This window comes from Onychomys torridus, chromosome 4 (genome assembly GCF_903995425.1).
Source record: "Onychomys torridus chromosome 4, mOncTor1.1, whole genome shotgun sequence".
NCBI classification, from domain to species: domain Eukaryota; kingdom Metazoa; phylum Chordata; class Mammalia; order Rodentia; family Cricetidae; genus Onychomys; species Onychomys torridus.
This window is the reverse complement of record NC_050446.1, coordinates 61361015-61432911: the sequence shown is the minus strand read 5'-3', so window position 1 is coordinate 61432911 and position 71897 is coordinate 61361015. Positions and strand designations below refer to the sequence as shown.

Here is a 71897-nt window from a genome sequence, read left to right as displayed (position 1 = left end):
GTGTTTTCCCAAGCCCTTTGAACAGAACACTCTCTTCCCAAATCACAAGCTCCAGTGTAATCTACTGGCTCGTGATCTGCATGAGCATACACAGAACAGGAGGGCTTGGACAAAGCCAGTGTCTTCCAGCAAGAGGTTTCAATGACTGTCATGAAACAGACTTGCCTCCTTCTCAAGAAGTGGTAGGTCCTTGCAGAGTCTTGGGAGTTCCCGTTTCAGGCCTCAAAGTTAAGGTAGAACTTAGATGAGGTTGGGAAGAACTACATCTCCCAAAGTGTACGCAGCCCCTAGCTAGACGTCAGTACTCCCATGAAGAGCCTTTAAGGATTGTGCTTGCATTTAGCTTCCTGATGTCCTCTAGCACACATTATACCTTCAGGCTTAGCACCCCCAGTGTCAAAAGGCAGAGCTGGGAGTGAAGGCTCTGTCCTGATACAATGTGGGCTATTGCCCTAGGTGTATGTATGTGTACCAGACACTGAACAAAAGTCTCCTTAGCCACTGTGGTCAACAGCAAGCAACTGGTCTATCTCCCTTTCACACTCATCCCCCTGACACACACCAGCTTAAATGTAGAAAACTGCAGTTCCAGACACTAGCCCACATTTTATATCCATCAGCAGCAATCCTCTGCATTCCCAGCACCAGGATTTTTTTTTTTAACCTGGAACCTGAACAATGTCCAAGGAGCCATGAAGCCTACAATCATAAATAATTCATGTGTAATGTTCTGACAGCAAGGATCCAAATCCTTAGTGACATTCTTTCATGGCCTATCAAAGGTCTAAAAACCAACTAACTTTATTGAATGATTTGTTCCTCAAGAACCAGAAATGACTTCCAAGATTCCTACGAAGGAAAGAATCCTATGATGCTCTCTAAAAATCTTCACTATTCCCACCTCCTAGTATGTATACCCTGCAAAATCCCTGGGACTACTGATGTAAACTTCCTTCCTGTAATCATGTTATATATTCTACAGCAGAACTGATTTTTTCCTCAGCTATGTAGGGAATTTTTTTTAATTTTGTGGATTTTTTTATTAAGAAAATTTTTAATTCATTTTACATACCAATCAAAGATCCCCCTCTTCGCTCCTCCTGCCTCTCCAGCCTCCCGCTCCCAACCCACACCTCTTTCCCTCCTACAAGAAGGTAAGGCCTTCCATGGAGAGGTACATTTAGTAGAGGCGGGTCCAAGCCCCTCCCCCTGTCTCAAGGTTGTGCAAGGTGTCCCATCATAGGGAGTGGGCTCCAAAAAGCCCAGCAGAACTAATTTTAAGATTAGGATAGGGATGGAATTGTGGCTTAGTGGTGCCTAGCATTCATGAGGCCCGGGGTTCAGTTCCTAGTGTGGAAGGAAGTAAAGGAGGGAAGGAAGGGAGGGAAGGAGGGAGGGAGGGAGGGAGGGAGGGAAGGAGGAAGGAGGAAGGAAGGAAGGAAGGAAGGAAGGAAGGAAGGAAGGAAGGAAGAAGGAAGGAAGAGAGAGAGGGAGAGAGGAAGGGAGGGAGGGAGGCATGAAAGAGAGGGGACAAGAGGAGAGGAGAGGAGAAGAGGAGAGGTCAGGACAGGAGAGGACAGGACAGGACAGGACAGGAGAGGACAGGACAGGACAGGACAGGACAGGACAGGACAGGAGAGGACAGGAGAGGACAGGAGAGGACAGGACAGGACAGGACAGGACAGGACAGGAGAGGACAGGACAGGAGAGGACAGGACAGGAGAGGACAGGACAGGAGAGGACAGGACAGGACAGGACAGGACAGGACAGGAGAGGACAGGACAGGAGAGGACAGGACAGGAGAGGACAGGACAGGACAGGACAGGAGAGGACAGGACAGGAGAGGACAGGACAGGACAGGAGAGGACAGGACAGGACAGGACAGGACAGGACAGGACAGGAGAGGAGAGGACAGGACAGGAGAGGACAGGACAGGAGAGGACAGGATAGGACAGGAGAGGACAGGACAGGACAGGACAGGAGAGGACAGGACAGGAGAGGACAGGACAGGAGAGGACAGGACAGGAGAGGACAGGACAGGACAGGACAGGACAGGACAGGAGAGGACAGGACAGGACAGGACAGGACAGGACAGGACAGGAGAGGACAGGACAGGAGAGGACAGGACAGGAGAGGACAGGACAGGACAGGAGAGGACAGGACAGGACAGGACAGGAGAGGACAGGACAGGAGAGGACAGGACAGGAGAGGACAGGAGAGGAGAGGACAGGACAGGACAGGACAGGACAGGACAGGAGAGGACAGGACAGGACAGGAGAGGACAGGACAGGAGAGGACAGGACAGGACAGGACAGGAGAGGACAGGACAGGAGAGGACAGGACAGGACAGGACAGGAGAGGACAGGACAGGAGAGGACAGGACAGGACAGGAGAGGAGGACAGGACAGGAGAGGACAGGACAGGACAGGACAGGAGGGAGGACAGGAGAGGAGAGGACAGGACAGGACAGGGACAGGACAGGACAGGACAGGACAGGAGAGGACAGGACAGGAAGGAGAGGACAGGACAGGACAGGACAGGACAGGAGAGGAGAGGACAGGACAGGACAGGACAGGAGAGGACAGGACAGGACAGGACAGGAGAGGAGAGGACAGGACAGGAGAGGACAGGACAGGAGAGGACAGGACAGGACAGGAGAGGACAGGACAGGACAGGAGAGGACAGGACAGGAGAGGACAGGACAGGAGAGGACAGGAGAGGAGAGGACAGGACAGGACAGGACAGGACAGGACAGGAGAGGACAGGACAGGACAGGAGAGGACAGGACAGGAGAGGACAGGACAGGACAGGACAAGAGAGGACAGGACAGGAGAGGACAGGACAGGACAGGACAGGAGAGGACAGGACAGGACAGGACAGGACAGGACAGGACAGGAGAGGACAGGACAGGACAGGAGAGGACAGGACAGGACAGGACAGGAGAGGACAGGACAGGAGAGGAGAGGACAGGACAGGACAGGAGAGGACAGGACAGGACAGGACAGGACAGGAGAGGACAGGACAGGACAGGAGAGGACAGGACAGGACAGGACAGGACAGGACAGGAGAGGAGAGGACAGGACAGGACAGGACAGGAGAGGACAGGACAGGACAGGACAGGACAGGACAGGACAGGACAGGAGAGGACAGGACAGGAGAGGACAGGACAGGACAGGACAGGACAGGACAGGACAGGACAGGACAGGAGAGGACAGGACAGGACAGGACAGGACAGGAGAGGACAGGACAGGACAGGAGAGCAGAAAAACCAGATAGGAAGAGAGAGAAAACAAGAGGAAAAGGAAGGGAGGTAGGTAAGGAGGACAGAAGACAAAGAATGGCTGTATGGGGTGAATCTGCCTAATCAAAGGAGCCCTTAAAAGCAACTGGGCTCTTCCTGAAGTTACAGATCCTAAGTGTTAGGATATTCAACCCAGAGGACCTATTGCTGGCTTTTAAAGTGGAAGACACCATGGCCAGGAATGTGGGCAGTCTTGAAGACCTAACTTCTTGCCCCTTCTTGCAGCCGGTAAGGAACCAGGAACCTCAGTGCAATATCCACAAGAAACAGAATTCTGCCACAACCTCATTAGCTCAGAAATGTGGTCGAGCAACGTTTTGATTTCAGCCTTACGAGTCCTCAAACAAAACCCAGCCATGCCATGCTCATATCTCTGATCTACTGAATTGTGCTGATAAATGCATGTGGCCTGACATTGCTAAAGGTGTGGCAATATGTCCTGTGGCATGGGTGACTAACAACCCTGGGCCCATCTCCCTGTCAGTTGGTGCGCTCAGCAGAGGAAGTGGCAGAGACAAATGTCCCAAGAAATGAGCCTGAGGACCTGCTAGAAGAGCAGGCAATAGACAGAGGGAGAGTCCCTTCAGGTCATTTAAAAAAAAAAAAAAAAAAAAAACATAAGGAGCCTCCCTCTTACAGACTCAAGTTCTGCTCAGTTGGATTCCCCAGCCTCATAAAAAGATGGAGTCCGGATCTGATCATGGGCCTGCTGCCTGGGCTTGGCCAACACTCTTGTGGGGCAGATAAAAGGTGGTGAAAGAGGCAAGACAATCCCAGGGCCAAGTGGCCCAAGAGATAGGGATGGAGCTGTTGCTCTGTGAAACCAGTCCTCTGTGACAACAGCTTTCCTGGCACTTCCTCATTTAGATGTCCCAACACTTACTATAGATTAAGAGGTCCCACATTCCAGAGCTGGAAGAGCCCGGAGAGACGAGCCAGTCCAGCCTCCAAGTATCTGCTGTGGAAAGACCAGGCAACCTGGTTCCTCCCTGCTCCCTCTCCTTCTCAGCAGCAGCTTCACAGGCCCATGGTTGATGATTTACAAAACCCATCATGCCACACTTCCTATTGAAAGTCTCTCTGCTCACAAGCAAATAGCCCGATCTCATTGCTGCCATGTGCAAGGCTGTCCACTAACAGGGTCCTGTCCACTGGTCCAACTTCATTAGAGTGATAGCTCCTCATCAGAATGATCCCAGCTTCTCTGACCTACTCTAGCTTGTCTGGTAGCCCCCAGCTAAAGGTCGTCTGCTCACACAAGCCTTCTCTAAGAACCATCTAGACAAGCACACACACCCCACCATCATAACTGGTTTACTTTGATCCACATCATTCTATTTCCTTTTGTATTTTAGTTTCACTTCTGAGATTATAATATAATTATATTTTCCCTTGCCATTTCCTCCCTCCAAATCCTCTCCCTGATCTCCTTCAAATTCATGGCCTTCAAAAAAATTATAGCATGTGCGTGCATGGTGTGTGTGTGTGTGTGTGTGTGTGTGTGTGTGTGTGTGTGTGTGTTCCTAAATATAACCTGTCCAAACTGTATAATGTTAATGTGACTCCTGTGTATGTTTTCAGGGCTGCCGTTTGGCCCTGGACAACTAATTGGCGTGCTCTTCCCTGGGGAAGGCCATCTCTCCTGTTCCCTCTTTTATCAGTTCCCTATAGTTCTTTGAGTAGGGTTGAGGCTCTGTGGGCTTTCCCTGTCTGTTTTGCCATGACCATCGGTATCATCTTTGTTCAGCTCACATATGGGCATTCATGTTGATGAGACTTTATGGGTATAGTTTCTGACATTATTAGGAGACAAAAATCTCACAGCAAACTCCCTAACCCTGTGGCTCTTAAAATCTTTCTGCCCAAGCTTCCTCAATGTTCCCTGAACCTTAGGGGTGAGAGTGTTTTGTAGATGTATCCATTGGGACTGGGCTCCACAAGTTGGCATTTTGGTTAGTTGTGGTTTTCTTTAGCGGTCTCTGTCAGTTGCATATAGAAGTGCCCTTCGTAAGGGGTGAAGACTAAACTTATCTGTGGGTATAAGGACAAATGTTTATAGATTGTTGTTATTAGGGATTAGACTGGTTTAGTAAAGGAGTGGTTCTAGATTCTCCTCCAGTAACCATGATTTCATTAGCACTGAGTAGTTAGCTAGGTTTCCAGTGCCAGACATGGTTTGCCTTTTGTTGATTGGGCCTTAAGTCCAATGAGAGAGCTGTTGGTTGCTGCCAAGGTCTGTGTGCCACTACTACATCCTTAGGGTTATTGTGCCAGGCTGGTCATTGATGGGATTCATGGGTATCATTGTTGGGTAGGACTGCTGGTTGCCTCCATCCTTTGTACAGTATCTTCTGGTACTATGAAAGCTAGTCCACAGGGAGGGGACATTCAGTCCAGTTCCAGATAAGGGGTCCCTGGTACCCATTTTTGAAGTTCATGGTGTCTTACCTTCTGTCTCTGTGACGGGGGGGCGGGGGTAACAAAGGGCAGTGGCAATAGATTGTATATTTTGGGATAGCCCTAGCCAATAACTCCAAAAAAAAGGCTTCTCAGTTGAGGCAGGTCCAATCTCCTCCTCCCTGCACCAAGGCTGAGCAAAGTGTCTCAGCATAGGCCCTAGGTTCCAAAAAGCCAGCTCATGCACCAAGGACAGGTACCAGTCCCACTGCCCCCATGGGAGACCTTGTCTTGGAGGAGGTGGGAATGGGGGGTGGTTTGCGGGGGAAGCCTGGGGGTGGGAGGAGGGAGGACAGAGGAATCCACGGCTGATATGTAAAACGACTAGAAAATCACTTATACAAAATAAAATTTAAAAAAAATTTAAAGGCTTCTCATGCCTAGTATTAGGTTTTTGTTAGGTGGTCTTTGGATCTTGGAGAAAGCACCATCAGCCCAGATGAGAAAAGTTAAAAGTTCATTAAATCTCTCTCTCTCTCTCTCTCTCTCTCTCTCTCTCTCTCTCTCTCTCTCTCTCTCTCTCTCTGTGTGTGTGTGTGTGTGTGTGTGTGTGTGTGTGTGTGAATTGTGTGTATTGTGGGTTTTTAGGTGAATAGTTAGTAGTATAATTCCTTGCGGCTTTCCCAGACATTCTTAATGCTATTATTTTACCATCCTCCCTCCTCCTTCTGTGTTTACCTCTCCCTCCTCCCCTTTCCGTTTCCCTGATCAGATAATTTGTACCCTGATATTCCCCTTTCTGTTACTCCCACCCCCACCATCCTGGCAATGATCCTGTTTTACTTTCCTGGTTTTTATACTTAGTACAGACTATGAACTCAATTCTGAAGATGTGAAGCTAGGAACCTCCAATGAGAGAGAACATGTAACATTTGTCTTTCTGGGGCTAGCTTACTTCACTTAATAAGATCATTTCTGGTTCCACCCACTTACTTGAAAACTTCATGATCTCCTTTTTCTTTAGAACAGAAAATAAGAATTCCCTACTATGTACCACCTTTCCATTATCCATTTATTGGTTGTAGGACATTTAGGTTGTTTCTGTTTCCTAGCTATTGTGAATAGCTATCAGTGAACATGGCTGAGCAAGTGTATGTGAGGTAGGATGTTGAGAAAGGCTTGAAGCATCCCACTGAAGTCAGGAACAAGACAAGGATGTCCACTATCCCAACACCTTTTCAATATTGTGCTAGAAACATCTGTTGAAGCAATAAGGCAGGAGATGGAATTTAAAGGGTACAAATAGGGAAAGAATAATTCAAACTGTCCCTTAAGATGATATGTTACTATACATTAGAGAACCCAAAAATTCTACCAAAAAACTTCTAGAAATGATAAACAAATTCAACAATGTGACAGGATACAGAATCAAGTCGTACAAGTCAATAGCTTTTCTATGTACCACCAATAAAAATGTAGAGAAGGAGATCTTGGAAGCACTCTAGCTCATAATAACCTCAAAGAAAATAAAACATCTCGAAATAAACTGAACCAAGGATGTGAAGGACCTCTATGATGGAACTTTAAATCTCTGAAGAAAGAGATAGAGAAAGACACTAGAAAACGGAAATGGCATCCATGCTTGTGGATTGGTAGAATTAATATTGTGAAAATAACCATTCTACCAAACACCATTTAAAGATTCAGTGAAATCTCAATCAAAATCCCCACCTCATTCTTCACAGAAATAGAAAAATACAAGCAGAAACAAAACAAAACAAAACACAAAACCAGCCTAAAAGTCACGTGGAATAACAAAAGACCTTGAAAGCCAGCACAGTCCTGAGGGCTTACAATTCCAGTTCTTGAGCCATAGTATCATTATTACATATTACAGAGCCATAGTAATAAAACCAATATGGTACTTGCACAAAACAGACATGTAGGCCAATGGAATGAAACTGAAGACCCAAAATGAATACATGTCACCTCAGCCACTTAATGTTTGACAAAGGAGAAAGGAAAGCTCTTCAACAAACGGTGCTGGGAAACCTGATGGCCACGTGCAGAAGGAGGAAATTAGCCCTGTATCTACCACCTTACATAAAAACTAACTCTAAATCGATCAAAGACCTACACATGAACCATGAAACACTGAAACAATGAGAAGAAAACATTAGCAATTATTCTTTCCCTATTGGTACCCTTTAAATTCCATCTCTTGCCTTATTGCTTCAACTGATGTTTCTAGCACAATATTGAAAAGGTGTTGTTGGGATAGTGGACATCCTTGTCTTGTTCCTGGCTTCAGTGGGCTTTTCTCCAATTAAAATGTCGGCTGTGGATTTCTTGTATATACCTTTTATTATGTGGAGGTATGTTCACTCTAGCCCTATATTCTCTAGTACTTTTATCATGAAGACCTGTTGGATTTTGTCAAAGGCTTTTTCTGCATCTGTTGAGATGAACCTGTGATTTTGTCTTTAAGTACATTTATGTGGTTTATTACAATTCTTTTTTTAATTAAGAATTTTTTTTGTTCATTTTACACACCAATCAAAGATCCCCCTCTTCCCTCCTCCCGACTCCCCCAGCCTCCCCCTCCCAACCCACTCCCACTCCCACCCACAAGAAGGCAAGGCCTCCCATGGGGAGACACATTCAGTAGAGGCAAGGCCAAGCCCTTCCCCCTGCCTCAAGGCTGCATGAAGTGTCCCATCATAGGTAGTGGGCTCCACAAAACCCACTCATGCACCAGAGATAAATTCTGATCCTACCACCAGGGGGCCTCCCAAGTAGATCGAGCTATACACTACTGTCTTGCCATGCAAAGTGCCTAGTCCAGTCCCATACAGACTCCACAGCCATTGATCTGACTTTCATGAGTTCCCTCTAGTTTGGTTTGGTCGTCCCTGCATGTTGCCCCCTCATGATCCTGATGCACTTGCTCATAGAATCCCTCTTTTCTCTCTTTGGCTGGACTCCTGAAGCTCTGTCTAGTGACTGGCTGTGGATCTCTGCATCTGCTTCCATCAGTCATTTGAGAAAAGTTCTGTGATGACAGTTGGGTATTCACCAGTCTGATCTCTGGGGCAAGCCAGTTCAGTTCAAGCACCCTCTCCACTATTGCTAGTAGCTCAGGCTTGGGTCATCCTTGGGGATTCCTGGCAACTTCCCTAGTACCAGGTTTTTCTCTCCTCCCATGATGTCTCTCTCTATCATGGTGTCTCTTTCATTGCATTCCCACTCCATCCCTGTTCCAGCTCAACCATCCCATTCCCTTATGTTCTCATCCCCCCACCCCCTACCTTCCATTGCCCACCCCTTATCCTCAGTTTACTCATGGGGATCTCATCTATTTCCCCTTTTCAGGGTGGTCCATGCATCCCTCTTTGGGTCTCCCTGTTAGCTAGCTTCTCTGTAGTTGTGGGTTGCTGCCTGATTACCCTTTGCTTCATATCTAGTATCCACTTATGAGTGGGTATATACCATGTTTGTTTTTCTGAGTCTGGATTAGTCACTCAGAAATATTTCTAGTTCCATCCATTTGCCTGCAAATTTCATGATGACATTGTTTTTCTCTGCTGAGTAGTACTCCATTGTGTATATGTACCATATTTTCTTAATCCATTCTTCAGTTGAGGGCATCTAGGTTGTTTCCAGGTTCTAGCTATTACAAATAATGCTGCTATGAACACAGTTGAGCATGTGTCCTCGTGGTATGATTGAGTATTCTTTGGGTTTATGCCAAAGAGTGTTATAGCTGGGTCTTTACCTCAATATAAAACCAGTTACACTGAACCTGACAGAAGAGAAAGTAGGAAATAGTCTTGAATGCATTGGCACAGTAGACCACTTCCTAAATATAACACTAGTAGCACAGAGACTGAGAACAACAATTAATAAATGGGACCTCCTGAAACTGAGAAGCTTCTGTAAGGCAAAAGACACAGTAAATAAGACAAAACAGAATGGGAAAAGATTGTCACCAACCCCACATCTGACAGAGGGCTGGTCTCCAAAATATATAAAGAACTCAAGAAACTAGACATCAAAATAACAAACAATCCGATGAAAAAAATGGGCTATAGAGCCAAACAGAGAATTCTCAAAGGAAGAATTTCAAATGGCCAAAAGGCATTTAAGGAATTGCTCAGCATCCTTAATTTTCAGGGAGATGAAAATCAAAACAACACTGAGATACCATCTTACACCTGTAAGAATGGCTAAGATCACAAACACTGAAGACAGCTTATGTTAGAGAGGATGTGGAGCAAGAGGAACACTCCTACACTATTGGTGGGAAAGCAAACTTGTTCAGCCACTTTGGAAATCAGTATGGTGGTTTCTCAGAAAATTGGAAATCAATTTATCTCAAGACCCAGTTATTACATTTCTTGATTGTGTATGTTGAACCAGCCCTGCATTTCAGGGATAAAGCCAACATGGTCACTGTGTATAATCTTTTTTATGTATGTCTATATTCTGTTTGAAAGTATTTTATTGAGTATTTTTGAGTCTACAATCATCTGGGATACTGACCTGTAGTTTTCTTTTCTTGTGTTGTGTCTTTACCTGATTTGGGTGTTAGAGTGATAGTGACTTTGTAGAAAGCGTCTGGGGTGCTCCTTCCTTCCTTCCTTCCTTCCTTCCTTCCCTCCCTCCCTCCCTCCCTCCCTCCTTCCTTCCTTCCTTCCTTCCTTCCTTCCTTCCCTCCTCCCTCCCTTCTTCCCTCCCCCCCCCTCTCTCTCTTTCTTTCTTTTTAATAAATTAAAGAGATTCTCTGGATATCTGGTAAAATTCTGCTGTGAATCCATCGGGTCTTGAACTTTTTTTAGCTGGAAGGCTTTTTTTTTTTAACTATTTCAATTTTGTCATTTGTTATGGGTCTGTTTAGGTTGTTGGCTTCTGAATTTAGTTTTAGTGGTTCGGTTGAATCTAGAAATTCATCCATTTCGTTTAGCTTTCCCATCTTAATGGAGTTCAGGTTTTTAAAATACTTCCTTATATTATTCTGTATTTCTTTGGTGTCTGTCATAATATTTCCCCCTTCATTTCTGATTCTGTTCATTTGTGTCCCCCTCTTTCTTTCTTCGAGTTAGTTGGGCCAACAGTCTCTTAATCTTGTTTGTCCTCTCAAAGATAAACAAGGTTCTTAGATTTGTTAACTCTTTGTATTGTTTTCTTTTTCTGTTTCGTTAGTTTCTGTTCTGATTCTTATTATTTCTTGCCATCTACTGGGTTTAGATTTATTTTGTTCTGCTTTTCCAACTATTCCAGTTGCATCACTGGGCCATGTAGTGTGTTCCTTCTGGTTTTTATGCAGGCACTTAGAGCTATAAATTCCCCTCATAGGGTCTCTTTCAATGTATCCCAGAGGTTTTGTTGTGTTTTCATTTTCATTTACCTCCAGAAAGTTTTTTATTTCTTTCTTGATTTCTTCTCTATTTCTTTCTTGATTTCTTCTCTGACCCATTCATTATGCAATAAGAAGTTGTTTAATCTGCATGAGTTTGCTTGCTTGCTGGCGGTTTATTTGCTGCTAATTTTAAGTTGTAGTGTATTGTGGTCAGATAGGACACAAGGAATTATTTCAATCTCCTTTAATTTGGAGCTGTTTGTTTTGTGTCCCAGGATGTGGTTTATTTTAGAAAAACTTCCATGTGCTGCTGAGTGCTATGTGTATTCTTTGGAGTTTGTGTAGAATATTCTGTTCATATCTGTTAAGTTCATTTGATATGATGGCAATTCATCCTGATACTTCCCTGTTCATTCATTTTTTGTCCAGATGACCTGTCTACTGGAAAGAGTGAGGTATTGAAGTCACTTATTTTTAATGGATTAGTGTGAATCTGTGTTTAAATCCAGTAATTATTTTTAAGGAAATTGGGTGACCCAGAGTTTGGTATATATATATATATATATATATATATATATATATATATATATATATATATATATATATATATATATTTAGGATAGTGGTGTCTTTTTGGTTAATGATTCCCTTGATTAGAATGAAGTGTCTCTCTCTTCTGTTTACTTTTAGTTTGAAGTCACTTTGTCAGATATTAGGATACAGACACCTGCTTGTCTCCTGGGCCCGTCTGATTGGAGTTCTTTTGTCCATACTCTAAGGTGCTGCCTGTCTTTAAAACTGTAATGTGTTTAATGAAAGCATCTGAGAGGGATTTTGTTTATTGATCCATTGAGTCAGTCTATGTCTTTTGATTGGAGAACTGGGTCCATTGATATTTAAAGTTTTGATTGCTTGTTTGCTTGTTTTGTTTTTCAAAACAGGGTTTCTCTGTGTAGACCAAGCTGACCTTAAACTGCCTGTCTCTCCCATGTGTTGGGATTAAAGGCGTGCACCACCACACATGGCAACATTTAAAGTTATTATTAACATGTGTGTGTTAATTGTTGTCATGTGCTGTTGATTTCTTGGTAGTGTTTGTGTTCTCGGTGGATTTTTTGTTTTAATAATTATGGCTTCATATTTCTTGCCACAGTTGCCCTGATATCTCATTCCTCTCTTCATCCCAAAATAAAGCTTCCTGTTCTTTGTTTAGGTTTGGTTTACAGTATATAAACTTTTTTAGGCTGTTTATACTATGGAAGTTTTTTTCTCTTTCACTCATGGAAAATAATAAACATTACTAGATATATTATTCTAGGCTGGTCATTTCTTTTATGACTTGGAATGCTTGTTCTAGGCTCTTCTGGCTTCCAAAGTTTCTATTGAGAAATCAGCTGTTAAAGGTGGGTTTTCCTTTATTTGTGACTTGTGTTTTTTCTCTTGTAACTTTCAGCACACTTTCTTTGTCATGTGTACTTAGTGTTTTCACTATGATGTGCCATGGGGAATTTCTTTTCTGGTCTTGTCTATTTCTATTCTGGTCTCAGTGTTTTGTGTGCTTCTTGTATTTGTATGGGTGTGTCTTTTCCTAGTTTGGGGAAGTTTTCTTCTATGATCATGTTGAAGAGCTGGTCTATGCCATTGACTTGGGATTCTTCTCTCTCACCTATGCCTGTAATTCAAATGTTTAATTTTTTCACAGTTCCTACTTTTCCTATGTGTTTTTTCCTGTGCTTTTATTTTTAATTCACTTTGCTTGGTTATTTGGTCTAGATCCTCTACCTTATCTTGGAGACCTGATATTCTGTCTTCTGCTTGACCATTCTACCTGCAAGGCTTTCCTTTGCATTTTCTAGTTGAGTTACTGGGGTCTTCCATTCCATCTTCATTTCACCTTGAGTCCTTTTCAATGTTTCTATCTCCTGACTGAAGTCCATTCTCAAGTCTTGAATTGGCTCCATTTCCATCAGCTTTATGTCTGTGCTTTCTTTTGCATCGCTCCAGCATTTACTCTCCTTAAGCTCTTTCTCCTTGAATTCATCGAGCTGTTTCTTTGTGTCTTCTTTTTATTTATTTATTCTAGCTTTATTTTATGTGCATTGGTGTAGAAGTGTCCTATCCCAGGGAACTAGAGTTACAGACAGTTGTGAGCTGCCATGTGGATGTTGTGAATTGAACCTGGATCCTCTGGAAGAGCAGCCAGTGCTCTTAACCATTGGGCTACCTCTCCAGCCCTTCTTTGTGTCTTCTTTAAACTCCTTGAATTCTTTTTTCTTTCTTTATTTATTCTTCTCTCATACATTAAACTCCACTAGAGTTTCCCCTCCCTCCACCCCTCCCAGTTCCTCCCACATCCCCTCTCCCCCAGATCTTCTCCTCCTCCATTTCCCTTAAGAAAAAGAGCAGGCCTCCTGGGATATAAACCAAACATGCCTGTGGTAGTTTGAATGTAATTGGCCCCCATAATCACATAATCACATAATCTCATAATCTCATAGGGAGTGGCACTATTAGGAGGTGTGGCTTTGTTGGAGTGGGTGTGACCTTCTTGGAGGAAGTGTGTCATTGTGGGAGTGGGCTTTGAGGTTTCATATACTCAGGATACTGCCCAGCATGTCAGTCAACTTCCTGTTGCCTGCAAAATGTAGGACACTAGGCTATTTCTCCAGCAACATGCCTGCCTGCATGTTGCCATGTTCCCTGCCATGTTGTACTGAACCTCTAAACTATAAGTGAGCCACCTCAATTAAATATTTTCTTTATAAGAGTTGCCATGGTCTCATTAAGGAAGGGAATGGCTCAGCTGCCTTTAGCCTACTGGCTATGGGTGGGTTAGTCTTTTCTGTGTTAAACACACAGATTGCAAGCCCAGCACCACTTAGAGATCTTTGGCAACAGTTAACTCTGCAGCTCTCACACAATTGAGCCTGTATGATAATGAGTATTCAGAGATGGGTAATTCCTGGGGGGTGCTCACCAACCTAAGACAGAATGCCTGTGTGGCCTGGTCAGGTGTCTCCATGACGGGTAAGGTGACCTGCTGATGTCCCAAGCAACCTAAGTCAGAAGCTCATTTTTTTAGTAAAGGGGGGAGGGGACCTGTAGGTCCCTGGCCCCTGTTTTGGGTAACTATTGCCTTGCTTGCCAACCTTGACCTTGATATCCTCCCTATGCTAATTCCCTATGAGATTCCACCCTTCTGAATGCTTAAGGGAAGCTCCTTGTCTGTGTATCTAGCATATTGGGCGTTAACAGCTTGGATGCAAGATTGTAAAACATCAGGAGCGGGGGTGGGGATTTAGCTCAATGGTAGAGCACTTGCCTAGCAAGCACAAGGCCAGGGATTTGAGCCTCAGCTCTAAAAACAAAAAACAACAAAAACAACAACAAACAGAAGCGAACTTCTGCCCTCCAGGGTTCTTCCATTGTGCTGTAAGCCTGTATTTAAGACTTCCTCCCTCCTATAATAAATAAACGGCATTTGGCATTCAAGAAGAAGAAGAAGAAGAAGAAGAAGAAGAAGAAGAAGATGATGAAGAAGAAGAAGGGATCAAGATCATGAAGGGGAAACCAACAGAGATAGCTAGTTGGAGCTCACTGACTCTGGGGAACCTGCATGGGACTGAACTAGGCCCACTGAATGTGGATGACAGTTGTGTGGCTTGATCTGTTTGTGGGGTCCCTGGCAGCAGAACCAGGACTTATCCCAGGTGCATGAACTGACACTTTGGAACCCATTCCCTGTGGTGGGATGCCTTGCTCAGCCTTGATACAATGGGGAGGGGCTAGGCTCTCCTTCAACTTGGTGTGCCAGACTTTGTTGACTACCATGGGAGGCCTTACCCACTCTGAGGAGTGGATGGGGGCAGAGTGGGAGGGAGGTGAGGAGGCAGGAGAAGGGGAGGGAGGGGGAACTGGGGTTGGTATGTAAAATGAAAAAAAATTTAATAAATAATATATTAATTAAAAAAAAAAGAGTTGCCATGGTCATGGCGTCTCCTCACAGCAATAGTAAGAAAATGGCATAACAAGTTACAATAAGACTAAGCACAAACCCTCATATCAAGGCTGGATAAGTAGAGCGAAGGAAAAGTGTCCCAAGAGCAGGCAAAATAGTCAGAGACACCCCAACTCCCACTGTTAGGAGTCCTACAAGAACACCAAGCTAAACAACTATAACATATTTGCAAAGGACCTAGCTCAGACCCATATAAGCTCCGTGGTTGTCGCTTCAGCCTCTGTGAGCCCCTATGAGCCCTGCTTAGTTGAATCTGTGGGCTGTGTTCTCCTGGTGTCCTCAACCCCTCTGGCTCCTACAATCCTTCCTCCCCCTCTTCTGAGGGATTCCCTGAGCTGCACCTAATGTTTGGCTGTGGTCTCTGCATCTGCTCCCATCAGTTGCTGGATGAAGCCTCTCTGATGATGATTGAGTATAGCAGAATATCATTAAGAATCATTTCATTGACTTTTCTTTTTCTTTTTTGGCCAGTTATATTTGGTTCTACCCTAGGTCTCTGGGCTATCCAGCCTCTGGTTCCTGGCCATCTAGGCAGTGTCATGACGATGTGGGCTCCCTCTCATGGTGAGGGCCTCAAGTTGGACTAATCACCAGTTGACCACTCCCACAAGTTCTGTGACAACATTATGCCAGCACATATTGCAGGTAGGACAAATTGCAGGTGGTAGGTTTTGTGACTGGGATGATGTCCCAGTCCCACCACTGGAAGCCTTGCCTGGTTACAGAAAATGGCAAGTTCAGGTTCCATATCCCCCATTACTAGAAATCTTCTCTAGGGTCACCCTCGTAGATTACAGGGGGTTTCCATGGCACTGGGTTCCCACACCATCCTCCAAACACCCCCCAGTTTCCATCATTTCTCCCACTACTCTCTCCTCCATCTGTTCTATTCTATTTCCCCTTCTCAAGGAGATCCATACATCCCCCACTTAGGCCCTCCTTGTTACTTAGCCTCTCCAGGTCTATGGATTGTAGCATAGTTATCCTTTAATTAACAGCTAATATCCACTTATAAGTGAGAATGTACTATGTTTGTCTTTCTGGGTCTGGTTTACCTCATTTAGAATGACTTTTTTTTCTAGTTCCATCAATTTGCCTGCAAATTTCATGATGTCTTTTTGGTTTTTGGTTTTTGCAAGACAGGATTTCTCTGTGTACTTTGGCTGTCCTGGAACTCACTTTGTAGACCAGACTGGCATTGAACTCAGAGATCCACCTGCCTCTGCCTCCTGAGTAGTAGGATTAAAGATGTGCACCAACACTGTCCAGTTCATGATGTCATTTTTTTAACAGATGAGTAATGCTCTATTGTGTAAATGCACCACATTTTCTTTATCCATTTTTTGGTTGAAGGGCATCTAGGTTGTTTCCAGGTTCTGACTATTATGAATAAAGCTGCTATGAACATAGTTGAGCAAGTGTCCTTGTGGTAAGATGGAACATTCTTTGGATAGATGCCCAAGAGTAGTAAAGCAGGGTCCTGAATTAGATCTAATCCCAATTTCCTGAGAATCTGCCATATTGATTTCCATAGTGGCTGTTCAAGTTTGCACTTCCACCAGCAATGGAAGAATGTTCCGCTTGTTCCACATCCTTACTAACATGAGCTGTCACCTGTGTTTTTATCTCAGCCATTCTGACAGGTAAGATGGAAATCTCAAAGTAGTTTTGATTTTTATTTCCCTGATGGTCAAAGAAGTTGAACAGTTCTTTAACTGCTTCTCAGTCATCTGAGATTTCTCAAATTTTCATTCTCTGTTTAGATCTGTAACCCAGTTTTAATTGGATTATTTGGTTTGTTGATGTATGGTTTCTTGAGTTCTTTATATATTTTGGATTTTAGCGCTCTGTGGTAGTTGTAATGTAATTGGCCCTTATAATCTCATAGGGAGTGAACATATTAGGAGGCATGGTCTTGTTGGAGGATGTATATCACTGTAGGGGTGGGCTTTGAGGTTTCCTATGCTCAGGATACCATGTAATGTCTCAGCTCGACTTCCTGTTGCCTATATGATGTAGGACTCTCAGCTCCAGCACCATGTCTGTCTGAATGCCTCCATGCTCCCCACCATACTAATAATGGTCTGAACCTCTGAAACTGTAGGCAAGCCACCCTCAATTAAATATTTTCCTTTGTAAGAGTTGATGTGGCAGCCGGGTGGCGGTGGCGCATGCCTTTAATCCCAGCACTTAGGAGGCAGAGCCAGGCAGATCTCTGTGAGTTCAAGGCCGGCCGGGTCTACAGAACAAATCTAGGACAGGAACCAAAACCACACAAACCCTGTCTCAAAAAACAAAAAAAACAAAAACAAAAACAAAACAAACAAACAAAAAAAAGAGTTGACCTGGCAATGGTGTCTCTTTACAGCAATAAAAACCCTAACTAAGACACCCTTTGTCAGATGTGGGGTTGGTGAAAATCTTTTCCAATTCTGTAGGCTGCTGTTTTGTCCTATTGACAGTGTGTTTTGCCTTATGGAAGCTTTTCAGTTTCATAAGGTCCTATTTATTAATTATTGATCTTAGTACCTACACTATTGGTATTGTCTGTTCTGGCAGTTGTCTCTTGTGCCAATTCATTCAAGGCTATTCCCCACTTTCTCTTCATTCAGGTTCAGTGTATCTGGATTTATGTTGAGGTCTTTGATCCACTAGGATTTTAGTTTTGTGCATAGTGGCAGATATGGATCTGTTTGCATTCTTCTACATGTTGACACCCAGTTAGACTAGCATCATTTTTTGAAGATGCTTTCTTTTTTCCATCATGTATTTCTGGCTTCTTTTTCAAAAATCAGGTATCCATAAGTGTGTGGATTTATGTCTGGGTCTTTGATTTGATTCCATTGATCAACCTGTCTGTTTTTATGCCAATACCATGTGGTTTTTACTACTATAACTCTGTAGTACAGCTTGAAATCAGGGACGGCGATACCTCCACAAGTTCTTTTATTGTACAGGATTGTTTTAGCTATCCTGAGATTTTTGTTTTTCCATATGATGCTGAGTATTGTTCTTTCAAGGTCTGTAAAAAATTGTGTTGGAATTTTAATGAGGATTGCATTGAATCTGTAGATTGCTTTGGATAAGGTGGCCATTTTTACTATGTTAATTCTACCGATCCACAAGCATGGGAGATCTTTCTATCTTATGATATTGTCTTCAGTTTCTTTCTTCAAAGACTTGAAGTTTTTGTCAAACAAGTCTTTCACTTGCTTGATTAGAGTTACCCCAGATGTTTTAGGTTATTTGTGGCTCCAGTGAAAGGTGATGTTTCCCTAATTTCTTTCTTAGCCTGTTTGTCATTTGTATACAGGAGAGCTACTGATTTTTTTAACCTTGTATTTAGCCACGTCTCTGAAGGTGTTTATCAGCTGTAGAAGTTCCCTGGTAGAAGCTTTGGGGTCAGTTATCACATCATCTGAAAATAGCAATACTTTGCCTTCTTCCTTTCCAACTTATATCCCCTTTATCTCCTTCAGTTATCTTGTTGCTCTAGCTAGAAGTACTATCTATATTGAATAGATATGGAGAGAGGGAACAGCCTTGTCTTGTTCCTGATTTTAGTGGAATTGTTTTGAGTTTCTTTCCATTTAATTTGATGTTAGCTATAGGCTTGCTGCAAATTGCCTTTATTATGTTTAGGTATGTCCCTTATATCCCTACTCTCTCCAAGGCTTTTATCATGAAGAGGTGTGGGATTTTGTCAAAGGCTTTTCAGCATCTAATGAGATGATCATGTGTTTTGTTTTGTTTTGTTTTTCAGTTTATTTATATGGTGGATTACATTGATTGATTTTCATGTATTGAACCATCCCTGCATCTCTGGGATGAGCCCTACTTGATCATGATGGATAACCTTTTTGATGTTCTTGGACTCAGTTTGTGAGTATTTTATTATTTTTGCATCTATGTTCATGAGGCAAATTGATCTATACTTTCTTTCTTTGTTGAATTTTTGTGTGGTTTGAATATCAGAGTGACTGTGGCCTCATAAAATGAATTTGGCAATGCTCCTTCTGTTTCTATTTTGTGGCCTAATTTGAGGAGTATTAGTATTACCTCTTTTTCAAAAGTCTGGTAAAATTCTGCACTAAAACTGTCTGGCCCTGGGCTTTTTTGGTTGAGAGACTTTTAATGACTGTTTATATTTCCTTAGGGGTTATATGTCTATTTAAATTGTTTATCTGATCTTGATTTAACTTTTGTAAGTGTTATCTACTGAGAAAATTATCCATTTCTTTTATGTTTTGTGGAGTACAGAGTTTTAAAGTATAACCTAATGATTCTTTGGGTTCCCTTGGTTATGCCCCCCTTTTCATTTCTGATTTTGTTCATTCAGATAGTCTCTCTCCATCTTTTAATTACTTTGGATAAGGCTTGTCTATCTTGTTGATTTTCTCGAAGAACCAATTCTTTGTTTCATTTATTCTTTATATTGTTCTCTTTTGTCCTGTTTTATTGATTTCGGGCTTCAGTTTAGTTATTTCCTGCCATTCACTCCTCTTGAGTGTGCTTGCTTCCTATTTTTCTAGAGCATGCAAGTGTGCCATTAAGTTGCTAGTATGAGATCTCTTCAAATTCTTTATGAAGCCACTTAGTGCTATGAACTTTCCTCTTAGCACCACTTTCATTGTGTCCCACAAGTTTGGGTGTGTTGTGCATTCATTTTAATTGCATTCTGAGAAGTCTTTAATTTCTTTCTTTTTTTTTTTCTTTCTGCCAGTAGTCATTCAGTAGAGAGTTGTTCAGTTTGCATGAGTTTGTAGGCGTTCTATTGTTTCTGTTGTTATTGAAATATAGCTTTAATTTGTGGTGGTCTGATAGGATACAGGGGATTATTTCAATTTTCTTATATCTGTTGAGGCTTGCTTTGTGACAGAGTATGTGGTCAATTTTAGAGAAAGTTCTGTGAGGTGCTAAGAAGAAGGTATATTATTTTGTGTTTGGCTGAAATGTTCTGTAGATATCTGTTGGGTCCATTTGGTTCATAACATCTATTAGCTCCATTATTTCTCTGTTTAGTTCTTATCTGGATGATTTGTCCATTGGTGAGAGTGGGGTGTTGAAGTCTCCCACTATCAATGTGGGAAGATGGATGTGTGAGTTAAGCTTTATTAATGTTTCTTTTACAAATGTGGGCACCCTTGCATTTGGGATATAGATGTTAAGAACTGAAATGTCCTTTGCCTTACAGAAACTTTTCAGTTTCATGAGGTCCCATTTATTAAGTGTTGATCTTAGTGTCTTTGCTATTGGTTTCCTGTTCAGGAAGTTGTCTCCTGTGCCAAGGCTATTCCCCACTTTCTCTTCTATCAGGTACAGTTTCTCTGGTTTTATGTTGAGGTCTTTGATCCACTTGGATTTGAGTTTTGTTCCAGATGATAGATATGGATTTATTTGCATTCTTCTACATGCTGACATTCAGTTAGACCAGCGCCATTTTTGTTGAAGATGCCTTCTTTTTTCCATTGTATAAATTTGGCTTCTTTGTTGAAAATTAGGTGTCCATAGGTGTGTGAATTCATGTCTGGGTCTTTGATTCAATGTCAGTAGGACAAAACAGCAGCCTACAGAATGGAAAAGATTTTCACTGATATCACATCTAACAGAGGGATAATTTCCAAAATATATAAAGAACTCAAGAAACTAGACATCAACAAACCAAATAATCCAATTTAAAAAATTGGGTACAGATCTAAACAGAGTATTCTCAACAGAAGAATCTCAAATGGCTGAGAAACACTTAAGGAGCTGTTCAACATCCTTAGCCATTGGGAAATGCAAATCAAAGCAACTCTGAGATTCCATCTTACAACTGTCAGAATGGCTAAGATCAAAAACACAAGTGATGGGGCTGGAGAGATGGCTCAGAGGTAAAGAGCACCGACTGCTCTTCCAGAGGTCCTGAGTTCAATTCCCAGCAACCACATGGTGGCTCACAACCATCTGTAATGAGATCTGGCACCCTCTTCTGTATACATAATAAATCAATAAATCTTTAAACACACACACACACACACACACACACACACACACACACACACACACACACAAGTGACAGCTCATGCTGGAGAGGATGTGGAGCAAGGAGAATGATCCTCCACTGCTGGTAGGAATGCAAACTTGTACAGCCGCTGTGGAAGTCAGTGTGTCAGTTTCTCAGAAAACTGGGAATCTATCTACCACAAGACCCAGCTATACCACACTTGGGCATATACCCAAAGAATGCTCAATCATACCACAACAGACTTGTTCAACTATGTTCATAGCAGCTTTATTCATAATAGCCAGAACCTGGAAACAACCTAGATGTCTGTCATAATAGCCAGAACCTGGAAACAACCTAGATGTCTGTCAACTGAGGAATGGATAAAGAAAATGTGGTACATTTACCCAGTGGAATATTACTCAGCCGTTAAAAACAAGAACACAGGAAATTTGAAGGCAAATGGATGGAACTAGAAAAAAATCATCCTGAGTGGGGTAATCCAGACTGAGAAAGACAAATATGGTATATGCTCACTCATAAGTGGATATTAGCTGTAAAAATAAAGGGTAACTATGCTCCAAAAAAACTACTCAGAAGTGGCTTCTACTTTCTAGGAGGTTTAATGTAGCAAATACGTGTGGCAAATAGAATAAGCCTACTAATCAACTCCTGCATTGCACTGACGGGTACTTAGAAGCACAGAACATATCTGAACTGATAACCCAAATTTTCAATACCTCAAAGGTCAAACAGCAGCCAAAGGCAGAAGAGAGCCTCCTTTAGGAAGTGGCAGTTAGCCTGGGCTCTGGATGTCTGACAGACAGGGTCTGACAGGCTGAGAAGAACTTAAGGACGTGAAGCCAGCTACATGTCTCAGTGGGTACCCGCCACCAAACATGGTTAGATTCCCTGGACCCCACACGGTAGAAGGAGAGAACTGAGTGGGACCTGGTTCTGCAAAATATGAGCCTAACAATGCCCTTGTTCCTGTCCTCTCCATTTGCTCTACCAAACGATCCCTTCCTCCTGTCAAAGCCCTCACTTCAGCCCAGTTGCCAACAGACCATCTTCAGCTCCTACTCTCCTTGGTTTCTGTGGTACATGGCACCTCTCCACTTCCACATTCTTAAAAACTGCCTCCATCATTAGAAAGCTTTGTAGCCATTCCCTCCAAGATCCTAATGACAGGCTTCTCTTCTGCAAAGTTAAATGTTGGGAACCATGTGGTTCCTTGGTACCCTCCTCTCCAACCCCACACACTCTCTGTGGGTTAAGTCATCTATGCTCAAGACTCAAGCTAATGACTTTATATATATATGTCCTTCCCCGGTGGTTGTCTGCAGCCCACACCTGCTGGAATCAACAGACTCATCTAGAAAATAACCAAATGAGTGCCTCTGTGTGTGTTTCTCCTTGTAAATTCAATGCATCTCAGACTGAACTCAGCACACACACACACACACACACACACACACACACACACACACACACACCTGTTCCTCTTCTGTGAAAGAACTCATGGTCTTCCACTTAGATCCCTAAGCTAAGACTGAAAAGATCATTCTTCATCCCTGCTGTTCCACTGTTCACACATCCATAAGTCACAGCACTTTCTTTAGCATGCCATCACCCACCCATCCCCTCTCCCTCTGCCACACTCCTGACTGTTGGCTGTTTTTCACTCACATCGCATCATTTCAATGGCTCCCTAACTATTTTCCAGGCTCCTGTCTTACCATCACCCCCTATTTTTGACGCATTCTCAGATTTTACCTCCTTACTTCTAAAACCCAGAGCCAATCACTTCAGCTCTTCTCAGTTAGTCTTCTTGTTCTTAAGCAAATAGCCTCCTTAATGTTCATTTGGGCCCCTGCTCATGACAGCTTTTGGACAGGTGATATTTGGACTAAGTACTTCTTTACTGTGCGGAGTTCTGGGCATGGCTGGATGTTAAACAGCATCCTTACCCTCTATTAAAAAGAATGCTGGGGATAACTTCTCCTCCCAAGTTATGGCAATCAGAAATGTGTTCAGACATCCCCAAATGTTCTTTGGGGGCCAACATCATGCCTGGTTATCAGTCTGCAATCTCGATACCCTCACATATGAGGGGAGAGAGCACTCCAATCATGTTGAACACCTTGCTATTTCCCTCACAGGCGATAATCTACACCTTCAAAGCTTTTCTCTGTTCCATCCCATGTCCTACCCAGCTGTTTTCCTGATGCTTCTCTAAACCTTACATTACTCACCTCTGCATCCCTGCTAACATACCTCTGAAAACACAGATGGGGGTTCATTCATGCTTGCTGAGTGTGTTAGTTAACCTTTCCCATTGTAACCAAATGCCTGACAATAAGCCACTTAAGGAAAGGGGGATTTGTTTTGGCTTACAGTTTGAAGCAATACAGTCTGTCCTGTTGGGAAGGTATGCTGGCATGAGTCTGTGGTGGCTGGTTACATTTCTCACAGTCAAGAAGCAGAGTGAGAGGAAGTCTCGTGCTTATCACTTTCTCCTTTTTACTCTGTCTGGGACTCCAGGCCATGAGATGGTGCCACCCGCACTCAGGGTGCCTTTCCTTCTCAGTTAAGTCTTTCCAGAAGTATCCTCACAGACACCATCACAGGAGGATTGCCAAGGTAATTCTAAATTCAATGAAATTACTTACAAATCTATTGTTTGTCAACTTGGCACCAAAATACATCACTTTAAATCATAACCTTCCATCCCTCATCACTAGAGTTTGTATTATGTTTTATATTGTGATGCTTTATTTATGTATTTATTTATGTATTTATTTATTTATTTATTTGAGACAGGGTTTCTCTGTGTAGCTTTGGTGCCTATCCTGGATCTTCTCTGTAGACCATCCTGGCCTCAAGCTCACAGAGATCTGCCTGGCTCTGCCTCCTGAGTGCTGGGATTAAAGGCATGTGCCACCACCACCTGGCCATGATGCCTTTATTAATATGTGATCTTGGGGATGAACTAGAAAGGAAAAGTTGTGGCTTACCAGTAGATGTGTTTGCACCAAATTGGCAAAGGGTCAGTTGTGCTGGCTAGTTGTGTGTGTGTGTGTGTGTGTGTGTGTGTGTGTGTGTGTGTGTGTGTTTAAAATGGGGTTGCTGATGGGGTTGGGGATTTAGCTCAGTGGTAGAGCGCTTGCCTAGCAAGCACAAGGCCCTGGGTTCGATCCTCAGCTCCACATAAAAAATAAATAAAATAAAATAAAATAAAATAAAATAAAATAAAATAAAATAAAATAAAATAAAATAAAATGGGGTTGCTTTGTGTAGCCTTGTCTGTCCTAGAACTAGTTCTCTAGACCAGAGTAGCTTCAAACTCACAGAGATCCTCCTGCCTCTGCCTCCTGAGTGCTGGGATTAAAGGTGTGTATCACCACAGTCCTACTATGTGCTAACTAGTTTTATGTCAATCTGACCAAGCTGTAGTCATCTTAGAGGAAGGAACCTAGATTGAGAAAATACCTCCATAAGGCTGGGCTGTAAGCAAGCCTATAGAGCATTTTCTTAATTCATGATCAATGGGGAGGGCCCAGCCTATAATGAGTGGTGCCATCCCTGGGCTGGTGGTCCTGGTTGCTATAAAAAAGTAAGCTGAGCAAACCATCATGAACAAGCCAATAAGCACTATTCCTCCATGGCCTCTGCATCAACTCCTGCCTCCATGTTCCTGCCCTGCTTGAGTTCCTGTCCTGACTTCCTTCAATGATGGACAGTGATGATGAAACACTAGGATAGACTGCATTACCTCAAACTGTAAGCCAAACAAACCCTTTCTCCCCAAGTTGCCATTGCTGTTCCATCACAGCAATAGTAGTAACCCTAACTAGGATGGTCTTAAACAGTTCCAATACTGCTGAAAAGTCCTAAGTCTCTTCTGAGCCTTTCTTTCTTTCTTTCTTTCTTTCTTTCTTTCCTTCCTTCCTTCCTCTTTTCTTTTTCTTTTAAAGATTTATTTATTTGTTATGTATACAGTGTTCTACCTGCATGTATACCTGCAGGCCAGAAGAGGGCACCAGATCTCATTATTGATGGTTGTGAGCCACCATGTGGTTGCTGGGAATTGAACTCAGGACCTCAGGAAGAACGGCCAGTGCTCTTAACCTCTGAGCCACCTCTCCAGCCCCCTTTTTTAATTTTTCAAGACAAGATTTCTCTGTTTAACAGCCCTGACTGTCCTGGAACTCTCTTTGTACACTAGGCTGGCCTCAAACTCACAGAGATCTACCTGTCTTTACCCCCTGAGTGCTGGGATTAAAGGCTTGCGCCATCACACCTGGCTCTGAAACTGTAAACCCCTGTAAGATTAAAAGAAAGTTTCATAGTTCTGACACACAATGGTGCAAAATTTAAAAAAAAAAATACAGCATAACCCAAAAAGCAGACTAGATTAAAACCCAGGAGGAAGTAGCCTAGAAAACTATACACACATTACCCCCAAAAATAGATTATGGATGTTTGTCTTTGTTTAGGGGTTGGCTAAAAATTATTATTGGTCATAATCAATCTCTTTCTAAAAGAAAAAAGAGGAATATGATATAGAAATGTATTATATAGAAATAATAGGATAAAGGGTAAATTGCTGAATCTACTCTGAAAAAAAGAGAATATAGATATAAGATAAAAGGTAGATTATTGAATCTACTCTAAAAAAGAGAGATGAAAATGATAGTTAAAAGGATAGATTATTAATCTACTCTGAAAAGAAAAAAGAGGATATAGCTATGATAAGACAAAAGACAGATTATTGAATCTACTCTAAAAAATGATAGGATAAAAGGGTAGATTTTTGAGTCTACTCTGAAAAAAAATGAGGATATAGATCTGATGGTAAGAGGTAGATTATTGAATCTACTCTGAAAAGAAAAAAGGGAAAATATGGATATGATAAGATTAAAAAGTAGATTATTGAACCTACTTTTAAAAAGCAATGACTAGTTTTAAATATTTTACATTGGATTGGATTTTTATACATTGTATATAATTTTGTATATTGATACAAAGCTAAATTAATTTTGTTAGAACATACTGTACATATATTCCTACTCTTGTTCTAGGTATTGTACCTATACAGTTCATTTAACAATGTAATACAAATTGCTAGTCCTTGAAAGTTATTATTACCAACTAATTAGGATATAAAGAAATGCAAGTTAGTAGTTAATGATTACAATCAAACTTGTAAGTCATATTAGGTATGTTTTCAAGGTCAAACAGATGTATTTTAGATAGACAGGTTGTCTTCAAACACTTCAGAGATCTACAGAATATGGCATTTAAAATATTTTAATAACATAGGTTTTTTTTTTGTTTTTTGTTTTTTGTTTTTTGTTTTTTAATGACAATGCAACATGCCTGCTCCTGGCCACACCAATCTTCTTTAGAGAAGATGATGGGCATCGAAGAAACTCCATATTGAATATGCTAGGCCTGTTAGCCAAAGATGGATGCCCCAATGTTGCAGAGGAACCTTGGGTGACTGTCAGGCAGCCAGCTGTTTCTATCATTTCTCACATTTTCTGAAAGTCACTTATTTGCACTTACTGCTTACTCAGTTAATATTATTTCCTTCTCAGGTCTCTGAGGGAGTTGAAGACTAGATAGTTATAGTTTTCCTTCTTAACAAATTTAGAAAGAAACTCACTAAAGAAGTGTAAAGTGTATAAGTTTGAAAGAGATCAAAAGATAGTTTTTGGTTAGTAATACAAGTTAGAATAGAAAGTGAATTAGAGCCGGGCAATGGTGGCACATGCCTTTAATCCCAGCACTTGGGAGGCAGAACCAGGTGGATCTCTGTGAATTCGAGGCCAGCCTGGAGTTCTAGGAAAAAGGCGCAAAGCTACACAGAGAAACCCTGTCTCGAAAAACCAACAACAACAACACCAAAAAAAAAAAAAAAAGAGAAAGAAAGAAAGAAAGTGAATTAGGTACAACATTTTGGACTCACCAAAATAAAATAGATAATGGAGTATTTTCTCTGAATTTGTCCAATGTTAATGGACTAGACATTGTTAATGTAATTCTTGACTGTATATATTCTATATCATTATTGTACTTACTGTATATAGTTTTTTTCTTATAACCTTATTTTATTATTTTAGACAAAAAAAGGGAAATGTAGTGATACATTGTATACCCTAATAAAATATACCTGAAGATCAGAGAAAAGAACAAGCTACTAGATTAAACATAGAGGCTAGACAGTGGTGGCACGCACCTTTAATCCTAGCACTCAGGAGGCAGAAATCCATCTGGATCTCTGTGAGCTCAAAGCCACCCTGGACTACAAGAGATTGACTCAGTCTAGGAGAGAAACAGAGCCAGGCAGTTGTGGCACACACCTTTAATCCCAGCACTAAAATGGAAGTGATATGGTGAGCAGAGAAAGGTATATAAGGCATGAGGAGACAGGAACTAAGGATTTTTCGGCAGAAGCATCTCTTTTTTCTAGAGGCTGTTTCAGTCTGAGGAATTGGTGAGGTAAGAAGTGGTGGCAGTGGCTTGCTTTGCTTCTCTGATCATTCAGCTTTCACCCCAATATCTGGTATCGGGTTTTTTTTTATTATAAGACCACTTAGCAATTCATATTACATCATCCTGTAACTCCATGTCTGGCATCTGGAACTCATGATGGAGTCATCTGGTCTTCTACATCTTTGGGTAGCCCCATCTCTCCAGATCTGCTCCCTGAGGCACACATAGCCTCTCTCTAATGGGCTAGTCCACTCTGTGACTGTAGTTGTTCTTATCAGCTGTCCCATGATCTTAGCATCTCCAACCTCTTGAGGTCTCTGTTGCAACCTAGGCTTCCCCTTTGCTCTCAGGAGCTCCACACAAGGATTCCTGTGTTCATTGCCCATTCTCAGTGGCTTTCAAGAAATTTGATGCTTTTTGTCTTAAGCAAACAGCCTCTTTATTTAGTTCATGGCCTCCATGACTAGCCATGTATCTTCCATGCCTACAAAGCCTGTACCACATAGAGGATGTTGTCAAGTTCTGATGCCAGCTCGGAATGTAGTCTACTCCCATTCTGACACAGCTCTGGGCACCTTGGTGGCTTAGTCTGAGAAAACACTTCCCTAGGCAGTTGTTTTTGACACTCATAAGTTAGGCTTTGAAAGGATACTTCCCAAACAATTTTCATTTTCATAAGTTGGTGCCTTACATGGGAAGTTCTTGCCCTCAGGGCACCTTTCTTATTGTTCCTGTGCAACATTGTTCTTTTTTTAATGATGCTAATTTCCTTAGTGGTCATATCTTCCTGCTCTATTTGCTGCTTTCTCATTGTGGACTTGAATAAGTACAGCAGTAACCATGACACAGTCTCAATGCTATCCTGTACTCATATTTCCCCCATAAAACATATTCAATTTTGAGACAGTCTTGTGTAGCCCAGGCTGACCTTGAATTCACTATGCAGCCAAGCATGATCTTGATTTTTTGTTTGTCTGCTTTTTTGTTTTTGTTTTTCAAAGCAGGATTTCTCTGTATAGCCCTAGCTGTCCTACAGGAACTCGCTCTGTAGACCAGGCTGGCCTCGAACTCACAGAGACCTGCCTGCCTCTGCCTCCCAAGTGCTGGGTTTAAAGGTGTGTACAACCATGCATAGTTTATGCAGTGCTAGGAATCAAATCCAAAGCTTTGTGCATGGTAAGTAAGTGTTCTGCTAATTGAATCACATCCTCATTGTTTTTTAATTCAGCCTCACTCACATTTTCAGGACAGGGCAAAAATTCAGATTCTTTGCCAGCGTACATTAAATGGTCTCTAAAATGGCTCCCTAACAGAGTCTTACTACCCTCTGAAACCTATAAGCCAGGACCCCACTGCATACATTTCTCTCAGCACTCTGGCCCTCTATACTCCCTTCGGAATGGCACACTAAGCTTTGTTTACTTGGCATGCTAGGGGTCTCTAGCCCAGAGCTCAACATTTTCCACATTCCTCCTGTAAGAGTTCCAAAGGCCGAAAATCCAAATGGTCAGGCTTATCACATCAACAGCCTGAATTCTCAGCACCAATTTTCTATATTTTCTTATTTCTGTGACCAAATGCACAAGAAGCAACTTAAGGGGAGAAGGTTTATTTAGGCTTACAGTTTGTAGGGATACATCCATCGTGGTGGGAAGGCATGATGGCAGAAGCTTGAGGTGGCTGATAACATTGCCTCCACAGTCAGGGAGTAGAAAGAGGTGATTGCTGATACTCAATCCACTTTCTCCTTTTAATTCAATACAGGACCTGAGCCCACAGATAGTGCTATCTGAAGCAGTTGTCCCCTCTTATAGCAGGGCTGACCCTAACAGGGCCAGTTGCCCCCCCCCCCACCAGGGGCTAGTGTGCTAAGACCTCTGCCCCATATTACTCCACCATCCTATGTTGACTCATGTCTGGCTTCAATCAGACCCTCAGGAAGTATGTCCAGTCTGATAGCCAATCAGGGTCCTACCAGGCCATTTTCAGTCAAACAGACCCTGACTCAGCAGACAGACCCCTGACACAGCAGACAGACCCCTGACACCACAACCACAGTTGCTGACCAGATGTCATGAGCCAATCATAAAATGATTCCTATACCAGTAAGAATCTATACCCAATCATTTAAAGGACACTTAACTACAGCTGGAATTCCCTTAATCCTGCTTAAAAGGAACCTGTGAGCTTGGGGTCACCATTTTTGTCACTTTGTTAGATGATTTGAGCCCAACATGCTGAAATTTTTATTCTCAAGAAATTAAACATTCTTGTTGATTGCATACATGTTTGGTGGTCTCTTATAGGACTTCTCATGGACCCTCACCATACACATTCATATGGGTTTGGAAACACCATGATAGTCCAGCACAAAGGTGTATTCTCATGGGGATCCAAACTCTAGTCAAGGTGACATGAGCTTAACCATCACACTGAATAAGTTAATAAGTTCTGAGAAACATTTCTTGTCTAAGTTTGACACAGCTAGAGTTAGGCAGACCTCTATGAAATCTGAGGCGGGAATTTTAATGATGACGATAGCAACTATTACTGAGGAAGTATGTTCTGTATGCTATTTTAAATGATCCTTACCATTCAGTATTCCAATCAACTCTAAGAGGTAAGGAACGTTGTTATCTCTATGTCACAGACAAATGAACAAGGCTCAGCATCTAAGTGTGGGAGCTGCGTTTGCATCCTGAGCTCGGACTCATCTTCATGGCAGCCAAGAGCAAAAGCTCTCCTGTCGATTCTCTAGCATGAGGTTGTGGCAGCAGGTATGCGATGCACTAAACATGATCTTCAAATTCCTGGATCTGCCGCTCACAAGCTAGACCACACCAGCAGCACCCTTGCCTCCTAGCCACCTTCCACCCATCTGTGAGTTACAGGTGACTACCTCCTGAGACTGCTGCAGAAACAAACATGGTGCCATTAGTTATGGCCCTACTGTGTGTGGGCCAGGGCCAGGCATTCTCATGGGGATCTCCACTGCTCCTCACCTATATAGACTGAGTAGGTATAACTGAGGAGGGAGTGTTGCAATGGCCCAGGTAAGGCTGGGAAGGTCTCCAGGCCCTCCACTAACAATGGGAAATAGCACCCCCATTTCAGGAACAGTGAGGTTACAAAGTGAAGGTTAGAAAGGTTGAAGTTGTGATTCTTGTTTCAACCATTTGCAAATGGCCGAGTCTAGAAAAGAACTCAAACTCAGCTGTCATTCACAAGGAGAGTTTCAGGTGTTTTGCTTGTGTGTTTTGGCGGTGTTTGCTACATTATGAAGCTCAAAATGACCTCAAACATGTGACCCTTCTACCTTCACCTTGTGAGGGCTAGGGTTACAGTCCTGTGCCACCGTTCCCACCCAGCCTGGGTATCTTTCACATGCATGTTGATTGCTTTGTGGATCAAGTCAGTTTCTTCCACTGAGACTGATACACACTTAGAATTCTGCTCTTCCCAGCTGCAAGCTCAGAGCTATGATTGTTCCTCCTACTGTGAAAACTCAGAGTAGGTAACAGATTGGAAAAGATGGAGGAATTGAAGCCAAGAGGTGAAGGAACTGAAGGAAATAACTATAGACAGGATAGAACTTATTAAAAAAAAATGTCACATGTAAATGATGCATAGATTTGTGTGGCAGTTTGAATGTAACTGGCCCCCATAAGCTCATAGAGAATGGCACTATCAGGAGATGTGGCTTTGATGAAGCAGGTATAGCCTTGTTGAAGGAAGTGTGTCACTGTGGAGACAGGCTTTGAAGTCTCTTTTGCTCAAGCTTCCCTTAGTGTGACTTTCAGACCATTTCCTGTTGCCTGCAAGATATAGGACTCAACTGCTTCGCCAGTACCATATCTGCTTGCACACTGCCATGCTCCCCACAAAGATGATAATGGACTGAAACTCTGAACTGTAAATAAACTACCCCAATTGAATGTTTTCTTTATAAGAGTTGCCATGGTCATGGTGTCTCTTCACAGCAATAGAAACCCTAACAAAGACAACTTGGGAAGTAATTTTGCATCTTTAATTTTAAATAAAAAAAGGGTAGGTGTCATTAATTGCAGACCTACTGTGTGGCAGGACCAGCATATTCATAGGGAGCCCCACTGATCCTCACTCTTCTCTGAGTAGGCATGATAACCCCCATTCTCAAGCAAAGAAACGAATGTACCAAGAGGCTGTCTAACTCTCAAGGACACCTGGCCGGAGGACGTGAGAACAGGCTCACTCCTCTCCACCTTCGGGAAAATCAAGAGCCCTTCCTGTAAGCATTGACATTTCTGCGTGTTTGGATTTTCCGCATTGACTGCTGGAGAAACAAACATGACACACACACAAAAAAATGAATATGAAGATTGATAATTCTCATCGACTTTGGCTTAAGGTTTTAGATAATGAGAAAGTCTGTTGTTTTCTTTTGCATTTGAAGTTTTCCTGTTGCAAGCAAGCAATTGGAAGAGCACACATCGGTAGGCAGAAACAGACTTGAGCTAAGGCTCACAGGATGGTTTTCCATCCCAACCTAAGGTGGTGGCTTTCCAGACCCCAACAGAACTGACATGTCCTCCCTCTGCTCTTCTCTCCCGTCACCACAGATGCACAAGACCATTTGCAGCCATGCTCAGCACACCTGTGGCCAGCCAGGTGTTCTGTGTGCAGTGCCTCAGGTCCTGTCTGAAGTGCTGAATGTCCTCTGCATCACCTCACCTTTATGTTACCGTTGAAACAAATACTAGGGGGCGGCAAGATGACTCAGTGGGGTCTGGCGCCTGGTGTCAAGCCTGACCCGGATCCTCACATGGTAGAAAGAGAGATCTGCCTGACAGAAGGAGACAACTGACTCCCGGAAGTTATCTGACTTTCACATGCACACTGTAGCATGTGCCCCCTCCCCCCACACCATAATGAATAAAAATGTAATTTTAAAAGTGAATGTTCGGTTAAAGCAGTGAGGTCAGGAACACCAGAGAAGATAAAGGTTTCCATCTGGATGTGAGACAGCCAAGTTAACTAGATAGAAGGAATGAAAAACTAAGTGATGTCTCGACAGGTTTCAGCCAAATCCTTCTCTGGGAAGTACAGGGCACCAGTATACTTTCACCTAGTAAAATTCACTTTACGGATAGTTACACCTTTATACATATTCTAAGGCATCTAGTTGAAACAGACTGAATTGTAGGTAAGCTTCTAAGAAAGCTGCCTATTCTAGGGGGGAATCATCCCCAGACCTTCCTAAGGGTGGCCAAGGAGAAGAGAAACACAGACTGAGACTTCTCAGTGCAGACACTGGAGCCGCCCTTGGCTGCTGTTCCTTGTGCCAGTGGAGGTTAGCAGCAGCAGGAAGCCAGGATGCCACAGCTCCTCAGCTTCAAAACAGCTTCCTGTTGTCACTCTTGCAACGAAGAAATGGAGGCACCGTGCACCGCAGCCCCAGAACTCGGAGATTCCAATTCCAGAGCCCAAGATGAACGAGTCTCTTACTCCCAAAATTTCTCTCATTTTTGTTGTTGTTTTGTTGGTGGAGATGGTGGTGGTTTTTCAAGACAAGGTTTCTCTGTGTAAAAGCTCAAACTCACAGAGATCTGCCTACCTTTACCTCCCCAGTGCTGGGGTTAAAGACGTGCCTCACCACACCAGGCTCTCTCTCATTCTTATGGCTTACTGGAATTTTTATCTCCCCTATAGCTGGGGAAAATAAAGTGCATTGTGATCACGATTTTTTTTTCCTTTTTTTTGGTTTGGTTTGGTTTTGAAGGCTGCACAGTGGCTGGAGCCTGCAATACCCAGAGTCCTTCCCACACAAATTGGACCAAGGGAACAAACGAGCAAATGTTTGGGGTTAGAAAATGAAAACTCAAAACCCCTGGACTAGGATCTGGTATGAGGGAGTCATGGTCCTGGGCTTTAAGGCCAGCAGGTGAGTCAGCCCCACTACAGGAAACCACACAGGCTGCTTGTTTGCCCAGGCACAAAGATGTCCCATCTGTGAGCTCCTTGTGGTTCAACAAAGAACAGGAGCCTGTGCTTTGAAGTGGACAGAAATGTCAGGACAAAAGAGTGTTAGAGAGAGACTTCTTCTTCTGTCTCCTGAGAGGTTATGGAGACGGGGCTTCAAAACAAAGCCCTAGGGATCCTAGCTCCAAGCACCACACCACATTTCAGGAAGACTGTTGCCAGCGCTGAGGCATTGGCATACAGCACCTTCAGCTGAATAAATTAGCATCCGATGATCAATGAGGATTAAGGGATGCACATTGGGTCATGACAGGAACCGCGAGCCTGAGGCATCAAGGTAAAAGCATTCACCAGACCAGAAGTGATGCAAAAGCTTAAATTATTATTTATTTATTTATATGTGAATGTGTGGCACACTAATGTCCTTTCTTTCCTTCCACCATGTGGGTTCCCCAAGAATCAAACTGAAATCAGGCTTGGCAGCAAGTGCCTTTACCCACCTTGTTATCGCACCATCCACAAAAGTTTTAACAGTGAACGGACACACAGGGGCAAACTCTGAGTGAGTGTGTGTGTGTGTGTGTGTGTGTGTGTGTGTGTGTGTGTGTGTGAGAGAGAGAGAGAGAGAGAGAGAGAGAGAGAGAGAGAGAGAGAGACTCGGAGAGGGAAGGGGCTCTTTTACAGCAGTTAAGAAATGACCTGGCCTTGCTTCCCATTTTTGTGTAGGACTAGTTTAAACAGAATTCAAGAATGCTCTCTCTTGTTACCTAGTAAATCTCATAATAGCACCTATCCAGCTCTGAGGCCAGTCATTGGGGTGAGGCACCAGGGGTCATCGGGAGTTAGGCTCCGATTGTTTGCATAAGTCACCACAAGTCACTGGGGGTCTGACTGCTAGATATCTCCTTTTTATTTTTGGTCCTTTTATTTGGAAACTTTTTGTCTCTATACATCACTCTCTGGAAACTCCCTTTGTGACAATTTTGCAATTGTCATGAGACCTGATAAAATCTGGCCACTTTCTGTTGTTACTCACATGCCCCAGTCTGCTTGCTCAGTCTGCTCTATGACTCCAGGTTGTCTGGGACCCCTGTGTTGGTAGCAGAAAGAAAGCAGAGAGCAAAACATCCTGAGAATATGTGTAGGAAATTAATACCCAATAACGGGATGGATGAATATAAAGGGAATCATACCTGGGCTGGCATCATCCACAGCTGTTTAAAATCATACTTTGGGAGAAACCCTGTCTCAAAAAACCAAAAAATTAAATTAAATTAAAAAGTCATACTTTGGTGACTTTGATGACCCTAGTTGATAAGCCTCTCAACTTATAAAATGGGGCTGATTACATATACTTCTCTGGCCAAAACAGGCTTAAAGAACATCACACAAGTCCCTAAGCCAATTGTTAACCAAACTTCACATGATTGGTACTGTCCCCAGTGGAGGTCCACCATGGCACTGTGGGCCACAGAGAAGGCAGTTGCCTCTGGCCCTCTCTGCTGAAACTGGTGGCTGGAATCCAGGATAACACTGGAAATGTAATTGGTCAACTCCAACCTTGTGTATCCTGTGTTGCAGGCTTCCTCCTGTGAAACAGTGGATGCTCCCTTCCAGGAAGAGGCTGAAGAGGGAGGGAAGGAGACCTCTCTATAGAGTCCCAGGGGAGGAAGTGAGCTCTCACTTCTTTCTTGCCTAAGAACTAAGTGGTCTCTGCATTTCTTAGGAAATCCAAGCGTTTTATTTATTTTTTACCAATTTTGGTTTGGTTTGGTTTGGTTTTGGTTTTTTGAGACAGGGTTTCTTTGTATATTCTTGGCTGTCCTGGAACTAGCTCTGTAGACGAGGGTGGCCTCGAACTCGGAGAGCTGCCTGCCTCTGCCTCCAAGAGCTGGCTGGGATTAAAGGCGTGCACCATCATTCCTGCTCTAACAATTTTTCAAAGCTGTCCCTAGTCACTACCCATGCCCTGCCCACAAGGGCATAGACAACCTAGCAGGCTTTCTACCTCTGTGGATTTGCATATTCAGGACATGAATATGTAAATGGGCATCAATTAGACTACTCATAGTCTCTTGTGACTGGCTTTCTCACTTAGCATAATGCTTTCAAGTCCCTCCACATTATAGAATGTGTCAGTCCGGGCTGGAGGGATGGCTCAGCCATTAAAGGCTAGGCTCACAGCCAAAAATATGAGTGCGTCAGTACTTCATTGGTTTTTATTACCAAACAATATTCCATTTTATGAGTGTGGTTTATTTGCTTATATGTTCTATGTGTGAGTGCTCTATCTGCATGTATGCTTGCATGCCAGAAGAGAGTATCAGACCCCATGACAGATGGTTGTGAGCTGCCATGTGGTTGCTGGGAATTGAACTCGGGAACCTCTGGAAGAGCAGCCATGCTCTTGACCACTGAGCCATCTCTCCAGCCCTTAAGAGTGTGTTTTATTCATTTCCCAGTGACAGACCTTGGATGTCTTTGGGGCTTTAATGTGTTGTCTGTGATGTTAGCTGTGTTTGTCACAGTCACCTTCATGAGCCATGTGTTTGACCTCATTCCTAGCCCTAGTGACATCCCAGGACCCATTGTGGGTGGCGCCATCTCTGGGCTGGTGGCCCTAGGTTCTATAAGAAAGCAGGGGAACAAGCTGTGAGGAGTAAGCCAGTCAGCAGCACCCCTCCATGGCTTCTGCATCAGTTCCTGCCTCCAGGTTCCTGCCCTGCTTGAGTTCCTGCCCTGACTTCCTTCAGTGATGGACTACAATGTGGAAGTGTGAGCCAAATAAATCCTTTTCTCTGTGCCTTGCCTTTGGTCATAGTGTATCATCACAGCAATGGTAAGCCTAACTGAGATACTTTGTGACCTCTAACTGACACCCTGTATACAGCAGCACATGACAGGCACTCCATCAGGTATGACCCAGACACTGACTCCCAAAGTTTTGCTGCCCCAGGAAAGCGGTCTGATGTTGGTCACCAAGAAGGGTGTGACCAAGTAATAGACACTCTATGCTGTTAGAAATGCCAAGGAAGGATTCTAGAGACTTGAAAATGGTGTATTTCCCATGCAGAGAAAATTGACAGCCCACACAAAGGAGCCAGGTACACAGACACAGAGACCAGGGCCTTCGTTCACAGAATGGGCTGTGCTCCCCTGAGGGTGGAAAGGGAGGAGGGATGGTTGAGGGAATCACACTGCAGGGAGCCTTGAATGCCAGGCTGGAGCCTAGAATTGTCTTGTGAACCTTTAGATGGGTGGTTCTCTTATATTTTTGGTTGTGAGCCTAGCCTTTAATGGCTGAGCCATCTCTCCAGTCCGATTGGTGGTTCTCAACCAGTGGGTTGTGACCCTTTTTGGGGGGTCACATATCAGATATCCTGCATATCAGATACTTACATTATGATTCATAACTAGCACAATTACAATTACGAAGTAGCAACAAAGTAATTTTATGGTTGGGGGGGGCTCACCACAACATGAGGAGTTGCATTAAAGGGTCGCAGTGTTAGGAAGGTTGAGAACCATTGATCTAGATGCTTCTAAGCAGAGTAACAAGGCTAAAACCATACCTTAGAACTCTGTTATCCATCTTCAGACCCAGGTTCCAAGACCCCTGGGAACAATTCTTTTAGCACCCCAACAGAAGACAAAGGAGCTGTGTTTCTGAGCATCCCTCCATCCCAAGCACCCAATACAGCATCCGCTGCATCATAAAAATATAGTAAAGACTTGCTGAGTGACTGGATAGGTGGATGAATGAATCTGTCAGCTGACCCTCTCCCATCCTGTTTATCCTCTTCCAGCTTCCCTCTTTGGTAGGTGGAATAAAAACAACTGGAATGTTCTAGATTCACCCATCTTGCCTGCCTCCATCTCTCTCAGTCTGGTCCTGAGCAAATAAAGAAGCGGCACGTCCACCTTCCTTCTCGGGGACAGAAACGATTGACTGCCTTGCAGGTGAGGACGCTGTGACTCACTCGGTGGTTTGGGGGCTTTCCCGGGTGCTGGTGACAGAACTGAGATGGTCCTGAGACTATCTGACTGCCACCAGTGCTAGGGGTTGGGCACACAGGGTATTGACTGAGGTGGAAGGGTATGGAGAGGGAGGGGAGGGACTCTGGAGCTCACATCCGGGACCCAGAGGCTTGCTCCACCCCATGCCCTAATTCTGTGAAAGTTGCCATCCTACAGCGTGCATCAAGATCCCTCCACCTCTACCCTGCACCCACTCCCCAAGGAGGACACTTCCCCACAAGCACACGCTCATGTGCAAACACATGCTCACACAAACCCAAAGACGTGGAAGCAGTGGTTGCCTTAAATATAGATTTATTGTTGTATAAAACTGCCCCCTAGAAAATGTATTTATTTAATGTGTATGGGTGTTTTGTATGCATATATGTCTGTGCACAAGCGTGCAATGCCCATGGAGAGACTGGAGTTACAGTTTGTGAGCTACCATGTGAGTGCCAGAAATTAAACCCAGGTCCTCGGAAAAGCAGCCAGTGCTCTTAAGAGCTAAGCCATCTCTCCAGCCCCAAGATAATTATATACATGATGCGCTATGTCAATAAAAATCCCTCTTCCTGAAGAGGAGACATTGCCCAAACACACACACACACACACACACACACACACACAAGATAGGGAGGGGGTGTCCAAAACCTTTTTGGCTAGACAGTTTTGGCCAGCTGGTTCCCAAATCCTTTGGGGTAACATGACTCTGTCACTGTTTTTAAAACCTTCTGGGACATCAGTTCCAAAAACAATCTTTGACTGCAAGCTCTAGCATTTACACATGGAGAGAGAGAGAGAGAGAGAGAGAGAGAGAGAGAGAGAGAGAGAGACTGACTCTGACCTGGAGGAGTCAACCCAAGGTCATCCATCAGCAGTAAGAGTGGGACCTGGGCCCAGAGACCCCTGTGTGCTCCTCTCACCCCCAAAGCTCATGGAGTATTCGCTAACAAAAACGTGTGTCCCAGGGAGCCAGAGCTGCATCTAGATGTCAGGTGGAAGAACTGAGGCCACCATGACCTCACATTTAACCTGGAAATCCACCTGGGAGTAGCCATTCTGCATTTACGGGCTTCGATGACACCTCCCTCTCCCCCTCCCTTGCAGTGAGCTCTGCTGAGGCCCTGTGCAAGAAGTGACTTCCTGCTCCAAACCAAGGAGAATTTACATGAGGCTTTGCTTTAGGTCGGTGTGAATGCAAGCCACTTGGCCACTGACATTTTCTTCTTGGTGATCAAAAGACCTGAATGGCGCTTACATGCCTGGTTGGTTTGTTTAAAAAACAAACAAACAAACTATGGCTGCTTAATACAGTTCTCTTGGGTAGGCAGAGTCTTTGTGAATACTGGATCTTCAAAGGCGAACAAGGATCAGGAAAAGCACCATCAAGGGTAGAGCGTGAGGGCTTCTGGGTTAGGGAGTCACAGATGATTTTGTTTTCTCAGCACGGCACTCACGGTAGACCAGGCAGGGATGGGCCAATGTCAGGAAAATGGCAAGCCCCATTGACACCTGGGGAGACAGGAAGGAGAAGGACCAGTCTAGTAACCCTAAGCCGCACCTGTCGCCAACAGAAGGACCAAAGTCCTGCTTGGTCCTTATTTCCCACCCAGACGCCAAGCTGACCTGAAGGACATGTGGTTTATTTTCATAACTTTTTCTTTCTTAAGATAGATCTCATGTGGCTCTGACTGACCTTGAAAGTCTAACCCATCGCCCAAACCCTGCAATTATAGGCATGTACCACCACGTGTGACTTATTCAGAGCTGAGGCTTGAACTCAGGGCCTTGTTCACACTGAGGAAGCACTCCACCATAGGCCACAAGCCAGCCCCTATTAAGCCCATTCCACGGGCGAGGAAACAATGGCCTAGAGGGCGCTCGGTGACCTGCATGAGGGGAGGTATCTGTTAGACTTCATCCAAATGCTGAGTTAGGTCTCCTGATTTCACAATTGAGGAATTTCCCTCTGTTTTTACGTGTAGCCTCGCTATGCTAGTGACAGATTTAAACACTTGCGTCGCACTTTGATCTTACAAAAATATAGTATATTTATTTGTGTGTGTGAGTCCAAGTGCCACGGAGCATGTTTGGAGGTCAGAGGACAGCTTGTAGCAGTTGGGTCTCTCCTTCCAGCATGGGTCCTAGGGATGAAACTGAGGTTGCCACACTCGGCAGCAAGCACCCTTACCCACTGAGCCATCTCTCCTACCCTGATGATCTCTTTTTAATGAGGCAAGCAGCGTCATCAGTGGCCAGAACTCTGACTCCCAAGTGCAGAGATGTCTACATCTTAGCTGTGTGTGACTCTTGAGTATCTGAGTTTGTAAGTCATTTCATCTCTTTGAGCCTCAATTCCCCCTCCCCCCAAAGGTGGAGAGCTGGCACTACCTCCTAGGGCAGGGCCATTAGCATCCACTGGGTATGGGGCCCAGGGATGAAAGTGTGAGGCTCCTGTCCTCAGACAAATGTAGACAATGCCATTGTCTCCATAGAGAAGCTGGGGTCGGCCTGCACTGGCTGAAAGTGGGGAAACCTTTTGCTTGAAATTCTGAGAGGATTTTTGCATCCTATTCTGGAGTAACATCTATTTACAGTCCACACTCACAAACAACTGTTTTCCTCCAGACCTAGGAAAAGCGCAGGCTCCCTGGGAAGAGACACCATGTTAATCCTTTGATCGTAGGAAACCCCAGCTTGAGCCGGGCTTCTGCCTGTCATCCTAGAAGTGAAACCCTGAATGTTCCCATTTCTGCACTGTGGAAGCCTCTAGCACATCCAGGCCTCTTGAGCCAGCTTAGAGTGCCCCCTGCTGGGGCCCTCTGCGGCAGGTCCAGCCTGGGTATCTTTTCCGGTCCAAGGCCCACACACAGGCTGGCCGGAAACAGGCCTCCACATGGTACTCACATACACGGCGATGTTCTGGGGGGAGAGTTTGAACAGGGGAAATTGCAGCAAAGACACAATAGCCGACAGAGCCATCACCAGCCCAAACAGCTTCCCAAAGTGCTCTGAAGGAAAGCTAGGGGAGGAAAGACAGAGGTTTCAGTGAGTTTTACAGCCCTCTGCTGCCAAGCAGGGGCCTGGTATTTAAGAATGTTTATCAGCCAGCTAGCTCCCCTATCTCAGGCCTGCCCTTCACTCACCCACACAGGCCCTTCCTACTCCCACCCTGCTCAGGCCTTCAAACCACAAGACACAGGCACTGTAATGGGCTCTGGGAAAACAGAAGGGACCCAGACCCAGCCTGTGCTTGGGAAGAAGGTCTTAAGGAAAAGACAGATGATGCAGGTGATATCAACGGAAGCAAGAATGGAGTGCCAAAGTCACAAAGAAGAGAAAATACCTTTCTGGGAGAGAAACAGAGTGGGCAGTGGAGGGTTCACTGCGTAGACACTCTCACTAGACACAAAGGCTCTGGTGTGTGTGTGAATGCTTCCTCCTTCCCACCTGTATCAATCTCTAGTCATTGCCCCTTCCACATAAGCCCTCACCTGGCCACCTCCAGGAGCATCCCCCCTACAAATTCTTCACTGCCAGCCCACCTCCTCCCCCCCAAGCTCACTTACGCCAGCGTGAGGAAGGCAGCGTTGCACCCGTAGAGGAAGGAGCGGCTGATCACTTGCAGGATGAAGGTAACATACTGGAGCTGGATGACAGGAATGGAGGCACACAGGGTAAAGCCCAGGCACAGCAGAGACGTTAAGGCCAGCGAAGGCACCGTGGAGCAGAGCGTTGCAGCCGAGGACGAGGAACCTAGTTCAGAAGGGAAGAAAGGGTATCTGGAGATGAGCCCAAGGGAGAGCAGGAAAAGTCAGGAAAGATCAGAACTATCCAAACAGAACCAGGTCACATCTCAAAACCAACGCCTCAATGTTGATAACTCTCCACCTCCATGTCAATCAAATGTGTCTGCTCTTCCAAGTTCCCTAGGGCCCCCTAACTCACTCACAGATGTAGTGGCCTCTAAACAGGCTTCATACCACTCTTGCCCCCGCAACCCAGAATCAGAGATGCTGGTGATCATTCTTATTATTGTCGTTTATAATACAAGTAATAACAGCCATCTAAATGAAAACCATCTAAACTGTCACCAACAGGGGACATGGTACCAAGTCCAAGCCAGCCACATAACAGAGAGGTGGAGAGCAGTCATCAGGTGAGGGGGTCTCAGGATAAAGAAAGTGTCACAGAAAAGAGAACTGCACGACAGTATGAATGGTGCTCTGCATTTCATCTAAGAAAGGGGGCATATCTAAGTATATGTTTATGTGTGTGCTTAGTGTATTTTAAAGAAAAACAATATAAATGCTCACTGGAAGGAGGAAATAAAGGAAAACAAGAAGCAGAGAAGGGACTCGACATCTTGTTTCCCAGTTTTAGTTCTGAGGAAATGCAAATGCTTAACTTGTGAAATGTTTTCAATAAAATTCGAACAGGAAGAAAGCAGGCAAAGCAATCCCAGGATATAAGAAACAGCAACAAGAAATAATTGTGGGGCTGGAGAGGTGGCTCAGAGGTTAAGAGCACTGACTGTTCTTCCAGAGGTCCCGAGTTCAATCCCCAGCAACCACATGGTGGCTCACAACCATCTATTATGAGATCTGGTGCCCTCTTCTGACATGTAGACAGAACACTGTATGTGTAATAAATAAATAAATCTTAAAAAAAGAAAAGTATTACTCATTAAAAAAAAAGAAAAAATTGTGTCCAGTTGGACTAGTGTGTGTGTGTGTGTGTGTGTGTGTGTGTGTGTGCGCGCACGCGCGTGTGTGTATGCGCACATGCATGCATGCATATGCCTATATGAGTATGTGTGTAGGGTCACTGAAGTATATATATATAAAGGAGACTGAGTGCAGCAGTACCCCGTATGAGAGAGGATGACATAAATGCAGAAAGAGACTAATTGGTGGGGAGAGGAGGAAGGGGCCGAGCATGAGGGAGGTCGGGCAAAGGAGGCAGTAAGGTGAGGGATGAAGAAGAGTGTATACTAAACTGTGAGATGTCATAATGAAGTCTACAATACTGCATGCTAACTTTAAAAAGTGAATTTTAAAAAGAGTGAGCATACAAGGAGAGAGCGAGCACCCCACCGGAAGTCTCCAAATGCTGTTCCCAATAGAGACCCAAGACTAGTCGGACAAGTGGCCAGTTTTAAGTGTGGTGCAGAAGACATGTCCAGTTAAACAGACCCAAACTTCGTACTGCCCTAGAAGGCAAGGGTACTGTCTGAAGTTAGTCAGTCATGTCTGAGGATCTCACGTGCTAGCCTGGTAAAGTTTCTAGTGGCCAAAGATGGGTCAATGTGTGGCTGAAGGAGAGTGGTGAGGGCCTGTGAGGTAGCTCAGCAGGTAAAGGTGCCTGTCACCTAGCTTGGCAATCTGCATTCCATCACTGGGATCCACATGGTAGAATGAGAGAGTTGAGCCCTAGAAATTGTCCTCTGCACTTCACAGGTGCCCTCCAGCTTCATCTCACACACACACACACACACACACACACACACACATACACACACACACACGCACGCACACGCACACACACACGCACACGCACACGCACACGCACATGCACACACATGCACACACACACTAAACAAATAAATAAATAAACAGAATAAACAAATACTTTAAGCTAGGCATGGTAGCACATGCCTTTCATCCCAGCATGCAGGAATCAGAGGCAGATAGATCTTTGTGAGTTCCAGTCCAGCCAGGGCTACACAGTAAGAGCCTATTGAAAGAAAGAAGGAAGAAAAGAAGGAAGGAAGGAAGGAAGGAAGGAAGGAAGGAAGGAAGGGAGGGAGGGAGGGAGGGAGGGAGGAAAGAAGGGGAGAGAGGGAGGGAAAGAGAGAAGAAGAAGAAGAAGAAGAAGAAGAAGAAGAAGAAGAAGAAGAAGAAGAAGAAGAAGGGAGAAGAGAAGAGAAGAGAAGAGAAGAGAAGAGAAGAGAAGAGAAGAGAAGAGAAGAGAAAATCTGAAAAATAATAGTGAGGGCCAGGGTTGTGGTTCCAAGGGAGAGCACTTGCCTAGCACATGAGAAGCCCTGAGCCTGAGCCCCATCTCCAGTGCTGAAGGAGGCAGGTGAGAATGAGAACATATCAGATACACTGTGTGCTTAAAATTGTTTTTCAAACAATGCAATCTTCCCTCAAAAAGAAAAAAAAAATCAAGTATGATTCTATCTCATGGTATACACATACAAAATTCTCAAAAATAAAGTTTTTAAAAGAAAAACAAATGGAGTTTTCAAAACTCAGACACAAAATGAGACCATTGAGCTGAAGTGTGTCTCCAGCTGGACTCCACAGCACAGTAACTCCACTTGTCTCGGGTGAGATGTAAAGTCCCTCAGGCACCGACGCATCATCCTGGAACTGGTTAAGAAGGAGGAAGACAAGCATTTACTTCAGCATAAAGAACGGTATGAGAAACCGTGTCTTCTGGAGGAACTGGAGCTTCTGCTAAACGCTGGAGGAAGAGATGGAATAGCACCCTAATCAAATCATGGGTCTCAGATTGATCACAGGGGTTGCAAAGTCATTAGCTGCCCAGGCTGATGGGAAGCTTTATAATGGATGGACCAGACTGTCAAATTCCGAAGCAACTGACCTATGCCAGTGCCATGACAGCAAAGACAGTAGATAGCAGGGGCCTGCAAAGGAACCAGAGAAAGGTCACAACTTCATTTCTACTTATTCTTGCCAGAAAAAAAAAAAAATACTGAGTCTCCTCCAAGCTTCGAATCTGCCTATTTACAGGAAATGCCCAATCAAAGGAACCCATTCACGAAATACATAAAGGATGCCAAGTCCAAATGTGGGAAATCTGACAGGAAAAATATCCCACTTTTTTCAACAAATAGCTGACGTAAATCGTAAAGGAAGAGTATTGGGGCTGGGGATATAACTCAGTGGTAAAGTATTTGCTTAGCGTGCATGAGACTCAGGGCTCTGTTTCCAGTACCAGAAAAAGAAGAGAAAGGGTCTGTTAGCTGGGCATGGGTAAGCCTGTCATCCCAGCACTTGGGAAGTGACAGCAGAAGGATCAGAAGTTCAAGGCCTCAACTACATAGTGGGCTCAAGGCCAGCCTTGGTTATGTAGTAACTTGGAGGATAACCTAGACTAGATGAGACCCTGCCTTAAATAAATAAATGTTAAAAGAAATAATAATAAAGACGTAATAGACACATCAATTGAATCTTGTCCTTTCAATTTTGTGTAGACTTTGTATGGAGACACTGAACAAATCAGTCAGGAAACAATGTACTGAGGACAGTCAGAGAGATCTGAAAAGCAGCTGCATATTAGAAAATATTAAGAAACCATTGGGGAGTTTCATGGCGATATTTGTTTAAGAGAGGCTCTGTTTGTTAAGGAAAGCCTATGAAGTATTTGCAAGTAAACACAGTGCACTGTCTAAACTTGATTTCAAAATTCTGGTGCAGAGAGCTGAGAGGAGAGAGCAGACAAGCTAACAGTAAACAGTGTTCTCGCCCTTTATCCTTTACCCACAGCTCCCACAGGGTGAAACGTCCCAGCATCCTTCTGTTCTGCCAATCACACCAGGGATCACGTTCCAACTCTCTAAGGCACAGTGGGAAGCCTGAATCCTTCCTACAATCTCTCCAGGCTTTTCCTGCAACTCTCCTGCACTCTGCACTCTGGCTAGCTTGAATCACTTGCAGGAAGTATCCAGATTCCCAAACGCCTTCCTCTTTCACCACGATCATGCCATTGTGTTCCTTGGCCACCACTGTCAGGCTCCTCTCCCCCCCCCCCACTTCTTCCTCTTTTCCATCCTGGGTTAGGTACCACTCCCTCCAACTTCCCTAGCAACCCCGCTTCACCCAGAACAGGTGATATACCCTCCTCAGTGTCCATAACCCGCTGCATGTTCACAGAGGCTCCTTGATTCACAGTAGAGCCATATCCAGAAAAACCCATAAGAAGCCAAAAATACCATCAAGTCGAAAATGCATTTAATATACCTAGCCTATGGGGTATCGTGGCTCAGTGTTGGCTAGCTCAAATATGCTCAGAACATTTCACATCAACAGGGCAAAACCACCTAACAGAAAGCCTACTATACAATAAAGTGCTGACTCTCTCATGCAACCTGTGGATGATGAAAACAGATATAGAATGGCTGTGTGGGTGTGACTTTGCCTCACCATAAATCAGTACTCCAGTGGTTACAGATCATTTGTAACTCATGAATTGTAACTACCTGACTACCTTTCTCTACCCTCTGGATTAGGGACAGCTTGGGAAGACAGGCTACAGCTAGCTCATCCATTGTTAAGTCCTCCTGGGTCTGGTACTGTGGCTGACACAAAATGTATGACCAAGGGTTGAACGGACAGACAAACCAGTGCAAGGAGAATGGCTGAAAGCAGAGATAAGATGACTGTGGACGTCTGCAAAGACCTCTACTCCCAGCTACCAGTCTCACCTGTCTTTTTGGCTTCCTTCTGATACTTCTGTTTAAGGCAGTCCATGAGCAAGCCATTCCAGGGGGCACATAGCACCCCGAAAAACTGGGTGATGGCGAAGGCATTTGTGAAGGCACTGACTGTAGAGAGGGGTTGGACGAGAAGAAATTCCCAAGGTAATTTACAAGAGAAGACTCTCCCATCCTGCCTTTCTCCTCTCCAGCCCTCCTCCCTCCCCAGGCCCTCAGAAACCCTCCTGGAGCACACAGCTTTGCGGGCACAGCACCCATTCCTGGGGCCCTACCTGAGACCTACCAAAAGACCGCTTCGAGGCCCACCACATACCTTGCACATTGTCACTACTGGCCAAGCTGGTTAACAGAGAGTTGAGGCTGCCAATGAAGAAGTAATGCCATAACTGTATGGTGGACAGCCACACCACATGCAAGACGAATCGACGTGAGAGCACACAGCTTCGAAAAGAGCGGTGCTCCTGCCCCTGCCCCTCTGGTCCCGAGTTCTCTGATGGAGAAAGAAGGAGCTGGGCATAAGTGGCAGGGCTAGAGGAGCCAGAGTGACAGTCCTCATCTTCTGTGAGTTCCCCTAAAGTCCCCTGCCCCTCCACCATGCTCTGTCATCTTGTCCTTCCACCTTGGATGGCTCTCCTCCTGTTCTTCCGTGTCCTGAAATCCTGAAACCTGATCTGTCTCTCCCAGCCTACTCAATGACACTTCTGGCTGTACCTTCCTGATCTTTCTCAGCCAGGATGGTGAGGTGAAAGACAAGAACATTGGGACCAAATGAGGGTCGGTGACAAGACAGCTGTTGTTCTGGCCTTCTGGGTCCCCTGCCTTTCTTTTGGTCCCAGAATCCCTCATTTCTTTAGGATGGCCTTGTTACCCCTGGGCCAGTTGAGATCATGAAATAAATGTTCTGTTCCTCACCCAGCTGACCAAGTAACTCCTTATCCCTAAGTAGGTAGGCTGGCTAAAGACTACAGGAATGCCCAGAGGCAGCCTGGCTCCATAGTTCTGTAGCCTGGCAATTACTTTCCTCTTGATTATGTGAGCCTTCCATGGTCCTCTTACGCTTTTTATTGTTTGAGACGGGGTCTTATGGAGCCCAGACTGGCACTGAACTCACTATGTTGCTAAGGTTGACACTGAACTTCTGATCTCCCTTTCCACTATGCCCAAATGTATGCAGTGCTAGGATTGAACCCAAGGGTTTGCACATGCTAGGCAAAGACTATACTGACTGAGCTATATCCCTGGCCCCTATTCTTTTTTTTTTTAACAAATAAATTTCATTGTGTGTATTTAAGGCATGCAACATGCTGTCATCGGGTACATATAGATAGTAAAATGGTTACCATAGCAAAGCAAATTAACATATCCATCATCTCATATTGTTGCCCATTTTTTTGTGTGCCAAGAACAGCTAAAATCTGCTCATATAGGAGAAAAAAAAAAATCTCAAATACAATGTAATTCTATTAACTGCCCTGCTCTGGAAACTGCTTTCTCCTGCCCAGCTGCTACTTCTGCCCTATGGCCTGCCTCTCTCCATTCCCCCCCTCCCTCCTCCTATTTTTACTTCTACTGTAGCCAACAGTGGTTTATAATATTCATAACCAAAGACCCAGAGCAGGCAGAGGAGGGAAAGGAGGAAGTGACGGAGATGGGGCAGATGGAAAGAGGTCAGATCCAAGAGACATAAAGAAATGAAGACAGATGGCAGCCTGGGCGCCCTGAAATCCCAGGAGAGGGCAAGACCAGGGTGTGGGGATCAGGACAGTGGAAGGCAGATTTCAGTGTGAGGAGAGTTGAAGTGTTTGGATAAGGTAAGAAAGAAACACTGAAAAGACACAAAGATCCTCCCCTCTCTGGACCCCTCTAAAGTGAGGAGATTGAGGAAATGCTCATGGGTTCTTCCTTGCTTGGCCTGGCCTCATTCTCAGCCCCTAGGAAGACACCCTGGAGTTAAGAGCAGACAAGCCCAGGGCTGCCGGTGTCTGCAGGGGACATGGATGAACCAGCAAGACTGACCTTCCTTTGGTGAAAGAACTTCCTTTGACTGCAGCTCCTTGGTTTCAGGCTCAGCTGCTTTCTTCTCTTCCTTTCTGGTGCCAAACCTGGAGCACAAGCTGTGGAAACAGAAGCCCCGGCAGCCAGGCCAAGGACTGTGAGCTGGACCAAAACCAGACCAGTGGGAACAGTGCAGAGGATCCTTATCTCTCTGCACATGGAACCACTTTTGAACAACCTTGACGGACAAGTGGCAGCCCAAGCCAATGAAATCAGGATGTCTATTGGCTAAGGGCCAGGTTTGCATTTTTCCATTTTATTTTTGATTGTAATGATCTGATTGATTCTCATAGGCAGACAAGTCTGGGGTACTCTGGAAGTATGGAAGAAGAGGGTGGACCTTGTTCCCCGTCTCAGCTCTGACTCTTTCTCACTGGGCTGCAGCTTACCGCTCTGAGCCTCGTTTTTTCAGTTGGAAAACAAAGGCAAGGCTATCAGTGGGAGAGGTGACCATGAGAATGAAGAGCACGTGGGGCATAACCAGAAGCAAGTAAGCAGCAAATGAAGGCAGCTCCCATGAATGACAGTGGACATGATTGTGGCATTCACCTCCTCTGTCTCCATCCTTGGCAATGGACTCTGCCTATTTCTCACCATCACCCAGGCTAGACGTGTGAACTGCTTCAATAAGAGAATGTAGCATACAAATGACACATCACTGTAGCATACAAGTGACACATCAATGTAGCATATAAGTGACACACCAGTTCCAAGTCAAAGGACCGTGGGCATTTCTGTCCCCTCTCTGAACCTGGAACCATTATGTGCACACACTCAAGCAAGCCTGCTGGAGCATTAGACTGTGACACCAACATGCTTGTCACTCTAAACCCAATGTAAGCGAGGGCATGACAGACCAGCCAACTCCCTGCTAACACATCAGATGACCAAAGGCATAAGTGATAAGATCATCCAAGTCTGGCTCTGATGTAAGAAATAAAGTCTTAGGAGCTGGAAAAATGGCTGAGCCATTAAGAGGATTTTCTGCTCTTTCAGAGGATCGAGGCTTGGTCCCCAGCACCCACATGGCAACTCACATCCATCTGTAACTCTATTTCTAGGGGATCTGACACCTTTTTCTGACCTCCAGGGGTACCAAGAACATACATGGTACACATGCATTTACACAGGCAAAACATTCATACACAGAAAATAAAATGAGTAAGTCTTAAGACAGGAAGGAAAAAAGAAAGAAGGAAGGAAAGAAAGAGAAATAGAGAGAGGGAGGGAGGGATGGAAGAAAGGAAGGAAGGAAGGAAGGAAGGAAGGAAGGAAGGAAGGAAGGAAGGAAGGAAGAAAAGAAGGAATAAATGCTTAGCTACCTAACACACTCTTCTCCTATAGCAGACTTAATCATTCCCTTTTCCTGCCTCATATCAGGTAGGACATTGGCCAATCATGCTTACCCATAACTGTAGTTGGGAGGCAGTGGGTAAGGGATATGTCCCCGAGGCATCAGGAGAAAAGTACGCCCAACATGCCAGGCACTGCAGGCAGACAGGAAGAGGAAAGAAGCCCAGAGTTTGATGCCCCGTTCATGAAGGAGCTGTGGAGAAAGGAGCAACACATCAGAATAACACCAGTGCTCACAAGAGTGTTATAGAACAGCATAGATGAACCTTGAGAACAGGACATCAAGTAAAGACAGACAGCCACATAAAGACAAATTCTGTATCCTTCTACTTACAAGAGATTCCTGGAATAGTTAAACTCACAGAAAATAGAATGGCAATTGCTAGAGGCTGGAACCAGGGTGGAAGTAATGAGGAACTTGCATTAACGAGTACAGGGTTCCAATTTTATAATGTGAAAATTTTTGGAGATGGAGGATGGTGCTGGTTGCTTAGCAGCATAAATGTGCTTAAAATTACTAACCTGTCTGTACACTTAAAAAATGGTTATGGGTCAGCAGGATGGTTCAGTGGGTAAAGGTGCTTGCTGCCAGGATTGGTGATCTGAGTTTAAAACCCATAACCCACATGATGGACAGACTCCCTCAAGTTGTCTTCTGACCTCCACAGACATGCTGTGCCTCTCCACCCCACCCACACACACACACACACACACATCAATAGATAATTTTTTAAAATTCTGATAGCAAATTTTATGCTATATGTATTTTATCACGGGTGAGATGTGTAGGAGGCAGAAGCTGGAAGCTGCATTTCCAAAATCTTCAACTGAGCCTCCTGCCTGCCCTCCTGGAGCTGCCCAAGGACTCCCGGTCTTCATGTTCCTTCTCGGGGCCCAGTACGCAGCAGGGGAGCCATCTTGTCGCCTGGACTTACAGTCTTGTGGAATCTCCTCACATTACTCTCTGGGATCTTTTAGCCTAATGCTATTCCTCTCCAATAGCAAGACGTCCTTCTGGCCAACTCTTCACACCACAGTTCAGCTCATGAAATACATCTGTGGGAGCCACCCTCCCCTGTGTCCTCCTGCGTGACTCACACAACAAAGGGAACCTCCAGGTTAGAAACCACAAATTGAGACAAACCTCTTCCTTGTACGGAGGATGACATTGGGGTCTGGAGAAGCAAGATGGCCACAGAGGAAGCAGCTGAATCACGGTAAACTAAGAATCCACTTCTGCTCCAGCCCTTCCCTTCCACCTCTGAAGAGGAGCTTCGTCAAGGAAAGGGAACCCGGTGGCTCTTGCACCAGCAGCAGAGGGTCTATCGAGCCCCGGGCACTCAGACAGTCTCTACCCAAGGTGCTCATGGGACTAAGTGAAGTTCATGAGCCCGTGGGTGGTCTAACAAAAGCCCAGAAGGAGTCCCAGGTTGGACAGTTTGGGATTCACCATTTTTCACCCATGTTGCTCAGTCACTGTGTCCCAGCTTGTTGCCTCATACAAAGCGTGGTTACTACAGTGTCACCTACTACAACTCCAAAGAGGAAGGACAGAGAAAGACAAGGAAGAAGAGTTTCTGTTGTTGTGACAAGGTCTTGGGTAGACCAGGCAGGCTCCAAGATCACTGTATAAAATGACCTTGAACTTCTGCCCCCTCTGCCTTCAACTCCCTTGTGCTGGGATTACAGGCATGCTACCAAGCCTGATTTTGCAGTGCTGGGGGTTGAACCTTGGGCTCTGTGTGTGCGAGGCAGGCATTCTAATAACTGAGCTAGCGCCCCCCCCCACTCTGCTCTCACCCTCCTTCAAGGAGGAACCGTCCTCTGAAGTTAGACACTATACACCCACTTTAACTCATTTGCAAGGGCTTTATGACATGTCCAGCTCTACCTGTTCACTGGTAGTAGAAACAGCATTTGCCATGGTTACTTTAGAGCAATCGGAATCCATCCTGTGGGTTAGTCAGGCACTAGCCAGATAAAAACTGTTAGCAATGACTTAAACACTAAAATCATTAGCAAAGCCTGGTATGGTGATTCCTGCATGTAACCTCAGCCAAAGGCAGAATGATGGAGAGTTTGAGGCTACCCTGGGCTACAAGATTCAGTCCAGCCTGCCCTACACAGTCAGATGCTGTCTCAAAAATAAATGAATTGAGGCTAGGTGTCATGAAGCATGTCTATAATCCTGGCTCTTGGAAAGCTGGGAAAGAAAGATCATGAGTTTGAAAGCAAACTGGACTACACAGTGAGTCTTGGGCCAACTTAAGAGGCCTTGTCTTAAATAATAACAACAATTAATTCATTTCATTTAATAAAAACGAAAGCATTAGCAGAATGGCTGTTAATGGGCTACTAACACCCTTGCCAACAGTTTGTTCTCCTGACACTTACGAATAGCCTTTGAGAGAGCAAGAAAGGCCCCTATGTAGTCTCTAACGCCCCACTGGCCCTTCCTACCCCCTTTTCCAAAGCTGAAGCGGACATCAGGAAATGCTCCCTTCTGCAGAGTTTCCAGTTTCTGTCCATCCCTGACTCAAGGATATCATGACCACATTTTCCTTCCTCTCTGAGTAAAGAGTCAGGTCAGGGAGCTTAGTGGTCACCAGCTCAGCTCTAGAAACAGACAGGCCCAAGTGCAAGTTCAAACACAGAACCTTTGGAAGCATCATGACCTCCCTGAGACTCAAATGTGTTACCGGAGGAATGAGATGTAGATAGTGCCTACCTCGAAGGCCGGCAAAAATCATGACAGGACAAGTGTCTGGTACAAATAAGGGCTCAAGGGCTCAGTAAATGTTGAGTAATAGCATTCCATGTGTGAATACATGTTAGAATAGTATTCCATGTGTGAATACATGTTAGAATAGCATTCCATGTGTGAATACATGTTAGAATAGTATTCCATGTGTGAATACATGTTAGAATAGCATTCCATGTGTGAATACATGTTAGAATAGTATTCCATGTGTGAATACATGTTAGAATAGTATTCCATGTGTGAATACATGTTAGAATAATATTACATGTGTGAATACATGTTAGAATAATATTCCATGTGTGAATACATGAATAGAATTACATGTGTGACAGTGTATGGAGGCCAGAGGACAGCCTCGGGTGTCCCTCCTTGGGAGACAGGGTCTCTCACTGGCCTTGTGATTTGCCAAGTAAACAGAGCTGGCCACAGAGATTTGCCTGTTTCCAATACCCTGCACCGGGATTACAGGCACACACCAGGGCGGTCTGCTTTTTCACGTGGGTTCTGGGAATCTAACTCGGTACTTGCGCTCACACAGCAGGCACTGTACTCACTGGGCTATCCCCTCAACCCAGCTACTAGTATTTTTACCTTAATGATGAGGAAGACTGCTGAGGAGGAGTCAAATGCTCCATTGTAGAGGGTGATGATGGTTGAACGGTGTTTGCCAAAGAGATTCCCAATCTGGAGAAGATGAGTCTAGCTGACTTGTTTATTCATGAAACAGTTATTTTCCCTCCTTAGCATCCAGCTGGGGCCAGGCATGATTGATATCCCAACCCCCTTCCACCCCAATTCCTCCCACCATGGTTTGGGTCAACCCCTCTGGAAACAAATGACGTCCCCATCTCCCCCAGGTTCCTGGGATAAAGAAGAGGGACACACGCTCACACCTGTAAGTTGGTGATGAGAAACAGCATTCCTCCAACGGCGAGCATGGGCATGGCCAGGAAGAGCAGCACGGCAGAGTCTGCAACCATGAGAGTCACAGGAGCAGTGATTTCTTAGTAGCCCAAAGCCGTACATACCTATCTCTCCTCGAGGAGGCTCCTGTCCCAGCAGCTTCAGACTCCCAACAACACAGAGCCCTTGGAGTTCATTTCATCTGCCTGCTGGTGTCCTTTGAGGGCTTCGGGGAATGGTCCAGAGACTCCCCAATTGTGCCTGCTGAGGTGTCCTGAGACCCTCTTCTCCTCACCAAAGATGGTCCTGGGTCTCTGGTAGACCACAAATGCCTGCTCCATCACCGTGGTAGAAGAGAGCTCTGGAGCTGGTCCCCAAGTCCACCTCAAAATCACTGCATAGCCATGACCTCAAGCTACCTTCTGAATCTGCATCTCTCTCCCCTCCTGCTACACAGGACACAAGAGACTACCCTGCCTCATGGGAGCACTGTAAAAACTGAAAGAGAAACACCTGTGACCTTTCCTTTTTGTTGGTGAAACTTGGAGCATTCCCTTTGTGGCAAGATTGGCATGAGAAACGTTGCACGAAATTAAGCACGCTCCTGCTTCTAAACAAAACAACAAAAACAAACAAGCCAACACGACATACAAGCAGCAGGCCTCCTAAGTGTTGGACAGTCTCTAAATGATTCAAAATCACTGAAAAAAGTGATTTTTTTAAAAGGAACAATTTTGGCTAGACAGTGGTGGCACACGCCTTTACCCACAGCACTGGGGGGCAGAGGCAAGCAGATCTGAGTTTGAGGCCTCCCGGTCGACAGAGTTCCAGGACAGCCAGGACTACATAGAAAAACCCTGTCTCAGGAGAAAAAAAAAAAAAAAAGGAACGATTTTTGCACTAGGTAATCCAAAGCTTGCTGGTGTATTAATTAGGTCTGTGTCCTCTGATTTTTGGTTTTGCTTTTCATGTGTGTGGTGTGTGTGTGTGTGTGTGTGTGTGTGTGTGTGTGTGTGTGTGTGTGTATGTGTCATGTGCACACACACTGGCATACATGTGAAGGTTAGAGGACAACTGTGGGTCCTGGGAATCAAACTCAGATCATCAGACTTGGTGGCAAGCACCTTCACCCACTAAGACATCTTGACAACCCATTAACATCCTCCTAAGTAACTACTGTTCTATGCCTAGAGAAGCTCTGGAAAGAGATGGTTTTAGAGATGAGTCACACTATTTGCCATTCACTTTCTGTTGTTAACAAATGTACATCTCTCCTAATGAGCTAAAGATTGGAGATCAGTTTCACAATAAAATCACCCTAGCCTCAATACTTATCTCAAAATAAAAGTCCTGATTTATAGAAGAGGGACTTTTGCTGGCAGTTTGAATAGGTAGGAATGGCCCCCATAGGCTCCTGTATTTGAATGCTTGGTCACTAAGGAGTGAACTATTTGACAGGAGCTAGGAGGTGTGGCCTTGTTGAAGGAAGTGTGTCACTGGGGAGGTGAGCTTTGGGATTTCAGAAGACCAAGCTAAGCCCCCCTCCTCTCTCTCTCTCTTCTTCCTGCCCCCTGTGGATCTGGTTCTAGAACTCTCAGCTACCTCACTAGCACCCTGTCTGCCTATGTGCTGCTCGCCATGCTGATAATGGACTGAACCTCTGAACTGTAAGCTAGCCCCAATTCATGCTTTCTTTTATGAGTTGCCGTAATCACAGTATCTCTTCACAGCCATAAAACACTGGCTGAGACAGCTGGGGAGATGCCCTGCAAACATGAGTATCTATGGCCGGCAAGTATAACCTGATCATCAAGCTCTAGGTAAAATGAGAGATCGCTGCCTCAAAAACACAAAGCATCTGAGGGGCCTGAGGTACACTTCTGGCTTCTACTTACATGTACTCACACTCTGCACACACACTCAAGTGAGAGCTTATGTCTACACACATACACAAGTAAATAATAATATAAATAAATCATAGATTTTTGCTCCAAGCTCACAAATGTAAATACAGATGTAAGTTAAAGTAAGTAATTAAGGCTTATTGCTTAAACTTACAAATGTGACTCCTGTGGAATTTGTTTGGACCAAAACACTCAGGCCCTGGGTTTGCTAAACTCAAGTGGAGCCTCCCTCATGAGGTCGGCTGGCTCTAACACAGCTATTGTGCAATGTATTTACATGATTTTATGTCTCAACCCCCAAACTTAAGCCACCTACTCTGACCCCGGGAAAGAATGTTGGGAGTTACCTCTTGGCCAGCCTAACCACATGCTTCCAGACCCACTTTCCACATATTTATCTGTGGCCTCTGGCAAGACCTCAGACTCAGCTCATGCTCTCTCATCCCATCTCATCCCATCTCCGTTTTCTATCCCACACAACAGAGGAAACTAAAACAGACAAGGATGGAATTTCCAGACTTTTATAGTAATCACTGGAAGCAATTTTTTTTTTTTTTTGCGTGCAATGGGGCTGTCAATTTTTATTCTGTTAAGTGAAGATATTTTCAAAATTATCCTTCATGTTACAGAAAACAAGAAAGCATTTTAGTACTGTGTAGATGTAATTCTTTCCTCAGTAGTAGGATACATTTTTCACAGACAAGCAACAACTCAGCGACCCTTAGGGATTCCTTCAAGTCTCTCTGAAAATATTATGGGCCCCTTGCCTTCTGTACCTGTCCCATCCATCCACTCCCCAAGCTTGTCTCCCCCACCCACCTGCCGGCACTCACCTGCAGTGGTGAAGGCAATGATGAGTGTGGCACAGGTGTAGAAAAATCTGAAATACAGAAGCATCCACTTAAAAGACGGCCCCTGAGTGTGGTGGTATTTTGTTTGTGCGCTAACAAAGCTTGCCTGAAGATCAGAAGGTGGAGTTAGGCGTTAGTTAACCATAGAGGTCTGGAGGTCTGTATAGACAGGAGACAGGAAGTGATATGGCTGGGCAAAGACAGGAATATAAGGCAGGTGGAGCCTGGAGGCTCCTTTTCAGTAGGAGGATTCGGGGAGGTTAAGAGGTGACTTTGGCCGCTCCTTTACTTCTCTGATCTACCCCGATATCTGACTCCAGGTTTTCAGTATTAAGACCGATTAGAATTCATGCTCCACACGAGGACCTAACAGGAGTCTGCTTGACATCCAAGACTAGACAGAACTTGACAGCATTCTCAACCAAGGAACTCCAGAAGCACAGCCACTTCTGAGAGGCTCAGCACCAGAGAAGTCCAGATAGACTGAGATATGGACCTGACTCCACAGATAGTAAATCTTAATTGTAAACTTGATGAGAGCCTAGAATCACCTGGCAATGAGGTAATCACATTAGCTGATATGGGAAGACCCATCTTGACTTGGGTGAACTGTTCCCATGGCAGGGGATCCTGGACTATACCAAACAAGGAAAGTGAGCTCGGCCCAGCATTCATCCTCCACTTGACTACAGATGCATGTGAACAGTTCCCCTGAAACCCTGCTGATGCGACATCCCCACTGTGATGGACTGTGACCTGGAACTGTGAGAAAGGGCTTTCTCCCTAAGCTGTTTTTATCAGGGCATTTTATCCTCGTAACAGGAAAAGAATTAGGACAATGCACTTGCTCCTCCCAGAGTCTAAGGCTAAACTGGGAAGTCTTGGATAATAATGTCCCCATCTGAGGACATGATATGTGAAAGACTTAGGGCACAGTGGGCAGAGCACAGGCCCTCTTGTCCTGAGGCCAGCCCCTTGGGAAGGGGCCTGGCGCCTAGTCTGCAAACCAAAACCTTCAATTCTGACCCCTCCTCCACATATGACTTTGGACATAGCGTTGCCTTTCTCTGGGCCTCGGTGGCCTTTTCTAGAAAAGGAAAGGGGTACCACATGCAACCAAGAATAGCTATGAATTCGAACTAACAGAATCGTAAACGCAGCAAAAATGCTATCAAGAATTTGTGTGTGTGCTTGTAACTGGACTTTGTGGTTGTTAAGAGTTCAGCTGACAACTTGGTGCTGCAATGGCGGAAGGGCTGGACGTGCCTGGATCAGACGGATCTAGATTCCAAACTCAAGAATCAATGAGTTCGAAGCCGGGGGTGGGGCTTCAAAGTTGTGGAATGAGAATGTCCCCCATCAGTTCACACATTTCTGTACTGGTTCCCAGTTGATGGACAGGACTAGAAGGCATGGCCTCATGGGAAGAAGTGTGTCACTGGTGGCTGGCTTGGATACTTCAAAAGCCTGCACCCACCCCCAGTATACTCTCTGCTTCCTGCTTTGTGGATCCAGATGTGAGTTCCAGATGTGAGCTCTTATCTGCTGTTCCAATTGACTAAGGCCATGCCTTCCCTCCACCATCAAAGACTCTGGAATCATAAGCCCAATGAAATGCTTCCTTTTATAAGTTGCCTTGGTCATGGTCATTTGTTTGTTTGCCTTTTTTTTTTTTTTTTTTTATCATAGCAACAGAAAAGTAGCTAATACAGAGGCAGACACTTGCCTGGTTTGCATAAGGCCCTGGGTTCCATTTCCAGCAGCATTAAAAAACAACAAAGTTCAAGTGATTCCGGGATAAATTCCTAAGGCTCCAGGGCCCCTTTAGTGGTGGAGGACTTTGCAAAGATAGATAACAAAAGCCAGACCATAAAGAAGAAGTTCAAAGGACACACGGTGGGGAAGAGACAACAGGAAACGAAAATTCAAGCTTATGTCTGACTTACATTCACTGTTCTCCCAGAAGCTTAAAGTGTAAGGAACTTGCTTCCCTCTGCTTTCCCTTCCTTCTGACAGCTCTTCACATATATGCTCCTGCTCTAGGCTATATCAGGATCAGCAGACCCTGCTTATCAGCAAACTTGGCCGTGAGCGTTATAATATTCAGGAGGCAGCAGAATGCTGTGAAAGCAACATGAAGTCCCTGGCTCATCTGCAAGGGAAACTCCCATTGCAAGAGCCGTCTTAGGCAGAGGGAACCTGAAATTCCACCATTGGGGTTACCCAGAAAACGATGAGCAGGGGAGAATGAAGACACAGACTGAGCTACCTAGACGTGAAGCCCTGCTGGATATGAGATATATGGTTCCAGGGACGAGGGAAGCGGAGAGCATTGCTGTACATTGTGTTAGTTTTGTAACCCTGACCTCTCAGGAAGTTGAGCATGTAACAGGATAATACATTACTGCCTGCAGGGGAAGGAGCAAAGAAAAGGGAAGCAAGGTATAGGAAGAGGGTGGCCTTTCTCCCTCACCTCTGCCCAGACTGGAGCTTTAGACTTACATGCCGATAAGGCGGGCCACAGTAGTCTTGAAGCGGTCAAAGATATAGCCGGTAGGGAAGGTCATGAAGTTGTTCATGAAGGATGCCAGGGTGAAGATGAGTGAGAACTTCTCATCCTGAGCTTTGGAGCCTGGGAAAGAAAAGCTCTTAGGAACCCAGGTTACATGAGCCAAAATCAGAACCACTCCAACCTTCCCACCAGGTTAGTTCCCAGACTAGGCTATCTTGAACAACTTTGCTGAGCAGGAAGCTGACTATCATTAAAATGTAGAGGTCTCTACCAGCCCTTTAAAAGCTGGTACTTCCTTCCTTGACACGGTCCACACAGAGGACTCGGACAGTCCCTCTCTCATACAAAGGCTGGCAAGATGAGTGGGGAATGGATTCCCCCCCACTCCCTTCCATCTCCTAGGAACCAGGCACAGCTTCCTTTAAAACAGCATCTTTGTCCTTACCAGGGGGCCCTGTTGCATTGCTTTTGAGCCCGCAGTCCTGTTCACCGAGCTCTACAAAGTAGCATTGTTCTTTGAACACATACACCAGCGAAGTCCAGCCAAAGAGGACACCAGCAAAACCAATGCATTCCAGCAGCCCCGTCAAGAGGGTGGCCAAGTAAAGGGGCAGGCCCCGGCTTGCCATGGTCTCAGGTGAAGTGGATCCACAAATCCTACCCTGAACTTCTGAGACGGACCACTAGTGATGTGTGGAAAATTCCTTTGGCAAGCTCTCAACTTCAAGAGCCCTCTTGCTCCAACCGTCTCTGGGCTGGGCAAGGAGTACCATGCGATGGTTTGTCTGGATCCTGGAAAATGAGACACAAACAGCCTGGTACGGGAAGCTTGTGGGGAAGGCAGCGGTGGGAAAGGGGTCCTCAGGAGAAGAGCCTGATGCTTTGGGAAGTGAAAATTTCGTACATGACAAGGGAATGGGGCTTAGCTATGGGACATAACGATCTGGGGTTCATTCCCAAACACGGAAAAACAAAAACAAACAAACAAAAAACAAAACAAACAATACTGTTCACACCTCCTCTTACTCACAGCATCTGTGAAACCAGGAGTAAGAAGATAAGGCAGGTCTCAGCGGCAAAACGTGCCATAGAGGAAAAGACTATCCTACCCAAAGTATGGAGGAAAAGACTATCCTACCCAAAGTATGGAGGAAAAGACTATCCTACCCAAAGTAGGAACCCTAACTTGAAGGTCTGAACACAGTCCACTCCAAGAGCAGCCACCGTAAGTCATGCAAATGCTCGGTCTAGCAGCTGGAGCTCTTCAATGCGCCACTGTGAAATAAAAAACTTCTGAAGGTTTTGTGAACTTGCCTCAAGGTCACTCGGCTAGTTGCTCACTATGCAGAAAATAACCCAACAAGACCCTTGTCTAGGAGGACCACAAATCCCATCCCCCGCTGCCTCTACCAACATCCATCTACTCCCCGAAGCCTCACTGCCGCTAGGTCCCCACCCTGCCGGTCTCTGCCCGGCTCGACCCAGCCCAGCCTGGCCTGACCCGCCGGCTCTCTTACCCGGTCCTACTCCCCGCGCGTCAAGCCAGCTAGTCAGGGTTATTCCCGCGCGCGCCTGGGCTGTTTCCCTGCTCCCGTCGCCCCTCCCAGTCCTCTGCTCACCTCCTCCCGCTCGCCCCCTCCCGGAAGGGCCCTTGGGGCACGCCCCCTGTCTCCATCACTTCTTTTTTTTTAACCTCAACAGCTGTGTAGGATCCGGACAGGGTCTCTTTTGCTCTTTTTTGCCTGCCTTTAAGCCTTTAGATAACCCTGCCTGTGCCGCCCCTACACAGTTCCAGGCACTGGTTCAGTCATAGAGACCAAGGGGCACAGCTCAGAGAAAGCTTCTAAGCACTGGGATGCACGCACATCCCATCGTGTTTCCAGTGCTTTACCTTGTCCACTTGGGTGGGCACAGAACACACGGTTCCCCACTTGCTCACTAGCTCCTTCCCCACTCCAAGCTTATCCCCAGAGCTGCCAGGAAAATCAAGAAGCTGGGATCAGGGCAGAGATGCTTATCAGAAACTATCATTGGAGGTAGCTTTGCTTTTTTGCCCCGCAACGGCCTTTTCCTTGCTCGCCCAAACCCTGCTGAACCACCCACCACCACCACCCACCCCACACCCACCCCCGACCCAGGTTCTGAGAGAGGCTTCCCGCCAGACTGCATTGATTAACTATTCATTCATCACCCCATTTTTTATTAATCAAAGACATTTATAATTGCCCATCGGAGCTTATGATCAGCATGAGATAGCTGGCCTAACCAGCTGTGTTGCTCACTCCAGCCCAGAGCAAACCAGCCGATGTCTTCCTCGCCTGTACCAGTTTTCTCCTCTCCTTTGAGAGGCAGATGCTTGTGCATTAGATGCAGACCCCATGCCTTAGGCACAGCCCTCTTTCCAAAGGAGAAGTAGAACATAAGATTGTGGGAAGGCCAGCACCAGTTAGAGTTTTCCAGACCACCACCAAAACAAAGTTATCAAAAAAGGCTACTCAAGTGACGATGTACTGCCGTACTGCCAAGGGGGAGGGAGCTGCCATCCTCCACCCCAGTGGCTTCAAATGTAGCAGGCTGAGGCAGGCTCACTAGCTGCCCCACCTGTAAAATGGGTTCAAAGCACCTTAGTTCTAGGAGCCGTCCTCACAGAGGCATGAGCAGCACATGAAGTCCCCCTGGAGCAGATGCAGCAGGTTGACTGCAGAGAAGTGGAATTTCCAGTTTGTAGTTATCGATGGGCCCCAGAGGGAGCTTAGTAGGGAGTCCTAAAAGGACTTGCCAAATGGCATGCTGCACAGCAGTCCTAACAGTTAATTTGCCTAACTCCCAAACTTCTGCTCTTAACTCTCCCAGACTTAACACCAGATATCTGGACATTGTCAAAAACAAATCATTCCTTTACAAGTTAAAATTAACAAAACAAAGGAGGGTGAGGCTGGGGAACTAAAAATACAACCCAAGACAAAAGGAGCACGGTGCAGGATTTTCTTTTACTGCAAGTCTCAAAGACACTGCTATGAATGCAAACCCAGGCTTCTGCCCTGGGCTCAGGCTTTGCTCTCCCGAGGACCTGGTGGATAAGGAAGAGAAAGCGGCAAAGGAAGAGCAGGAAAGGTCAAAGCCAAGATAAAGAGAATTCAGAATGCAAATCAGCAGGAGCAGGCAGGAAGGCGCAGCTCTCGCCAGAGCACAGGACTCGGGATAGCAGTCTATCCCATGCCTCTCTAAAGTAGGAGCCCCACCCGGCACCCCCCTTGACTGTGCAAAGGGGTGGCCTCTAGTAACATGACAGGCTATTGACAATGCCAAGCGCAAATCTTAGAACATTCTGAGTCTGACTTGCTTCGGTTCCTGCAGCTAGCAGAGACAGGTGCTGTTCTGATCAGCGTACAGCTGCTCTCCGATGAGGATTTCTTGTAACATCAGAGAGAGCAGTGATGATAATAAGGTCTGACTTGAGCACCAACATCCCCATCCTTCCTCCCTTCATCTCCTTCCCCTGTACCTCATTCTTTTTTCTTTTTCTTTTTCTTTCTTTTTTTTTTTTAATTGATTGCTTGCTTGGCTCAGTGAATACATGCAAAGCACCAGGCTGGGTGTGCTGGGTGCTAGAATTCAGGCTATCCAGTGCCTTCCCTCAGGCAACTCCTTCTCAAGGCAAGGAGGCAAAGAAAGCTGATTATTAGAGTGAGAGAATGTTCCTCCAAGCCGAGGCCAGCATAATACTCTCAACCAACAACATGGGGCCAGGACAGAGCCTAGACAAAGCAAGAACATTCTAGAACCAAGGCAGACACTGGCAAGGACAGTGGCAAGACTTAGGCCAGAGCCAGTACCTACCTAGTATTTGGACTTCAGCCCATATCAATCAATCATGTCCAATTGATTCCATCTCTTTCTATCTGTTCTGCCCATCCTTGGCTACTGCCACAGCCTGATCCTCATCTCTCATTAAGGCCTTGCCTACCTCTGTGCTGTGAGCACATCAGCCCATCTGGGTTCTCATTTGACAACACTACTTAACTGTTCACACTCTTTCCAGTTAACCAGCAGCTGGGGGCTAGCCCAGATTCTGGGGATAAAAGCCATGGGCATCACACAGACTTGTACGGCTAGCCACACAAGGCAAAATAAAAGAACTACATTAAATCATGTCCCTGGAGGTCAAAAGACTGAGACTGTAGCTCCAGTGAGTGTTTGCCTAGCATGCAGCGTGAAGTCCTGGATTCCAGATGCATCACTGCCGATGAAGATGCTGGCTTGTAGTCACAGCACTCAAGAGGTTGATGCAGGAGAACCAGAGGTTCAAGATTGCCCTTTGCTATGTAACAGGTTCGAGGCCAGCCTGGGCTACATGAGACTCGATCGATAGATTAATGGATGGATGGATGGATGGATGGATGGATGGATGGATGGATGGATAGATAGATAGATAGATAGATAGATAGATAGATAGATAGATAAAATGGTACTCCTGTACAAGCAATGATCCTCAGTCACCCTATTCCACCTTCCAGAGCAGCCCCACCTCCCCGCAATGGTCTCCACTCCCAGATGTTCCTCCCCGAGCAGGGTTCACAAACCTTTTGTTTTGTTTTGTTTTCAACATAGGGGTTGTGTGTGTGTGTGTGTGTGTGTGTGTGTGTGTGTGTGTGTGTCTGCCCTAGCACTACCCACTACCTCTGCAGACCAGGCTGGCCTAGAACTCATAGAAATCCACCTGCCTCTGCCTCCCAAGAGTGCTGGGATTAAAGGCATGTACCACCACCTCCTGACACACAAACCCTTTCTTGACCCCCTTGCTTTCTGATACCGCAAGCATATAAACAAGCCAGTGTTGTCAAAGAAACAGAACTGATAGAATGAACTAACATAGCTAAATATCAGTAAGGGATTTATTAAATATATAGAGTGGGTCTCCCCCTACAATAATCCAACCAAGAAGAATTCCTCACAGGTGCATGCAGCTGCTTGGCTTCTCATTACTTCCAAATGTAGACAAATTGACAACCGAGATTAGCCATCACATTGCCTTTCAAAAGCTAGACTTGTGAGAATCCACGTATTTGGCTTTCCACCTACAGTTTCAAAAAGGGGCTTGAGGGCCTGTTTTGAAAATTTCAAAAGCAAAAGATAAATGAAAACATTTTCCTTTTCATTTCCAATGGAAAGAAAAATCCCCATCCTCCTGAGATAACACCAGGAAAAAAAAAAAATCCACAACATGTTGATAGCCAATTACTGATCTCTCTGAGCTTCATTCCTGTCATCTATAAATTAGTCAGGTTGTGGTGTGCATTACAGATAATGTATGAAAATTGCCCAATTAGTACACTGGCTAATATTATTGTTAACAAACATTATTTAATTACGGGAAAATCAAGAAGAAATCTAATCAAAAAGAGGAAATGAGATTTTAGTAAGATTGTAAAGTGCCCCTAATCTAACAAAGAAATAAATGGGCTGGGCTGGGGAGATGGCTCAGTGGTTAAGAGCACTGGCTGCTCTTGAGGAGGACCCAGGTTCATTCCCAGCACCTACCTGACGGCTCACATCCACCTGTAACTCTAGTTCCTGGGGATACGATGCCTTCTTCTGACCTCCAACAGGCACCAGGCATGTACGTGGTAAACAGATATACAAGCAGACAAAACGTTCATACACAAAAAATAAAAAATATTTTAAAATAAAAATAAATAAATGGGGAAAAAAGGGAGTCACTGTGTCATAAGTAAGCCAACTACCTTTAAAGAGTCCCATCCTATAGAAGCAGTCCCCTGAGGTAGATATCTGTGTCTTCCCTGGGAGAGGGACCCTGTTGACCAACCAACTGATTATACTGTGAGCTACTGGCAAGAAGTTGGTTCACAAACCTGAGTAGACAGGAAGGAGAGGGAGCCATAGAGCTAGGCTCTTTGGGATCTCCTAGTACGTTCAAAACAGTTCTGGTCAGGTCAGGGCTGAAATGAAGAGGAGGCCTCCATGTTCTAGGAGACCTTTCTTTTCAGAGGAAGAAGGATATGAAAGGATGCCCAAGGAGGCAATGGAGAGGCCCTCAGCCTCCTCATGTTACCAGCCCAGCCCTCGAGGATACTGTCAGTGACAGCTGTCATGCATACAGCAGCCAGTCACAGTGAGTTTTGGGGATAGAGGCAAGAGCACCAAGGCCCACTGCACCTGGCCTCATGAGTCCCCCAATCCCCCCCCCCCAGTCTCCCCTTAGCTTCATTTCCATATCCTGTTAGCACGGCTGTGACAGATTACCTGACCTGACGGACAGAGCTGAAATGAGGAAATATTTGAGCTTGTGGCTTCAGAGGTATTTCAGGCCATCATGGCAGAGAAGGCACAGCTGTGCTCACAGCAAGCAGTAGGAGTGTGTGGCCAGAACTCACATCTCAGTACACCAAGAAGCAGAAAGAGCTCAATGGAAATTAGAGCCATCACTGTATCTCAAGATGTAGCCCGGCACCTTTGGACCATGACGGCAGTGGCCTTTGAATGCCCGCACCGCTAAACCTAGGCAAACCCGCTTCCCTAGATGGTTGTCTGCAAGCAGGACATCCCTGAGGCCCAGTGTTCTCAGGAATTCTCTGTTGAAAGCCTTTCCTGTGCAGTGTGCATTTTTGCTTCCTAATCCTTTGATGAGTAGGGCCTCAAAGGGACTTTCCTATTGGTCAGGTGCAATGCGGAGCTTCTTTCTTTAAGGTTTATTTTTTATTTTTAATTATGTTCATATGTGTGTGGGTAGATGTATGCATGACAGGGCAGGTGCCCAAAGAAGCCAGAGGCACTGGATCCCACTGCAACTGGAGTGCCAGGCAGTTGCAAGCTACCCAACGTGGGCCTTCTAGATGGGGCTGAGCTCTTAAGCAGCCCATACTGTAAGCACACGTTCTCTGTCAAACTACATTTTCCACATTCTTTTGCTCTGGACCTCATTGTAAATCTAGCTAAAAGCAATCATAGCCATGCCCCAGCCCGGATGCTATGCACTCATGCAATTTCATCCACCAAATAAATTAGTCTTTTACTTTTGAATCCAGATCTACTCAAATGTTTAGATTATAAGCAGAACATAGCCAAATTCATTGCCAGAACATCCCATGAATAGCTTCTGGTTCAATTTTCAGTAAGATCTGTGTTCCCATCTGAAAGCTCATGAGCATAACCCTTACAGTGTGCAGGTCTATCTGCATGCTGGTCTTCAGAATTACACACTAAGCTCAATGTAGGGCATCGGTGAGCTTCCCTACCTACATCTCTGCTCTCACACAGTCCTCCTGGAAAACCACTCCTGAAAGCATAAGAACCACATATTTGGATTTCTTATAGTAACAGTCCCGCTCCCGATACTGAGTTTTTTTTATTAGGTACTTCCCATGTCACCGGGCAGAAACAAAAGAGGAAGGGATGTATCTGGGTTGACTCTGTCAGAAGATTTTAGTTCACTGTGGCAGAGAAAGCATGGTAACACTCAGAGCAGAGTACAATGGAGGCCCCTCACATCAGGATAAGCCAGGAAGCAGAAAGTGCTAGACAGGCTAGCTTCATGACCTACTTCCACCAGCCAGTTCCCACCTCATAAAGGTTTCACAGTCTTCAAAATTTACCATGAGCCTATGAGGGACATTCCCGATTTAAACTAAGACATGTTTTTCATCAAGGAGACATTTGCAAATAACTAGATATTATCAGAGTCAAAAAGACATCAGATTGCTAAAAATGTCTACACCTGCAACTTGAAGAACCAGGCTGGAGTACTCGGTATGAACTCCAAGGTATTCTCCAGCCGGAGAAGACGCAGAGTGGCGTCAGGGGTACCTGCTCTTCAGTGACCACTAACTGTGTGCGAGAGTTTGCACATTGACTGTCCCCCAAAGGCCCAGGAGTTAAAGGCTTGGCTCACAGTGTGGGGTGCTATTGGAAAGTGATGGGACCTTCAGGAGGAAGATCTTCATCATAGAGAGTCCTTAGGTCTCCAGAGCTATGTCTTCAAAGAAATTTAGAAGTCTCAACCCCTTCCTCTTTCCTCTCTGCTTCCTGGCCAGGAGATAAGCAGTGGCCTCAAAACAAAGAATGTCCTCACTCTCAGATGAGAATCTCTAAGCCTCTCACCCCAGTTCTTTCTTCTCCCTTGAACTCTCTTCTGTTTTATTCCCACAGCCTCACTGTGTGTCTCCAATTGGCCTGAAACTCACAACCTTCCTGCCTCAGCCTCCAGTGCTAGGGTTAGAAGTGGGCACTGTCATTCTTGGCTAGCCTTTCCCTTTTTAAAAAAGATTGATTTCTATTATTCTAATTATATGTATGTGGGTGGTGGGAGGGTATGTGTGCACAAATACAAGTGCCCACAGAGGTCAGAGGTGTGCGATCTTCCTGGAGCTGCGGTCCCAGGCAGTTGTAAGCCAACTGATGTGGGTGCTGGAATCGAATTCAGGTCCTCTGAAGAGCAGTGTGTGCTCCAAACCACTGAGCCAACTCTCCAGCTCCGGCCTTTCCTCCTCTTAAGGACAGGGTTTCATGCGTCTGAATTGGCCTCAAAGCTGCTGTAGAACCAAGGATGGCCTTGAACTTCTGATCCTCCTGCTTCCATTTATTTCCCAGTGCTTTTTTTTTTTTTTTTTTTCCTACAGATGTACATCAACAGGCCTGATTTTATGCTGTAATGGCAACCAAGCCCAGGGGGCATAGTAAGCACCTTACCAACTGAGCCACATTCCCTACCTTTCCTCTTTGTAAGTTAAGTATCTCGGGTATTTTGTTTTAGTGAATGAAAAGTAGCTCACCATATATTGGGCACTGTTTAAAGCACTTTGTGCCTGTTCTCTTGTTTGGTTCAGAATAACCCCAGGAGGGTAAGAGTTCCAATAGAAGGCTGAATTCATTATATTGCCCTCCTGAGGCCCAAAGGGATTCAACAACTTTCTGAGATCGCCTGGGTAGCGTGGAGTACAAACCACGGTGCTCTGACTCAGCCGACCCCTTCTTACAACTACTTTATCTTATGTGTATGCGTGCATACCTGAGTATATAAGTGCTCTCCATGCATACGGGAACCTGCAGAGGTGAGAAGAGGTGTGTCAGATCCTCTGGAATTAGAGTTATAGATAGATGTGTGCTGTCACGTAGGTGCTGGAAACCAAACCAGGTCCTCAGCAAGGGTGGTGAGAGCTCATAACCACTGAGCCATCCCTCCAGCCACTCAGCTGATGCTCTTAACTAATCAGCTGCCTAGTCTGCCTGTCCCCCACCCCCACCCCCAGCCCCAGGACTGCACAGACCATGAGCTCTAGAAACAGGCTGATGGAAGTATCAATTACTAATCACAGAAGTAAAGGGTACACAGCGCCTTCTGAAGGCGTTGCTGCTTAAAACGCACAAGTATTGCCACGGTCGGTGTCTCCCAGCCCCACTCATGCAGCTGCAGTGATTAAGGCAATGCCATCGTGTCCTGACTCCATCTTTCTCAGTTTAGACTTCGCAACCCTCCACCCCCAACAGCCACATCTGCCTGGGCAACACATCTGGGATTACCATGACCCTGCCCATGGTCCGGTGGTATTATCCAAAAGAAGTAATGTTTACACAAACTAAACAAACATAAATCACTGAAAAAGGTATCAAAATTAATTGTCATGTTGTGTCTGAAATAACTACTGCATTCCACCTAAGCAGATGTTTCAAGTCTACTCTGACCTGACCCTCATCTAACACTGACGTAATTGTGGTTTCTGTGGGGTTTGCCTTTAAAAACATTGTACCCCTGAGCTTCAGCACCAAGAGACTGAGCCATTAGCCCTCTCCAGGTCACTCTGGCCAAAATTAAAGAACTCTTATACTCTGAATTGGCTTAATCCATGTGGCAGTCTATGTCTGTCACATGGATTGTTTCATTTGTTGGAGCCCCAGAAAGATTACCCCCACACACACAGGACTCATCCTCACTCTGGACTGCCCTAAGCAATGGAGAGCAGTTAGAGGTTGCCCCCTGGAGATGTTCCAGGGCTCCGTGAATCCCCCTGAGCCTGGAGAGGTTTGTAATGAGTGCTGTGTGGCCCAGACACCAGATAAATAGAGTCCTTCTGGTTCTCCTAGGAGGTAAGTCAGCAAACTGAATTCAGTTCTGCTTCAGAGGATAGGCTTCTTAGGAAGCCTTCTTCTGGATAAGAGGGACAGGCCTCTTGGGGAGTCTCATTAGGGTTAAGGGGCTGAGGCCCTTTGAGGATACTTGTTAAGGTTTGATAAGAAACACATGACAAGGAGCCTTTCCTTGTTCTCTTGAGCTAAGCAGGGATGCGGAAAGCAGAGGGCCTGGCTTCCTGATTCTGTCTCTCTTGAGAGATCCGGTTTTGGTTTTTGTCAGGGTGAATGGTCGGCCAGCCGTGTGAGCTCTGCTTACAGGGTTATTTTGTTGATTTGTTGCTGGTATCTCTGTCTTGCTCTTGTCTCCTCCCTGTTATCTGAGAAGAGGAGGAGAGCTGGTCTGTACTCTGAGCTCATTCTGACTTAGTAGTGACTGGAAGCCGGCCGGGGGTATGTGCCTCATCTGGTAGGGAGCCCGCCAACCTGGAGTACATGCTTCGCCCTTCAGGGAATGATCCGCAGCCTGGTTGCCAGCATACGAGTGGGGCAAGTTCCTTCCTGGGATTATATTGACTGTTCGAGGAAACTGTCCTCTGATCCCGCCTGGCTCCTGCTCTATCTTTCATCCATGAACTCCCTACCTGCCTCTCCCGCTTCCTGCCCAGGCTCCGTGGTGTGTTTCTCTCCTCACTGGTTCTTCCTGCCCAGCCTTTTCCTTGTCTGCTTTGCTCCAGCTCTCCACTGTGACCCTTATCAGCTCCTGTTAGTTGTCTCAGCCAGAGCTCAAACTTAGTCAAATCCAATCCCCCTTCTCCCAAGGGGCTCCCAGAGCAAACCATAAAGTCCTGCTGGCTGAGCCCTGCAAGGTAAGGCCCCAGGTGGGACAGCACAGTGTGTGGTGCCAGGCAACGTGGCTACATGAGCTGCAATGTGGACAGGAATGGAGCCACAACCACACACACACACACACACACACACACACACACACACACTCGCTTCTTTACCCCCTCTGAGACCCCCAAACATCCTAGCACCATTGCCAGCCAGTGAATCCAGGATGCCACCCCAGAGTGGCCACAGATTACAAGGCCCTTAGCTGTGTAGCTCTGAGGGAGACTGAGGTAGAAGCTAATGTCTGCTGTTTCTGCTGGGTCTCCAAACATGCTTCACCTGAGAGAGCATTCTTTCTGCTTTCTGTTCTTGGTCTCCTGTTTCTTAAGCCTGTGATCGGCCTTGATTTGCGCCTACCAAGGCTGGATATTCCCGATTTGATTTCTGTGTTTCCCGGGGACACGTGAAGAACAGGACTCCAGATACCCTCTAAGCGCGCTGCCCATCCCTCTCTATCTGTCCCGTCTTGACCCAGTCTTGAAGTGAGTGTGTGGTGAAATCAAGGAAGAACTCACCAGTGAAGGAACAGCTAGCCACTCCGGCATGTGGCTCTGGCAGGCCTTGCTAGAAACCGTTAGATTACATTCCTGAAGCTAGCCCACAAGCTCTCTTCCCTTATTTAGTTCCCAGATAGTCCCTGAGGCTGACTACCAAGGTCCAGCTATCAAAGTACTGAAGTCCAACAATCCAAAGCACCCATTGGCTCACTTAATTTATGTCCAATTAAAATTAAACACCCGCCGGGCGGTGGTGGCACACGCCTTTAATCCCAGCACTTGGGAGGCAGAGGCAGGCGGATCTCTGTGAGTTCGAGGCCAGCATGGACTACCAAGTGAGTTCCAGGAAAAGGTGCAAAGCTACACAGAGAAACCCTGTCTCGAGAAACAAAAACAAACAAACAAAAAAAAAAAACCAAAAACAAAAACAAAATTAAACACCTCATCCTAACATGGGGCTTCCCCTCAGACCTTTACAAACTGCCATTTTCCTCTGTGCCACATCTGTCTCCTCTCTACGCAGAGGTAATCCTTTGTCCTTCTGGAACAAATACCCCTGTCCCCTCTCCCTGGCTCCCTTCCCCCTCTTCCTCTATCTCCTGTCTTTGTCTCTTTTCCCTGCCCTCTGCTCCTTTGGGACAAATAAATCTCTGTGCTGAGAACTTGGTCTTGGGTGGCTCCTTTTACCCAGGATCTATGGACAAGCGTAGGACAAGAGAGCAGGGAACCCAGGAGCTGCCCAGCTCTCTGCAGCTGGACCTTACTGAGAGTGCCCTTCCCGCTAGGGGCCTCAGTTTCTTTCCCTAGAAACAAATCCTTAGCATCTCTCTGCCCTAGTTGCTGAAATGCTAGACTTCTGTGCAAAGGCCCATCCTGAACAAGGATCTCTGGGAAGGTTCCACTCTCTCCAGGCACTGCCCTTCAGGCCTAGAGAACAGACCTCCTGTTTGGAAGCTGAAATGACCCAACGGTGACTCAGAAACCGCAAACTGATGCGTTCTTGCAAATTGGGCATGCAGCTCTTCCCTGCTGCTAAACCACAGAATGGGCTGTGATTGCTCTCAAGGAAGGATCCCTCTACTACAAAGAACATTCTGCCCTGCACATCTGAAACCTAAGGGTCACCACTCACAGAACAGTCTCTAGGTCCTGAGGATGTACCCGGTGCCAAATGAGACTCCTTCCAGAAATGCCCTCTGTGGAAATACTCTTCAGGGCATTCATAATGGCAACAATAATGACATCCATTTACTAAGTGTCCTTTGTAAGCCAGGCCTCAGGCTGAGAGCTTTGTATGACACAGCTAGTCTGCCCTAACTGGAGGTTCAGCAACCAAAGATCCAACCAATTGCAAATATTTGGGGTGGGGGAGGCAGTGTATCTATACTAAATATATAGGGACTGTTTTCTTTGTCATTGTGTTCCCAAATAAATCATTGCTACGTGTTTTGTTTTATCTTGTTAAGTCAGACTCTCATGTAGCCCAGGCTGGCCCTGAAATCACTGTGTAGCTGAGGATAGACTGGAACTCCTGATCTTTCTGCCTCTGGCTCCAAAGTGCTAGGATTACAGGTGTGCACTCTGGTGCCCAGCTATTGTTAATATTGTCAACAGCTGTTTGCATAATGTTTATGTTGTATTTAGTTCCGTGCATAGGGGCTGGGGAGATGGTGCGGTGGGACAGAGCACTTGCTGTGCATTCATAAGAATCCGAATTAAAATGTCCACCACAGAGCCACATGCCTGTAAGCCAGCATCGGGGAGGCAGAGTCAAGTGCATCCTGGGAGCTCCCTGGCAAGTCAATCTAGTCAAAAGAGCAAGGTACCAGTTCAGAGAGAGACCCTGTCTCAAGGCAGTAGGTAAAGAGTGATAGCAGAAGACCCCAATGTCTTCCAATGGCCTCCATGCTTTCATACCCATAGACACACATCACTCAGCTCAGATGCATGCACCACACACACACACACACACACACACACACACACACACACCATGAATAAGCTAATGATTTCAAGTATAAGAGAAAAATGTTAGGTTAGATGTAAATACCATACTATGTTTTTATTTCCTAGTAATTTA

The 71897-nt window shown here is 45.2% G+C and overlaps 1 protein-coding gene across 2 annotated transcripts; it reads right to left on the bottom strand.

The window, feature by feature from the left end:
- Positions 1-38016: 38016 nt before the first annotated feature.
- Positions 38017-59941, bottom strand: Slc43a3 (solute carrier family 43 member 3). 2 transcript variants are annotated; one of them, XM_036185469.1, is made up of 14 exons: positions 59861-59941; positions 59511-59618; positions 58789-59135; positions 58334-58463; positions 55814-55860; positions 53067-53143; positions 52765-52857; positions 49466-49605; positions 48021-48118; positions 46318-46494; positions 45993-46112; positions 41107-41293; positions 40445-40559; positions 38017-39049 (listed from the first exon to the last, which is right to left on the bottom strand). In XM_036185469.1, the coding sequence occupies exons 3-14, from the start codon at positions 58970-58972 to the stop codon at positions 38951-38953; spliced, it is 1467 nt and encodes a 488-aa protein (XP_036041362.1). In that variant the 5' UTR covers positions 58973-59135; positions 59511-59618; positions 59861-59941; the 3' UTR covers positions 38017-38950. The 2 variants fall into 2 exon arrangements, with proteins under 2 accessions (XP_036041362.1, XP_036041363.1); XM_036185470.1 differs by lacking the exon at positions 59511-59618 and having other exon boundaries at positions 59861-59934.
- Between the last annotated feature and the right edge of the window lie 11956 nt (positions 59942-71897).

Excerpts from the sequence above, each read along its gene's own strand:
- Slc43a3 (XM_036185469.1), bottom strand. The coding sequence starts at position 58,972 with ATGGCAAGCCGGGGCCTGCCCCTTTACTTGGCCACCCTCTTGACGGGG. Across the intron at positions 53,144-55,813 it reads CATTGCCTTCACCACTGCAG|ACTCTGCCGTGCTGCTCTTC; the intron begins GTGAGTGCCGGC and ends TCATGGTTGCAG. Across the intron at positions 46,495-48,020 it reads AGTTCTTTCACCAAAGGAAG|AGAACTCGGGACCAGAGGGG; the intron begins GTCAGTCTTGCT and ends TTTCTCCATCAG.